The 72,089-nt window shown below is 42.1% G+C and overlaps 1 long non-coding RNA gene across 1 annotated transcript; it reads left to right on the forward strand.

The window, feature by feature from the left end:
• Nucleotides 1-13,878: 13,878 nt before the first annotated feature.
• Nucleotides 13,879-53,408, forward strand: LOC138987535 (uncharacterized). Its single transcript, XR_011463893.1, has 3 exons — nt 13,879-14,127; nt 47,116-47,168; nt 53,165-53,408. It is a non-coding gene; the product is annotated as an uncharacterized lncRNA (long non-coding RNA).
• The last annotated feature ends 18,681 nt before the right edge of the window (nt 53,409-72,089 follow it).

The following is a 72,089-nucleotide window of genomic DNA, read 5'->3' on the forward strand; positions in this document are numbered from 1 at the left end:
GCTGGGAGTTGACAGACCACAGCCCTGGTGGCAACCGGGCAGCAGCGGGACTGACTCAGAACCTGATTCGTTAGACTCATGAGCAGGAGTTCTCTCAACTCTTTCAGGGAATCTCTCAGAAATCACTCCACCCTCACAAGGAGTAAGGAAAACAGTGTCCACTGAGAATCAAATGGATTCTCATCATCTCCATGGATTGATTAATTTGCAGATTTCCAGATGACCATAGTCAGACTCATCTGTTGTTATGAATGCTCTGGAAACACAAGGAAGTTCTAAGTTACAACCTCCTTTGGTCTTACACACATTTTTTAAAATGTGAATCATACATTAACATACTTGGATACTTAATGCTACTTGTATATTAGCTAAAATAAAACTATAACAGAAACTAATTTGATTGCACATTACTTAGAGCTTTACTTAACAACACTGCATGTCAGGTGTACTTCACCTAGGGCATAACTTGTAATAGTGAGATGCATATTAAAAATACCTAGCATATATATTTTTAATATTGATGCCCAGGATGCACTTCCAGAGAGATAATTTGATTGACCTGTCCAATTTTTGTTGTTTAATTTTTTTAATTTTCCAGGTGATTCCAATACCAGTCAAGGCTGAGAACCATTGACTTAAGATGAAATAGCAGCCGAAATTCAAGATATTTAATACATTGCATTAATCTCTATCCTTGGTGAGATTACTAGGCACCTGAAGAAAAGTCTGGTGTATTTTGCTTGCTAGCTGCAAATGCAAACAAGACATTTCAGACCTTTTATTAGGTCTAAGTGTACTCTAGGAGCAAACTTTGTGTGAAATAATGCAAAGTTTTTAGCAATAGTATGTCCCTAGAAACACAAAGCCTAATTTTAGCACCATTACACTTCAAACTGGACCCACAAGTCTATTTAAAATTATGGTTGGGCTTACCAACTTAGCTCAAATCAATACCTACTTTACTTGCCTGCTAAAATACAACTTGCCACAATAGTCATATTGATGGTACCCTTCTTGTTGATTATCATCATTCATATTCAGCCATAATTTGGATATTGCCAACCAACATTTCCAGCCAAGGACACATCAGGATAATGTATATAAATTGTGCCTTATTGATCACAGAACATCTGCTGGCACTTAAGTACGTTGACATATAAACATGAACACAAGTTTGCAAGTCTGAAATTCTGATGTTCATAAAATTATAATTTATAATAAAATGAACACTGTTATGCATTTTTAAAATCACCTCCATAAAGATAGAGTGATATAAGTGGGAGTTTTAAATTACAAAATAATTAAAAAGAATATAAAGTCCTAAGGGTTTTTTGAAAATGATTTATGGAAAGAAAATATTTTTCTTTTATACTTGATACCACTCAATTGCATTTTGCCTTTTATATGATGAAAAGTAATTTTCCCAAGTCATAATTCCTTAAAAAAAATGTATAATGTAATGAAACAGTGTTTTCTTAAGATAGGTATGTATATGCATATCTTTTCTTATTTTAATATCTCTGGAGTTCACAGTAAGATTAGTGGAATTGAGAAATTGGAACATGTTTCCTAAAGATAGATCAGCATCCATAAAGCAGAGGGGGTTGTTAAATAAAACACATGATCAAAGTTTCAACACCTGTCATGAGGTGACTGCAGTTAATACTCTATTAAGAGTGAAAAGCTGCAGCTTTTCCCATTAAAAAAAAAAAGAAAGATAAACCAGGCAAATAGAGCACAGGTGTTGACCTGCCCTACCTCTGCTCAAAGCCTAGAAACAAGCCAAGTGACCTCATCAGAGGGCACCTTCCAAAGTCAGGGAAATGAAGAACGAGTTTCAGGAGAAACTCAGGAAAGACTTGTTCCTGGGTGAGTGTTGAGGAGATGCTGTCCTGTCACTCACTTTCTTGACTCTGTTCCCACGGCAAGAGGAAAGCTGACACTCGGGGAGGGCCAGGGATGGTCTAGGACTAGATGCTTGAAAGAACATAGACCACGTTTGCTGTATAACATGAATAATATGTCAAACATATTGATGGTGTGGGTTTTTATTCCACCCCCACAGTCATGTTCCCTGCAGACATTACCAAGCTCCAGGAAAGAGGGAGAGAAAATGCCATCTGGGAAAGACAAGAATACAGCCCAGAGGTTAGCTGGGAAGGATGGGTAAGTAAAAGAAAGGCTTCCAGTTCTGAAAGAATGGGGGAAGCAAAACAGCCAGAGTCATGGGTCCTGCCCCTCCTCCCACTCTGAACAGAAATTCTGGCCCTGGGTGGAGCAGGCTTTCCCTGGAGGGGTGGGATGGGGGCAGTTTGAAGCCTTCATAACCCTGCTTTTCAGAAGGACTTCAGGAAGTGACTCCTAGGACTGGGCATCTCTGTGCCAGCAGAGGGGAGCACCACAGAGTCAAATGGGAGCCCCGCAAGGCGGAGAAGGGTCCTGAGTCAGTATTCCTGCCCCTGCCTTGATTCCGTTGTGCTGTGTGGAATGGAGAGAACAGGACTGCCAATGAGCTGAGGTGCTGAGGGGTGAGTTGACCCCACCAGAGAGGTTAAAGTTGACATTCAGAGACGTCTGCCAGATCAGAGAGAGTCAAAGAGGAGAGCTCAGAAGAGCAGGGAGCTGACAGATGACTGACCCACAAAAGCAGCAAGGGGACCACGTGGCACCAACCTGTACACTACCCACTAGACAGGCTTCCTCACCTCAACTCTATGAACAGGGGGGCCAGATAATTCCTTATTGAGGGAGGCTGTCCTGTCATCGTAGGCTATGTAGCAGCATGCCTGGCCTCTACCCACTGGATGCCAGCAGCTCCCCCACTGTCGTCGTGATCATCCACTGTATCTGCAGACATAGTTAAATGTCTCCTGGGAGACAAAAATCAGTGCAGATTAAGAACTGCTGCACCAAACCAACAGAGAAGGCGACGGCACCCCACTCCAGCACTCTTGCCTGGAAAATCCCATGGACGGAGGAGCCTGGTGGGCTGCAGTCCATGGGATCTCGAAGAGTCGGACACGACTGAGCGACTTCCCTTTCACTTTTCCCTTTCATGCATTGGAGAAGGAAATGGCAACCCACTCCAGTGTTCTTGCCTGGAGAATCCCAGGGATGGAGGAGTCTGGCGGGCTGCTGTCTATGGGGTCACACAGAGTCGGACACGACTGAAGCGACTTAGCAGCAGCAGCAGCACCAAACCAAAGCACCAGCTTAGAGAGGAAGAGGAAGGGAAGAGACCCTAAAACTGAGCATCCATCCCAGAGGCAGTGGTTTCACGCTGAGACCCCACAGCATGAGGAAACTAAGGTACCACCATCAGCAAGTGTAAGGAGCCAGCCACCCCACCCCACCCACCCATCCCTGGGCTACCCTGCAGAGTAGAGGCCAATAAAAAATACAGAAAAAGAGAAAGTAGTAACTGTGGAAGTGTGCGTTATCGTTTCATTTTTACAGGTGAGGAAACTGAGTCTCTAAGGTTAACCTGAGCAGGTTACCTGCACAGGTTAGAGGCAACCCCAGTGAGGCTGCCTCCAAGGCCACATACATGCAGATGAGCCAGGCCACAACAGCCTCTCAGTACTTAATATACATTTCAGTGTCATCTCCAGAAGACATGAACTCCTATGGGGAAAGAATGATATATTCTATACCAAGCATTTAGTTTGCGCTCCATAAATATTTGTTGACTGAATGAATGAACCCTCTCCTCCACCCTTGAGCTAAGTAGGGCTATTTATTTTCCAAGGCCAGGCTGCACCTGGGAAAACAAAAATGGAGATAAAGGCTCAGCAGAAGTTGACAATTGCAGGACCAATGTTCTTTCTCAGGAGGTCCTTGAAAGAGGCAAGAATATGTATTGCTGGCTTCCAATCAATAGCACTTACGTGTATGCCAAGAGATAAGCTCCCCATGCTTTCAGAAAAGGGAGAGATGCAGGACTTCCCTAGAAGTCCAGTGGTTAAGATTTTGCCTTCCAATGCAGGGGTTGCAGGTTTGATCCCTGGTCAGGAAACTAAGAACCCAGGTATCTTGGGACCAAGAAATGAAACTACAAAACAAACAATATTGTAACAAATTCAATAAAGTCTTTAAAAATGGTCCACATTAAAAAAAAAAAAAAAAAACTTTAAAAGAGGAGAGATGAGAGGAAGTGGGAGGAACCAGGCAGGAGCTGAAGTGGGGATATGGGTTGAGTTTGGAAGGATCAAGAGAATAAAGAGGGAAGAAAAATCTAGGGCTGAGTTGGTGTAAGAAGTAAGAGCAACGAGGAAAAGGTGCAAATGAATAAAACAAGGAGAGTCTAAGCTAAGAGGGGTTAAAGAGATGATTCAGGCAAAATGAAGAGCTGACACTGGGAAATAAGGTTGTGAGGGAGGGCAAATTGATGGGGAACTTGAAGTTCAGGCAAAAATGTTGTAATAGTGGATTCCTTCATAACAATAGCCATGACCATGAACATGGACTGGGGTGGGGGCATGGTCACCACAAGAAGGCACTGCTCTGAGCACTTGATAGAGATTATTACCTCATAAAAGGGAGGCTGATTTCCTGCCTGAGAAAACCTGCGGGAATTCGGCAAGCATTCCCTGGGGTCACAAGCCCCATAATTTGTAAGTGATGGGGCAGGATGAGAAGCCCGGCTATATGTCCCAAGAACCCACACTCAGCCACCAGGCTACACCACTTTCCAACACGTGATGTGATGAAGGCAAAACTAGCCACTAAAGCACATCAAGGCCCCTCCTTTGTGTCCTTAATCTGGATAATAGTCATTCACTCAATTGGGATGGATTTTAGGCAGTGGCAGGAAGATTCAGGATATACTACAGCAGAAGCTAGGACTTAAAAGCTATTTGCTAGATGAGTACCTCTGGTGTGTGTAAGATGCCATTACTTCCCTGGCAATTAGATAGTGAGTGCTATTCCTGGGTTATCCATATCTCTTTTGCATGTTCATCTTAGATTTAACACTGTTAAGGGGATGGGGACCATGCTTGTACTGTTCCCTTTCACTCTGCAACCTCAGCTGGACTCCACTCTTGGTGAGCATCCTGATAATGGAACTGTGCAACCACTGACTATAAAATGTGGAGCCAGCAATGATTCCAGTTCTTAGAAATGCATTCAGCATTGTAGCTGGGGAAAACAAACGATCCATGTATGAGTAGTGATGGGAAGGGGTGTGTGTGTGTGTTATTTATTTATGTACTTATTTATTCAGATGGCAAATATTTATTGAGTACCTACTATGTTCCAAGCACTGTTTTAGATGATTGGGACACATCACGAATAAAACAAAGATCCCTGCTGTCCATAGAGCTGGCATCTTCAGTGCAAGACAATTAACAAATAAATTATATCATGTCTTGGAGGGTCATAAGTGTCTTGATAGAAACAGAAAGTAAAGGAACATAAGGGAGATCAGGGAGTGTGGGAGGAGTAGGGCAGTTTGTATTAAACAGGATCATCAGAGTAAGCAAGCCAGGTGGAGAGAAGAAAGAATGGGCCTGGGGCACTCCAGTAAGGAGGCAAGTGTGGCCGGAGTGGAAGGAGCTTGGGGCCCAGGGCATGATTGGAGACAAATCAGAGCATGGAAAGTTAGAGAAGGTGCATTATGAAGGACTCTGTAGGCCTTTGAGTGACATAGGGAGTCCCTGCCAGGTCAAAAGTAGAGGAGGCAGAGCATCTTTCATAGAAGAATAGCCCATAGCAGACCAGGGTAAGTGACTGCAACTATCCAGGAGAGAAAGGATGGTGGCTAAAGGCAGAGTGGTCGTTTCTCCCCTAGTGCAGTGCCTGCCCAATGTTGTTCCAAAAATAATAGATGGGGTCAGTCAGAGTCAACCAAAGCAAATTCTTCATGATGAGTCAGCACCAGGAAACCAGTGCTCGGGAAGACCCAACACATTGTCATGCATGGCACAAATAGCAACAAAATGAAGAATCAGTCACTCAGAACCACCCAGTTATGAAAAACAGCACCCCACCACCCAGACCACACTGCGCGTGAAGCTGTAACACCTGCATTATTGAAACCTCAGTCCCTATGCCCTACTGTGGAAGCAATCTGCTTTGTCTTCACTGTCCTGGAATCTTCCCACTGGGATATATGGGCTGTGTCCGAGCCTTCCCCAGATGATCCCTGCCCTCATACAGCATGCCTTGGTTCCCAGGAAATTGTATTAATCTGGAGAAATTCACTTTGTTCTAACAGATTGCTTTAACTACATACCTAAAGTATAATCTCACTAAACCACATGGGAAGTATTTTGCATTTGTATTGTATTTTTTGCCAAAGAAGTCACTGCAAGTGTTTCTTTGCATTTTCTTGTTTCTTAAAACAATTTCCTCTTGCTGTATTGTAGTTACAGAACATTTTATTAATTTCAAAGCTCAATTGTTTTGTGAAACCGGGGTGCCCTTGTGTTAAAATACTGATTGTTAAAAAGGGGCATTGCCTGGTAATGGGAACATATTAGTTTTGAAAGAAAAGTCCACTTGGTTATTGCTTACATAGATCACCTACAACCTACAAAGCTGAGCATGGAGAATACACATGAAACATTTTAAATTTGCCACCTGTTTTCTTGCTCAATGATTTCTCAGTCTTAGATTAGTCAGAATTGATTTGATTTGACCATTTCTCGGGAGTTAAAGGGCCTATAGTCCTCTTCTTCTTGGCTTTAGTGGAGAAGGACGGATAATCCTGGCTTTTCAGGATCTCTGCTCTATTTCTTGACCCAACTTCCTGCCCAGGTGAAGCTGGCTGTTGACCAGGAGTTTGGAAACTCAACCCTTCTAAGCTAACCTGGCTCTGCCCAGCCATCGTCAAGGACATCACCTTATCAATGCAGGTTCCAGAGAGCTTCCTATGACTCCCAAAAGGCCAGCCAATAAACTCCCATTTCCAGGGAGAGCGTTTAGGTGAGTTCTCACATGATGGAAAAGCAATTCATCATTTGATCAATATTTATTAAGCATCCACTATATGCCTGGAACCTGCCTCCAAGGATCCCCTATCCAGCAGCTCTGAAATGCTGCAGCAGATCAACCCTCCCTACTGGGCAGACCATCAAAGCCTCTCTGCAAATTGAGTTATGGGGCTGCCGTGGACATGTGGACCCATTCCCACAGTGCTGCCTACATGCCAGAAATGCCCAGCATGCAATGCTGCATGACCTCGGGCAAGCCACCTCACCTCCTGAGCACTGGTCTCCTCATCTGCAAGGTTGGGTTTGTAAGAGTGCCAACTTCACAAGCTTATTGGAAAAAGTCAGTGAATCCTCACACTTAGTTCACGGCCTGGCACATAGTAGGTGCTCAGGTGATACTTGTTACACTGGTTACCCATTCAATTATACCCCATGGTAGTGAGCAGCATCTGTGGCTGCTTGATGGCTGCTAATTAGCAAAATATAGGAATAGTGCCGTTTTAAGACATGAAAGCTTCAGGATCCTCCAGGAACAGATTTTCTCTGCCTACCCCCAACTGTACCAGTTTCAGGGGCACGTAAGCACGATGTCTGGACTGAGAGTCTGGGCCACATAGGAAACTGCTTGCATGTTGCTGTTGCTACTGCTGTTGCTTTGAATTGACCACGAGTGTCGTAAGGCAGGACCCACCGGTGTGCTCCAAGCCCCACACCCCTGCAGCTCCTACATTACCTTTCCACCCTGCACTGAAGATTTTCAAAGTCTGGTAACCCTCACTTCACTGAATATCTAGATATGCCCTTTTAGTGGCAGGCAACCTCTAAATGCCAGGTTGTAACACCATCAGGATTCTTTAAAATCCTACCATTTTGTTGTCAGAAGTGGTGTGGGGGAGAGATGGATTGGGAGTTTGGGATTAGCAGGTGCATACTACTACATACAGAATGAATGAACAACAAGGTCCTCCTGTATAGCACAGGGAACTATATTCAATAGTCTGTGACAAACCATTATGGAAAATGTATATATGTATATATATATGAAACATACATACATATACATATGTATATGTATATATATAACTGAAACATTATGCTGTACAGCAGAAATTAACATAACACTATAAATCAACAATCTTTCAATAAAATAAAGCATTTTTTAAAATCCCTCTACTTTGGCCACTAAGGAGGACCTGCTCGCCTACCTTCTTCTCACCTCTTTGCGATGGCTTTGTCTTGATTCTAAAGTGTAGATGACATTTGGACTGAGGGAAGAATAGTGGAAAGTCCAGGGGTTGAGACTCCACACTTCCACTGCAGGGGGCAGGGGCTCGATCCCTGGTTAAGGAACTAGGATCCCACATGCTGCATGGTGCAGCCAAATTAATGAATGAATTAATTTTAAAAAGAATGGTAGGAAGGCTCCCTTACCTACCGATAAGGCATTTGCTCTCTGGTTTGCAGCAGACCTCAGATCCTGGGAGGGATTTTTCTCCAGACTTGGAGAAGAGCTCATTCTTGTTCACTCTCCTATAAACTCTGGTTGATGTCTTGCCAATGTAGCAGGATGTGTCCCCACTCCAGATGGGCGGGAAGACAAGAACTGCAGTTTTGTGTTTGTCCAGGCTCAGATAGTTGAGAGAAAGCCCTGAAGCAAATGTGCAGCAGAGATCTCTCCAGTGCCTGCTGCAGATAGAGTGTCTTATTTCTGAGCAACAGGACAAGCCCAAGGCAAAATTCAGTTTGGAGCAGGAAATGTGTTTTTCCAAAAGCTATAGAGTTCTGCTAGGCAGCAGGCTCATCCAGAGAATGATGTGGTGGGTCTCCACTGGACAGTGGTGTTTCCTCAAGTTGTGCCATATGTCCCCTCTCCTGGGTGACCTGGGTGGCCCTGGGAAAGCAAAATTACTTTTAGTGTCAGCTTGTGTCCAACATAACCTGGAGGGCAAACCTGCTGCTAACAACAGCATGACAGAAAGGTCGCTTGATTCCTTCCTAAGTCCAACAGCAGGAACACTGGCAACATCAGAGCTATGCCAGCCCATACACAAAAGAAAGCACCTTCTTGTTCATAAGACTTTGACGAGTCAACCCTAATTGAGTGCTTTGCCTGTGAATTCAGATTGTAGTCAGTGGTGTTTTTTTTGTTCTGTTTTGTTTTTTCCTTCAAGTCACTAAGCTTGAATTGGATAAAAAGTGTGACTCATGAAATAGGTTTTACTTAAGGCATTTGGGATCCTGATTTCAAATGTATGCTTATGGATATGGGAACACTGTGAGGAAAAAAAAAAAAAAAAAAGTGCAATCATGGGTAAATATTCAGATTAGAAATCCAGAATGCATTCCAGCTGTAGGATTCTTGTTGTTGTTGGCTGGTTTTGTCCTGAGGTTGGGGGAAGTGGTACAGTCCATCCAAACCAGCCCCACGTAACTACAGTTCCCACAGGATCTGTTTTTTTAACATAACAACAAATGCTCATACATTTAGAAGTGAGTTAAACACTGTGTCTTTATTTCATTTCACCAGGCTGTAGTTTAACTCTGAGTTTTTTTCAACTCTGGTCTTCTAACCTTACCAGTGGTCAGAGTTGAAGAGAAACCCTTTGTTTTTGCTGGGAATCTCAGAACTTACATCCGGTTCAAGAACATTCAAGGTTTTTTTCTGACAAACACATCTTCCTCCCCTGCTTTCTTGGTCCCTTCCCTCTCCCCAAGGGCCCAGAGTTTGGTTGGTTGATATTGGTTAGTCCGACGGAGAAATGGGAATTCTGATTTTGGACCATGGGCAAGCAGGGACCATGTTTTATTCCATTGGAGTCCTCAGTGTCTGGATGGAAACTTCAGAGCTGCTAGCCTCTGCAAACATCCTGGATCTGACATTGCTCCCTGTGGCCCTGTCTTCCACAACTTCAACACAAAAGCAGTGAGGAGAAACTAGCATTAGAGAGACCCACAGCATTGGAAAATTTTCTGGTCATCTCTCCTCCCATTACTGATTTGGGATCCTGGCTCCCATCCTCATCTGAATTCAAGTGAATTAGACCATCTCTCATGTTCTTTCTGATGCTAAAATCTTATTCAACTTTGAGTCTTTTTTATAGAATCTAAGGCCTCAGAGAAGGCAATGGCACCCCACTCCAGTACTCTTGCCTGGGAAATCCCATGGATGGAGGAGCCTGGTAGGCTGCAGTCCATGGGGTCGCTAAGAGTCGGACACGACTGAGTGACTTCACTTTCACTTTTCACTTTCATGCATTGGAGAAGGAAATGGCAACCCACTCCAGTGTTCTTGCCTGGAGAATACCAGGGATGGGGGAGCCTGGTGGGCTGCCGTCTATGGGGTCGCACAGAGTCGGACACGACTGAAGCGACTTAGCAGCAGCAGCAGCAGCAGTAGCAGCAGCAAGGCCTCAGAGGCCATGGAGGATAATAATAACTGTGTTTCAGGGTTCAAAAATGGACCTAACAGAAGCTGAAGAGATTAAGAAGAGATGGCAACAATACACAGAAGAACTATACAAAAAAAGATCTTAAAGACCAGGATAACCACAATGGTGTTATCACTCATCTAGAGCCAGACATCTGGAGATGAAGTAAAGCAGACCTTAGGAAGCATCACTATGAACAAAGCTAATGGAGGTGATGGAATTCCAGCTGAGCTATTTCAAATCCTAAAAGATGATGCTGTGAAAGTGCTGCACTCAATATGCCAGCAAATTTGGAAAACTCAGCAGTGGCCCCAGGACTGGAAAAGGTCAGTTTTCATTCCAGTCCCAAAGAAGGGCAATGCCAAAGAATGTTCAAACTAGCTACCACACAATTACACTCATTCCGCATGCTAGCAAGGTCATGCTCAAAATCCTTCAAGCTAGGCTTCAACAGTGTGTGAACTGAGAACTTCCACATGTACAAGCTAGATTTAGAAAAGGCAGAGGAACCAGAGATCAAATTGCCAACATCCATTGGATTGTAGAAAAAGCAAGAGAATTCCAGAAAAACATCTACTTCTGCTTCATTGTCTATGCTAAAGCCTTTGGCTGTGTGGATCACAACAAACTGTGGAAAATTCTTAAAGAGAATACCAGACCATCTTACCTGCCTCCTGAGAAACCTGTATGCAGGTCAACAAACAACAGTCAAAACTGGACATGAAACAATGGACTGGTTCAAAATTGGGAAAGGCTGTATACTGTCACCCTGCTTATTTAACTTATATGCAGAGTACATCATGAGAAGTGTTGGGCTGGATGAAACACAAGCTGGAATCAAGATTGCTAGGAGAAATATCAACAATCTCAGATAGGCGGATGACACCACCCTTACAGCCCAAAGTGAAGAGGAACTAAAGAGCCTCTTGATGAAAGTGAAAGAGGAAAGTGAAAAAGCTGGCTTAAAACTCAGCATTCAAAAAACGAAGATCATGGCATCTGGTCCCATCACTTCATGGCAAATAGATGGAAAAACAACAGAAACAGTGAAAGACTTTATTTTCTTGGGCTCAAAAATCACTGTGGACAGTGACTGCAGGCAGAAATTAAAAGACACTTGCTCCTTGTAAGAAAAGCTATGGCAAACCTAGACAATGTATTAAAAAGCAGAGACATTACATTGCCAACAAATTTCCATATAGTCAAAGCTATTGTTTTCCTAATAGTCATGCATGGATGTGAGAGCTGGACCATGAGCACCAAAGAACTGATGCTTTTGAATTGTGATGTTGGAGAAGACTCTTGAGAGTCCCTTGGATTGCAAGGAGATCAAGACATCAATCCTAAAGGAAATCCACCCTGAATATTCATTGGAAGGACTGATGCTGAAGCTGAAGCTCCAATACTTTGGCCACGTGATGCTAAGAGCCAACTGATTAGAAAAGACCCTGCTGCTGGGAAAAATTGAAGGCAGGAGGAGAGGGGGAAAACAAAGGAAGAGATTGTTGGATGGTATCACCAACTCAACGGACATGAGTTTGAGCTAACTCCAGGAGATGGTGAAGGACAGAAAGCCTGGTGTGGTGCAGTCCTGGGGATCGCAAAGAGTTAGACATGACTGTGACTGAACGATGATGAGGGTTTAGAACTCAGGAACCCTGGAAAGGAGGTCTGGAGGTTGAAAGATGCAATTGCCAAGGAGGACAGACTTCTGTGATTTTTCTTCAAGTACAAAATTATAAAATGAGAAGATGCCTATCTATTAGTACATTGCCCACCAGACGATAGGCTCTCAATGATGGAAGGTTGAAATAATGAATAAGTGAATGAAACTCTCAAGCAAGCAACTTGCCCCAAGACCTCACAGTTGGCAATGAACAGATGAAGACTGTGACCCTATGCTCTCTGATTTCAAGTCTAGTGATCATTCCACTGGTCATCATACTTACTGTACCTCAAGTTGGTTTCCTAGTATTTCATTGTGGTCATTGCAAAGTACAAGTTTTTCTTAGACATTCATTACTAATTACCTGCTTCAAGGTAAGAAATTTAATCATAATGTTTGAGTCACTCAGGTAACTGGCAAAAATTTATGTTGTCCAAATTGTACACAAGCCACTTGCACCTTCCTACTATTAAAAATTAGGCCCAGCATCCATACTTTCACTTATTCCCATTAAGCATTTATTGAGAGTTTCCTTTGAGTTAGCACCATACTCTAAGGATAAGAAATCTTGCATCAGGGCTCAATAAAGAGTAAGGCAATGTCCATAGACAGCTGGGGAGATGAGACAAGCAGACACACATGAGAATTAAGGAGCATTTCAAATGTGCAACAGGCCAAAGAGAATTCCGCAAATCAGGACTGCACCATGGAACACCAAGAAGCGGGAGCTTGGTGGGGACTGAAATATGGGCTACAACTTCAGTGAAGAGGAGGGAAGGATGCTAATAAGGCAGGGAGACACCTGCATCTAAAAAATTCTCTTCTTGCCAAAAATGGTGCTGATACTTAGATTTTTCAAGTGTTAGCAATGATATCTTCCTACACAGTGGTTCTCAGTGTATGAGAATCACCTGTATCAGAATCACAAATATATTGTTCTTTGTCCCTGGTTCTTGGCACAGAGATCCTAAAAATCTTGGAATTTTCCGAGTGATAGAAGCATGTTTGATATTCATAACAACCCCCTTTTGAACCACACTTGAGCGTCTGCTAGCAAGGTGACTCTCGGTGGATCCTACGTTTCCGGGGAGGGGCTGGCCACAACAGAAAGACCAAATATGTATTTAGAGGGCCGGAACTTGCAGTGCCACCTGCTGGAGGAGAGAGGGGGTGGAGATCAAGTTCAATCACAGCAAAAAGTGAAGTGAAGTGAAGTGAAGTCGCTCAGTCGTGTCCGACTCTTTGCAACCCCATGGACTGTAGCCTACCAGGCTCCTCCCTCCATGTGATTCTACAGGCAAGAGTACTGGAGTGGGTTGCCATTTCCTTCTCCAGGGGATCTTCCCGACCCAGGGATCAAACCTGCGTCTCCGCATTTCAGGCAGACGCTTTAACCTCTGAGCCACCAGGGAAGCCCAATCCCAGCAAAGGATGTAATCAACTGTGCCCACTACGAAGCCTGGATTAAAAACTCTTGAAAACAATGAGGTTCAGGGAGGTTCCAAATTTGTGAACACATTCATGGGCTGAGAGGGTGGCACACCCAGAGGTGGCACAGACTCTCTGTGCCCCCAACTTCCTACTTACCCTATAGAGTTGTAACATTCATAATACATTTGTCTTATCCTGAGTTGTATCATTTATAATTAAGCGGTGCCGTCAACCCTCTATAACCACAGGTTTCAAATCAGGAGATTCGAGTAGCTGCTAAATGAAGGTCAGTGGTTGATTGAATCTGCAGATGCGAAACCAGCGCACATTTGGAAGATTTACTGTAATCACAAGCCTGGCGCCATTTTACATCTGGGGCCTGCTCATTGGTGGATTTTGGTACCTGTTGCTGCTGCTGCTGCTGCTGCTAAGTCGCTTCAGTCGTGTCCGACTCTGTGCGACCCCATAGACGGCAGCCCACCAGGCTTCCCTGTCCCTGGGATTCTCCAGGCAAAAACATTGGAGTGGGTTGCCATTTCCTTCTCCATTGTGTGAAAGTAAAAAGTGAAAGTGAAGTCGCTCAGTCCTGTCCGACTCTTCGCGACCCCATGGACTGAGGGGTCTCCCAAAATCAGTCCCCTGAGGATGCTGAGGAACGACTATAATTGTAAGTACAGAGCTTTCCTGAGTTATATGAGTCATTTCAGTGAGTTATTGAAAATGGGGGCCAGGGGAGGAAGTTGGTATGGGAACCATTGAATCTGAAGCCAAATCATAGGGAAGTATGGGTGGTCTGGGGACCTGGACTGGCAACTGACATCTGAAGTGAGAGCATCTTGTGAGACTGATTCCTTGAACTTGTGGAGCCTGATGCAAAGGACACATAGCTCGTGCAGAATAGGAGGATCCTATCAGAGAGCTGGTGTTGAAAAACATCATAGGAATATTTATTCAAATTCTACTTCCTAGGCCCAGAATACTGCCGGTGAAAATTAATCAACCTCAGACAGAAATGAGAAATTTTATTCCCGTCAAATTGAGGATTATAACCTAGGAAGAGCCTCTCAGAAAGCTCCAAGAACTGTTCCACTCATTTGAGGTCAAAGCACAGTTACATACATTTTTGAGGCAGAGGGCTGTACCTTAAATGTTAGTTCACACAACCCAGATCTGCAAGTACCAAGTGATGGGTCAGCATGACCCCTTATTAGAATACAAAGGAATGTTATCTTTGAGGAGTTGTCTTGGTGGTGGCAGAATAATGTTCTTTCTAGTTGAGCAGGTATTTCTGCCAGTGGGAGGCTTGCTCAGTGTTTAATACAGGTACACAATGCACAATAGAGGAGGGAGAGGAAGCCAAAGAGCAGAGAAAACTTTTTATGTTTAAATTTTCCTTGACTTGCCTTAGAATAAGAATTTTAATTCATCAGTGTGAACTGACTGTGGGTGGAACCGGGGAAGTTCTTCAGGTGGTCACAAGGCATGCCAGCTTTTGAGAACCCCTATCTCACATTCTGCTCTGGCAACCTCCATATCAAACCCAGAGTTCATTTTGCCAGAGGCACTACGCTCTGGACTGTGGCAGTTAACCAGCATGCCAAGTGTACTGCCTACCTGGAAGTGGAGAAGCTGAACAATGGACACTTCTAGAGTTTGGGCCCTGCCATTTCAAGAATCACTTTGGTCAGGCCAGCCCTCATGATCCCTTTCTACTTGACTCCTTGGGCAGGGGATGGGATTGTGAACCCAACACAAAGTGGGGTGGATTCCTCAGTGTAGTCCCTTTCCCAAATCCTCTCTGGGCTGTGAAGCCCCTCACCAGCCCTGAGTTTGCTGAACTTCCATATCTCTAAAGTGGGGGCTTGGGTCTGAGCCTTAAAGGGGCTCCCCTCTTAGAAGGAATGCACAGGGGTGAATGCACTATGTAGGAGCCCATGAACACAGACCCTCATCTCCATATGGCAGGAGAGGGTTTCCTTGGGCCAGGAGAGGAAAGACACCAAGACATTCCTGTCCCTGGTCAACATTATCTACCTGGATACCTGTTTTTAATAGAGTAAAAAAATAAAAGCAAAATACTCAATAAAAAATCGACTGAAATCCAAATCCCACCACACCAGGATGACCACAGTTGGTCATTTATTGGGCTGTATTTACTGGGGTGGCCAACCCAATATCTCCTTCTGGTCTTTCAGTACACATTTTAAAAACATGGCTGAGATCTGTATTCACATTCATGTTTGGCTTCCAGGGCAGTAAATAGAAAAGCACAAAGTTTCTTCTTTAGGTTTCCTCATGGAAGAATACGCTGTGTTCACTATCCAGCAGCTTTGTTCCTTCTGCCATGGGAAATTCACTCTTTTGAGGAAGGCTTTTTCAATTTTTGTCTCTTAATCTTTTTACTACCACAACAATACCTGTTCATTTTTTTCAAAAAACCCAAACAATATAAAAATGTGTAAAGCCTCCCCCTATCCTAGATTTGATGTGTATTGTTTCAAACTCTTTCCTTTTCATATGAAACATATGTGATCTATACCTATGTTGTTTTTAACCTGCAAAAATAGAATAATAATGTAGATTCTGTTTGATGACTTGCTTTTTTTTTTTAAGTTTTATTGGAGTATAGTTGCTTTACAGTGTTGTGTTTCTACATACAGTAAAGTGAATCAGTTATTAGTATACATACTTCCACTCTTTCTTAGGTTTTCTTCCCATTTGGGTCCCCATAGATCATTGGGTAGAGTTCCCTGTGCTAAACAGTAGGTCCTCATCAATTATCTGTTTTATACATACTGATGTATATATGTCAGTCCCAATCTCCCAGTTCATCCCATGCCCCACTGTCCTATTTGTAACCATAAGTTTGTTCTCTACCTCTGTAACTCTATTTCTGCTTTTCCAATAAGTTGATGACTTGCTTTTTTAACCTACCAATACATTGTGGATACCATAGATGTTTTTAGTGAGAAAAAGAGAAAGCGAAATAAAAACTGGGCTAGAAAGTGAAAACAGCTTCTTTAATCTAGATGCCAGGGAGAAAATATGTACTGGGTTTGCTATGCTAATTGAAACCACAACCCAAAACTGTTATATATTTTGTCCTAAGTATGGGATTGAGAAATGTAAGGATGTGGATTGCCATTTCTTAAAGCACCCAGAACAAATAATATATGTATGGAAAAGAGGCCTAAGAAAAGTTTCACGTAAGTCTTAATCACATACTGTGTTTCAGTATGGCATCAACCCAAAATTTAACTTTTTTTTAAAATAGACAATACTGTTAGAAAAACTCAACATTCAGAAAACTAAGATCATGCCATCTGATCCCATCACTTCATGGCAAATAGATGGGGAAACAATGGAAACAGTGAGAGACTGTATTTTCTTGGGCTCCAAAATCACTGTGGACAGTAACTGCAGGAATGAAATTAAAAGACGTTTGCTCCTTGGAAGAAAAGCTATGACAGCATATTAAATTTAGGCAGGATGTTTAAAAGCAGAGACATTACTTTGCCAACAAAGGTCCATCTAATCAAAGCTATGGTTTTTCCAGTAGTCATGTATGAATGTGAGAGTTGGACTATAAAGAAAGTTGAGTGCTGAAGAATTGATGCTTTTGAACTGTGGTGTTGGAGAAGACTCTTGAGAGTCCCTTGGACTGCAAGGAGATCCAACCAGTCCATCCTAAAGGAAATCAGTCCTGAATGTTCATTGGAAGGACTGATGCAGAAGCTGAAAATGCAATACTTTGCCACCTGATGCAAAGAACTGACTCATTGGGAAAAAAGCTGATGCTAGAAGAGATTGAAGACAGGAAGAAAAGGGGACAATAGAGGATGAGATAGTTGGATGACATCTCTGCTTGTCCATCTGACTTGATGGATATGAGTTTGAGCAAGCTCTGGAAGTTGGTGATGGACAGGGAAGCCTGGCGTGCTACAGTACGAGGGGTTGCAAAGAGTCAGACATGACTGAGCAACTGAAATGAACTGAACTGTTAGAAGATAGTGAATTTCCAGAAATACAGATATATATTTTCCTTTTAAAAATACAGAAACAATCAGTTAGTTCTACAAATATATATTGAGTGTCTGTGTGCCAGGCACGGTGATAGGAGATGAAATGTATGAGTGAATAATAGCCAGAGATTATCTCCTCCACTACTCAAGGTCAGGGGAGTGGTGGTGTTGGGACAGACGGCTAACTGTGGGCATCATCAACAGGTAAAGGACCTAGTGTGTTAAAAGATAATAGGTGTGATGGGAGGGAAAAAGACCAGCTTAAAAGACATTGGAAGTTGGTGCAGGGGGCAGATTGGAGTATTAAAAGAGGTCATCAGAAGAGGCTCCACTGAAAGATAATCTTAGGAGGAGATGATGTCTAAGCAAAGCCTTAAAGAAGTTGATGGAGTGGTCCAAGAAGATAACTGATAGGAGTGGAAGCTGCCTGATGTTTGTTACAGGTTGAATTGTGTCATCCTCTCTTCTGCAACTGCCCCCCACCCACCAAAAAAGAATATATATTGTGACCTATTTGGAAATAGAGTCTTTGCTAATGTAATCAAGTTAAGATGAGGTCATTAGGAAGTACAATGATGCAATGACTGGTGCATTCATAAGAAGAGGGAAATCTGGACACAGACACTCAAGGAGCATACCATGCAGAGATACACAGACATGGAGGGAAGATAGCCCCATGAAAATGGAGGTGGAGATCAAAGTGATGCTGCCACAGCCAAGAATGTCTGGGCCACCAAAATGGTCCTACTAACACCTTGATTTCTGACCTCTGGCCTCTGGTCAGGAAAACAAGTGGAGGGATTGTTCAGGACACACATCAGTCTAGAGAAGGATTGGGTTTTCTTCTAGTGAAATGGGATTTTTGGCAAAGGAGTAGCAAGATCTGAACTGTGTTTTCAGAGATCTGTGTTGCCACTGTACCCAGAATAGAATGGGTAGTCACTCGAGACACATGAAGAGGGTTTTGCAGTGATCTTGGTAAAAGGGTGTGTGGTCACAGTGAAAGGAACAAGAAATGGCCAGATTCCCCAAGTATTTCAAAAGTAGGATATCCTGATGGGTTGAACATGGGGTGTGAGAGAAAAAGGAAGTCAGGGATTATAGATATTTGCCACGCATGACATAATAAGGACAGTAGCTCATCTGAGCTGACATGGCACTTTTATCACTCAGGTAGCACCAAAAACCAAACCAACCAACAAAAAATGGACTACAGACACTGAAGAAGTAATTCCCGTTGTTTATGCTGCCCAAGTGAAGCTTTGGGCAACTTTAGACCTAACCCTAAGAAACCTGATTGGGCATAAGGATGCTACTTTTTAAATAATTTTGATGTACTGAGAACTCATGGAAAAACTATCTTTTGGGGGTACTTCTCATTTTCTCTGGAAAACAAAAGTGCAAACACATGGTTGTCCTTGTACCTTTTCATGCTTCCATGAGGAAAAAATTACGGAAGAGTTGACTTCTCTGAATAGAAGAGAGAATGATAAAATCTTTTCCATCATTTTATGGTGATGCTAATGAGGAAATAAATCCAGGCGTTCATGATTCAATAAACCATAGGGCGCCTGAATTCAGGAAATATCTGTGAACCCCCTTGCCGCTGCTGGGAAAGTTTTGGGGGGTACAGGGATAAGCGAGATGTGCCCCCATTTGTGGGAAGGTGGGTGGAGAATTAAATGCACAGAGACACACATGTGGGGTGTATGAAGTGTAAATACAAATTTTGGAGGCCCCAAAGGGAGAAATAATTCATTTTTAATTGAGATCTCTGGATATGTTACATATCCAGAGATTGTATCTAAACTAGGTCTGAGAAGCAGATATGAAAGATACCAGGCTGGCCCACGTGCAGACAAGTGAAAGAGCAGTTGTCTGACCATTTTTCAGTGCCTAGGAGGCCCACAGGAGAAGGCAATGGCACCCCACTTCAGTACGCTTGCCTGGAAAATCCCATGGACGGAGGAGCCTGGTAGGCTACAGCCCATGGAGTCACGAAGAGTCGGACACGACTGAGCGACTTCACTTCCACTTTTCACTTTCATGCATTGGAGAAGGAAATGGCAACCCACTCCAGTGTTCTTGCCTGGAGAATCCCAGGGACGGGGGAGCCTGGTGGGCTGCCGTCTATGGGGTCACACAGAGTCGGCCATGACTGAAGTGACTTAGCAGCAGCAGCAGCAGCAGCAGGAGGCCCACATGCACTTCCTACAACTGGGTTTGATGAGGTTGCCCTATATTTTTATAATGGATCCTCTTTTCACCTGAGATCATTTGAATGAGCTTCTGCTTGTGTGCTTGTGCTTAGTCATGTCCAACTCTTTGCAATCCATGGACTGTAGCCCACCAGGCTCCTCTGTCCATGGGGATTCTCCAGGCAAGAATACTGGAGAGGGTTGCTATGCCCTCCTCCAGGGGGTCTTCCCAACCCAGGGGTCGAATCCGGGTCTCCCACATTGCATGCGGATTCTTTACCAGCTGATCTACCAGGGAAGCCCCAAGATGCTGCTTGTTGCCACCAGATAACCCTTAAAATGGGCATTGCAAGGTAGTGAGGTGAGAAGAGGAGCGTTGAATGCTGCACTTCAGAGTAAAGATTTCCTTTCTGTAAAATTCTTCCCATGTCTCCTCACAATATATATCAGGATGTAACCACTCATTCAGCCCCTCCCCCAAGTCCTCTCCACATTTTTTCCTTGCCTTGTCTCTCACAGTAAGTGCTGTAGTTTCAGAAACTATGTCTGTAAGTTGTGCAACTCATCTGCTGGGCCTTGGGACCAATCAGACAAGCTTTCTCCCAACATGGAAGTAACACGATTGGCCCTAACAGGCACTGACAGCCCACAGGCTACTATATCACTTCACCCCTTTAATAATATACGGCCTCACCTTAATTGCCCCAAATCATAACCCTTCCCAGTTTTTTCTCACTCTCTTTAGATCAAAGCCTTCTAAATTTGCATGGCTTATCCTATCAGCCAGAGTATCCACTTTAGATTTCTACTTGTGAACTTGACATCCACAAGCTGTTAGAATAAAAACTACTTGTAAGCAAGAATTTACAAGCAACAAGAAGATTCATGTTGCATCTTTCTCTCAATCCATATATTATGCTTCTATTATAATTTAAAATTAAGCCTTTCCGTAATTATTTTTTGCTATATAACATGCTCATGGAAACAAATCAATCAACACAAAAGTAGTTTATAAGGAAATGAATAGACTTCCTTTCAGCTCTGCTCCCACAACAACCACAAAGGAAAATCCAAGTTAACGGCTGGTGTGTGTCTTTGCATTCATTCACTAGGTTCACACAAACATATATTCACACGTGGGATTTGCTCCTTTTAAAAAAAACAATAGCATCATATCATACAAAGTACTCTGCAAACTTTTTTTTTCTCATAACATTATAAACATCTTCCCAGGCAATATACATAGATCAAACTTGTCTTCTTAATAGTTGTCTAATATTGCATTGCATGGATGAATCATAATTTATTCAGCTGTCCTCTATCAATAGACACTGATATTTCATTTTTGTATTTTTGCTATCTTTCATACATCTATCCTTATTTACTGGGACATATTATGTCTGTAGAATAGATTCATAGTAATATGTATTTTACACAAAAATATGTTGCCATTAAAGATTTACGACCACTAAAAAGTAAATTACTCATTTTTATCTTCTAGAAATAACTTCATTACATCTCTGTCTCATACTGTATTATAGAAATGAATAGCTCAGAGAAGCTCACTTTTGAAAAATGTTTGCTTTTTCCGAATGTTCGCTGCTGCTCTGTGCTCTGCACTATGGCAGAATCAGCATCACAGTAATAAGTACCTTAAAAAAAAAAGAAACCAGAGTAGGCGTCCCTCCTGGAAATTCTCTCTCTGTGGCAGAATGAAGCTGAGATCCTTTATAACATCACTGGAGTTAAATAAGAGAAGCCAAGGAGGAGTCAGGGAGGAATTCCCCTATAATTTCTCCCACATCTTTCAACATAATAATCCTTTTCTCCCAAATGTGGGCCAAATGCAAAAGTGGGTGCTTTAAAAGTGTTCTTACTTCTGCCAAGGATAACCAGAGAAGGTTTCTTTTAAAGGCCACCTAATTCCTGACATTTGCTAAGATTAAGCTTCTAGCTTTAGCCACAAGGAATTGGCCAGCTTAGAAGAAAAAGGTGCAATGTCTTCAGATAAAGTCCAACCTGGTATCAAACTCAGTGGTGGCACACTGGTGTTTCACGGCTTGGACTCAGAAGTGTCCTGTTAGTCCCACTTACTTTCACTTTTCACTTTACAGGTCATTGGCCTGAAGTGGTCATGGCCCCAGCCTAACCCAGGGAGGCTAGGAAATGTGGAGAGCACGTGGATATTTATTGGGTACTAAGTATCAGTGTCACACTAGCAAAGGACACAGACAAGAGACACAACATGTTGAGAGCAGCGACCCAGGTTTGCACAGGGCGCTAAGGAAACACAGTAAAGGGCCTTCAGCTCAGCCTAGGAGAAGCAGATGAAGCCTGTGTGAGGAGGTTGAGAGCAGCGACCCAGGTTTGCACAGGGCGCTAAGGAAACACAGTAAAGGGCCTTCAGCTCAGCCTAGGAGAAGCAGATGAAGCCTGTGTGAGGAGGTAATACGTGCCCTTCTCTTCAGTGAGTTTTCACAATGACAGCGTTATTTACAGCATAGCTCTGTAGTACACAAAGAACTGAAATTCCAATTGTTTTCTATGTCTTTTTAGAGCTACATGCTGAAATATACACAAATGAAATAATAAACTGTCAGAGTTTGCTTCAGAAGTACTGGGGAATTGAGTAGGTTGGGGAGAGCGGAAACAAAATAGGCCATTTATTAAAAATTGGTGAAACTGGGTGATGAGTACATTAGGTTCTTTATACTATTCTTTCTACTTTTATTTATGTCTCAGATTTTCCGTAATAATTTGCTTAATTACATAGCCATTGGGTAGATTACAAGTATAGAGTGTCTTGTTACAAACCACACTGATGTCACCTAAATTTTTTTAATTTAAACAAGCTATTACTCAGTTCCACTCCACCCTCAATCTCAGACCTCAGCTTCTCACTCCTTCTTTGCTGACTTGCTCTTATTCACATCTGCCTTGCTGTCTGCAGCCACTCAGACAGAGATCTGAGCCATTTTTCAGCTGAGGGAATTTAATTCATAAAGAGGCACTGACCCAGCCCATCATGCTTCCTTTACAAGATAAACTTCTTCGGATAAACTTCTGACAACCTCTGCCTAGATTCACTGTCAGTTAATTATGTTGATACAACCTAGTCGAACAAAAGCAGCGCTAAAATTTCTGCCCTGGCCCTAAATTTCAAGAACAGGCAACTTCCTGTTTAAGAAAGTAAAAGAAGTGGCCCCAAACTCAGCGAACTCTATGTCTTCCTCCACTTAACAAAGACCTAATTCATCTTCGTGTCCCTGACACACAGCCCAGCACAAAGTCTGCCGCAGACTGGGAGCTCAGGAAGTTCTCGGTGAGGAAATGCGTCTGGTCCCCTCAATACTCCACTTTCTCCAAGATGCACCAGAGCAGCGGGGTGCTCACTGGCCTGCTTCTCTCTGTAACCACACTTGTCAGCTCACACTCAGCTCCTTTTCAGCTGATGCCAGACACAGAGTCCCCACATACACTCAGCCACCCACTTTCCTGTATTCCCACGTGGCCAAAAGCGTCACTCAGAGACACTCCCCAGTTGGTGCCACATTGTCTCTGGCTTTTTACTCCATGGATGGGCCTCTCTCCTTTCACAGGTTATTATTTTAACATCTTACTATTTTAGAAGCCTTCCATTTTAAAAATAGCCAATAGCCAGCCTCCTCGTCGTCCTGAAGCCCCATAGTCTGCTGCGAATGCATTTTCACATTCCAGCAGCTCATTGGCAAGCAGGAGACCAAGCAGTTTCCTACACCTTTGGCAGGGTTCTTGGCTCTGCATTTCTGGTGGCATTTCATATCTAGAAATCCATCTGAAATCAGTCCAATGCATTAAAGAAAGAGCTTTTAGTCCTTATTTGTAACTTTGCTTTTCCCTCCTGCTAGCCCATAAGAACTTGGGCCAACTTGTTTCAATTCATTGAATGTTACAAATAAACAAGAATAAATATTTTGCTTCTAAGTTTTACTGAGAAGGAGAAAGGATTCAGATTATTCTTCACATAGTTTTAAGAAAAAAAAATAGTTTTAACCTTAACAGAAATGTACTTTTGTGAGATTTCAGAAAGTTTGTGTTTTTCTTTTTAGCTTGTCTATATTTAAATTTTTTTCCATAAGGATCATGCATTATTTTGTAATTTTTTAAAATGTAATTGTCTTTTCTAAAGAAGGTTTCTCAACTTGAGCACTGTTGACTTTTTGGGCTTAACGATTGTCTGTGAGGGATGTGGGGGCATGTCTGCTGTACTGTAAGATATTTAGTGTTACTCTGGCCTCTACCCACTAGATATCAGTAGCAGCCACATAGTTGTGACAATAAAAATGTCTCCAGGCATTGCCAAATGCCACCTGTGGGAGAAGGAGGTAAAATCATTTCTTTAAAAATCTGCTGATTTTTAGTAAAGATTTAGGTTCTTTGTGGGGTTTTAGAGTAGTCCCAGGTGGTGCAGTGGTAAAGAATTCGCCTGCCAAAGCAGGAGAAGCAGAGCAATGCAGATTTTGATCCCTGGGTCAGGAAGATCCCCTGGAGTAGGAAATGGCAACCCACTCTAGTATTCTTGCCAAGAAAATCCCATGGACAGAGGAACCTGGCAGGCTACAGTCCATGAAGTCACAAAGAGTTGGACACGACTGCACACACACACACACACACACACAGGGTTTTGGAATCTATATAGGTAAATGAGTATTCACTAGGAAAAAAATGTCATCAAACTGCTAAGATTAAATATGCTAAAGATGACAAAACATTTCTAAACAATGAATGTCAAACTACACAGAGACTGCTAAAAGCCTGGCAAGGCAGTCAGGGGTTAATAAAATGATCCAATGGGGACAAGCAGAGAGGCTGAGACACACCACCAGCCCAGTTTTCCTATAGTGGTTGGGAAAAAGTCAGAAGCAGTGAAACTAGGATCCTATTGGCTACTCACCAATTGGCTGCCACTGCTTCCCAGAGAAGGATAAGCTGGAGGAAGAGAAGAGGAGGCAGTTTTACGTGAGGGGTGCAATTTAAGCACTGACATGATAAAATTGGTATCATCAGAATGGAGCGCTCCACCACAACCCAAGCTGAGCTCCTGGAAACCTCTGTCACTCAATGTCAACCCTTCTCAAACTCACCAGTCTGGTCTCCATTCTCCAAAGGCAGTGTGACTGTGAACTCAGAGTCTTTTGAGGCAAAAGCCCATCACAGTGTTCCCTGTTCAGGGCTGACTGTGAATATATGCTACAAGAATGATTTAGAAAGAAAGTTTCATCCTCTGACTCTCATCCTCTACAGGCACCTTGAGAGATTTGCCAGGAGAGGAACGGAATGTGGGAGGGGCAGAGCAGACACTGGATGCCCCTGAGGCAGAGAATGGGGTAGAATTTGGACATTTTAGAAAAAGCAGACATTACTGAAAGCAAGTCTATATGCCCAATGCACAGTGAGGCCAAACCAAAACGTGGAGGGGCCTGTGCCCTCAAAAATCCCATCTCTGAAGGATTTCAGCAAAGCCTTTTCAAAGGCAAAGTTGAGGAGGGGCGTGGTTGGTTGTTGCAAACTTCTTGGTATAGGAATCCTTTGCTCTTACAGCTGTTCCTATAGGTCAGGTCACAGTGTTCCTGTAAACCTCCAACAGGACAGGTGTTATTCTCTGTTCTGCAACCATTTATATGAATGGGAAAGTGTTGTACCCTTAAAAGTCAGGGAACCAGCTCTCCTATATATTTCAGGCTGTAGGCAACATTCTTGTGTGCATGCACGCTAAGTCACTCCAGTCAAGTCTGACTCTTTGTGACCCTATGAACTGTAGCCCACCAGATTCCTCTGTCCATGGGATTCTCCAGACAAGAATATTAAAGTGGGTTGCCATGCCCTCCTCCAGGGGCTCTTCCCAACCCAGGGATCGAACCGTGTCTCTTATGTCTCCTGCATTAGCAGGCAGGTTCTTTACCACTAGCACCACCTGGGAATCCCAGGCGACATTCTTAACTCAAAGCTAAAGCAATAGAATACAGAGGTTAAAGTAAAAGAAACAGATCTAACAGGGAGTCAGATTTGTTCTCCTGTGCAACACAGACACTGGCCTCACCCTTGCAGCAGCAACCTCAGCAACCTCCTGGAGCATCACCTCAGTAGTGTGTCTTGGTTACTTGGCCACCTTACAGTAGCACCTGGAATTGAGCACAAGAGCTCAGGGCTGCTGCAAAGGCCTCTGTACCCAACTATTCCAGAAACAGTAAAGCTTCCTGCCTTTCATCAAGCATGGCAGTGGTGACCAGTGTGGAGTACAGATCTCCACATTTAGAGAAATGGCAAGGCACTCCAGTATCCTTGCCTGGAAAATCCCATGGATGGAGGAGCCTGGTAGGCTACAGTCCATATGGTCACAAAGAGTCAGACACGAACTGAGCCACTTCACTTAGGAAAGGTATTAGGAAAAACTGTGAAAGACCGAAATGGGTAAATAGCAGTTACTAGGTAGAGTGTCTTGTTACCTTTGAGCTATTTTACAAATATGTACTTGTGGAAAATGGGTAGTATTATGAGTTGAATTATGTTGCCTAAGAAGACATATTGAAGTCCTAACCTTTGGTACCTCAGAATGTGACTTTTTTGGAAATAGGGTCACTGCAGATATTAATAGTTATGGTCATCCTGGAGTACAGTGGGTCCTCAATCCAATATGACTTGTGTCCTTATATAAAAAAGAAAAGACACAGAAATACAGACACATAAAGGGAAGCAGCATGTGGTGATGGAGGCAGAGATTGAAAGGCTACAGCTCCAAGCAGTGGAACGCCAAGAACTGTCAGAAAACCATCAGAAGCTGAGAAAGACCACAAGGATTCTCCTCTATAGGTATCAGAGAGAGCTTGGTCCAGCCAATATCTTCATTTTGGACTTCTAACCTCCAGACTGTGAGAACACAAATTGCTATTCTTTTAAGTCACTCAGTTTGTGGGACTTTCTTATGCAGCCCTAAGAAACTAACACAGGTTGTAGTGCAAATGATTCTTGTCCACTGAAATGCAAATAAATTTTGTCCAGTGGGACACATTTGTTATCTCCCAGTGAATATTGACCAATTTTGCATCTATTTGTAAGTCCATTTCAGCATTCCTGATGGCCTCTGTCTGTGTGTGGTTTTTTTTTAACTTTACAATATTGTATTGGTTTTGCCATATATCAACATGGATCCGCCACAGGTATACACGTGTCCCCCATCCTGAACCCTCCTCCCTCCTCCCTCCCCATATCATCCCTCTGGGTTGTCCTAGTGCTCCAGCCCCAAGCATCCAGTATCGTACATCAAACCTGGACTGGCGACTCGTTTCATATATGATATTATACATGTTTCAATGGCATTCTCCCAAATCATCCCACCCTCTCCCTCTTCCACAGAGTCCAAAGGACTCTTCTATACATCAGTGTCTCTTTTGCTGTCTCGTATACAGGGTTACTGTTACCATCTTTCTAAATTCCGTATATATGCGTTAGTATACTGTATTGGTGTTTTTCTTTCTGGCTTACTTCACTCTGTATAATAGGCTCCAGTTTCATCCACCTCATTAGGACTGATTCAAATGTATTCTTTTTAATGGCTGAGTAATACTCCATTGTGTATATGTACCACAGCTTTCTTATCCATTCATCTGTGTGTGGTTTTTTAAATTCTCTTTTGAACCAGTAGTAATATCTTGTTTTCTCATTAATTAATGAGTTAATAAATGAAATCTTCCACATTGTTCATCTTATATTTATCTGAATCATGATTTTACCTTTATTTACAAACAGTTTTTACAAGGGGAGAAGCTCCTCAAAATGTTCCAGAGATGAAAGTTATTTTTTTAACCACGGTCACAGGGAAACAGAGTCATTTAATTCCACTTAGAAAATCAGAGCAATGAGACAATGATTGCACTCAAGGCAGAGGAGTAGACTCAAACCCACATCATGGAGAAACTGGGTCCAGCGGGTGGAGAGCTATTAGAAAGTCTTACCTGAAAGCCGTTGGTTATTATTGGCCTTACTTTAACTCTGCCTTTTTCATCTAAATCTTCATTAAATCTCCTCTTTGCAGATGAAGAAGCTGAGGCACAGAGAGGTTAAATGACGTGTGCCTGAACATACTCTGTTCCCAGTACCATCCTGTGACCTCCACTTGCTTGTTGTTTTCTAGAAACTAGTTTAATAATGGATATTCCCAGGGAGCCCCATGGCTTTAAAACACTTGTTCGAATTTGCAATATCCATTAAAATTTAAATGCTCATACCTTTGACACAGCAATTCCTTTCCTTAAAATATGGAAATAATCATTCAAGTATGCAAAACTACCAAACACAAAGTTATTTGCTGCAACTTTGTTTCAAAAAGTTAAAAATTGGAAACAAGCTTGAGTAAAACATTGGAAACAAAGGGAAATGACTGCCACTATAAAATGGATTAAATAATTAATATATGGGGGCACCCATGCAATTAGGATCCTATGGAGGCATGAAAAGAAATATGGTAACTCTCTAAGCATTGACCTGGAAAGATGTCACAATGTACAAAGGGACTGAAATGAGAGAAAATGTAGCATGCGGAATTATTTTGCTTTTGCAATTGTATTGCATGTTATTAGTCAGAGGGGGGAAAAAATCTAGAGGAATATAACCAAACTAGCCTTAGTGGTTATTTCTGGATTTTGCTTTCCATTTCGTATTGCTTTTATACTTTTTTACAATGAATATGTGTTGATTTTTATATCAGAAGAAATAAAGACATGTATTTTTATGCCTGTACTGGGTCCCATTTGATCCTGTAACTACCCTGAGGGGTATAAAACAGAAGAAACTGAGGCTCAGAAAGGCAAAATGACTTGCCCAACATCACCCAGCTGTCAAAGGAATGCTCCAGTCATCCAGGCCAGTATACCTGACCCAGAGGTCAGTGCTGCAGTATGCACACTACATCCTCGAATTACACCTTTAGCAGTAGCACTAGCCACCGCCTCCAACCCCGGCCCCGTACAAAGCCATGATGCAGCTTTACCTGGAAAACTGTGTAAGATTTCTATAGTGACACCACAGGGAAGATGTAAAAGAGTGGGAGACCAATCAGAGAGGAGAAACCAAAACAGGAAGGGAATGGTATGATTTCTATAGAATAGGACAGAGAAGGCTAATGAATGTTAGCCAACTGTGTCTCAGACTAAAAACCATAGAAGAAACAGATACACAGATCAGCAATCTGTTCTCTAAATCCCAAAACTCTGAAGTGTGAAGACAGGATTTAATGTTGAAAATACCAGCTTTTGGTTCAATACCAGGTAAATACTATTTGCTGAAAACGTTACACTGAAACTGACATAAATGTGAGTAAAAATAATAGATATTTATATCAATTCATAAATGATAGCTCAACAACTGTAATTTGGGAGCCCAGGGCCAGGACTGATCTGCAACAAAACACCTCACAGAGTCAAGGAAGACAGAATCTGGGGCTGTGGGCCACTGGCATGACTCAGTGCCACATTCATGATTATCTTTTTGTTCCTTTTTTGTTCCTCTAAGGCCATGAGTATCTTTTCTAATATTTTAATTCACATGGTTTGGGTTTAGATTTCTTCCATCAAAATAGATCAAGCTATTTGAATTTGCTTTTGTTTCATTGCGTCAGACAACATCTTACTTTACCCATCATAATTGCCAATCACCCTCATATTTGGCATTCAGCAAATCTTGTGACCTTCAGTTGTTCTTCTCTTGGATATTTTTGTTTAATAATTGTATTTTCAAAAGTTACTCTCAAACTTAAGCATATCAGAGTTAACAATATCATCATTCTAAAGATTCAGATTCATGGAACAATTGACTGGTTCAAAACTGAATAAGGAGTACATCAAGACAGTATATTGTCACCCTGGTTATTTAATTCATATGCACAGTACATCATTTGAGATGCCAGGCTGGATGGATTTCAAGCTGGAATCAAGATTTCGGGGAGAAATATCAACAACCTTAGATATGCAGATCTAATGGCAGAAATTGAAGAGGAACTAAAGAGCCTCTTGATGAGGGTGAAAGAGGAGAGTGAAAAAGCTGGCTTGAAATGCAACATTAAAAAAAAAAAACTAATATCATGGTATCTGATGCCATCACTCCACGGCAAATAGAATGGGGAAAGGTGGAGGCAGTGACAGATTTTATTTTTTGGGGCTCTAAAATCACTGTGGACCATGATTGCAGCCATAAAATTAAATGACACCTGCTCCTTGGAAGGAAAGCTATGACAAAACTTGACAGTATATTAAAAAGCAGAGACATCACTGCTAACAAAAGTCCATATAGTCAAAGCTATGGTTTTTCCAGTAGTCATGTGTGGATGTGACAGTTGGATCATAAAGAAGGCTGAGAGTTAAAGAATTGATGTTTTTGAACTGTGGTGTTGGAGAAGACTCTTGAGAGTGCCTTGGACTGCAAGGAGATCCAACCAGTCCATCCTAAAGGAGATCAGTCCTGAATATTCATTGGAAGGACTGATGCTGAAGTTGAAGCTCCAGAACTTTGGCCACCTGATGCAGAGAGCCAGCTCATTGGAAAAGATCCTGATGCTGGGAAAGACTGAAGAGGAGAAGGGGGCAATAGAGGATGAGATGGTTAGATAGCATCGCCAACTTGATGGACATGAATTTGACCAAACTCCTGGAGATAGTAAAGAATAGAGGAGCCTGGCCATACTTCAATCCATTGGGTAGCAGTGTCAGACATGACTTAGTGACTGAACAACAGGAACAAAAAATTCAGGCCACACTTTATTTTATATTCAGATTTTCTTTATTTAAACATAATCTAGTCTTACTTAAATCCATATTTCCAAAACCATGCCTGAAATTGTCATTTACTAAAAAATTATTAATATAGCCTAGATTTACTAATGTAATTGACTAAATATTCAGATATAGTTTACAAGTATCATTATATTGTGTGTGGGTGTGTTAGTCGCTCAGTCATGTCCAACTTCTCGCAACCCCATGGACTGTAGTCTGCCAGGCTTGTCTGTCCATGTAATTCTCCACGAAAGAATACTGGACTATTCTAGCCTTTCCTTTCTTCAGAGTATCTTCCCTACGTAGGGATCAAACCTGGATCACCTGTATTGCAGGCAGATTCTTTATCATCTGAGCCACCAGCAAAGCCCTGTAAGTGACATAAGCCAGTCATAAAAAGACAAATTTTGTATGATTTCGCCTATATGACGTAGATAGAGTTTTCAAATTCATAGAGATGGAAAGTAGAATGTTGGTTGCCAGGGCCTGGAGAGAGAAGGAAGTGGACAGTTGTTTTTTAATCAGTATAGAGTTCCAGTTTTGCAAGATGGAAAGAGTTCTGCAGATTAGTTGCATAACAATATGTATATACTTAACATTACTATACACTTACACATTTTAAGTGTCAGTCAGTCAGTTTAGTTGCTCAGTCATGTCCGACTCTTTGTGACCCCATGGACTGCAACATGCCAGGCCTCCCTGTGAATCACCAACTTCTGGAGTTCACTCAAACTCATGTCCATTGAGTCGGTGATGCCATCCAACCATCTCATCCTCTGTCGTCCCCTTCTCCTCCCACCTTCAATCTTTCCCAGCATCAGGGTCTTTTCAAATGAGTCAGTTCTTCGCATCAGGTGGCCAAAATTTGGGGGTTTCAGCTTCAGCATCAGTCCTTCCAATGAATATTCAGGACTGATTTCCTTTAGGATGTACTGGTTGGATCTCCTTGCAGTCCAAGGGACACTCAAGAGTCTTCTCCAACACCACAGTTCAAAAGCATCAATTCTTCGGTGCTCAGCTTTCTTCACAGTCCAACTCTCACATCCATACATGACCACAGGAAAAACCATAGCCTTAACTAGATGGACGTTTGTTGGCAAAGTTATGTCTCTGCTTTTTAATATGCTGTCTAGGTTGGTCATAACTTTCCTTCCAAGGAGTAAGTGTCTTTTAATTTCATGGCTACAGTCACCATTTGCAGTGATTTTGGAGCCCCAAAAAATCAAGTCTGTCACTGTTTCCACTGTTTCCCCATCTATTTGCCATTAAGTGATGGGACCGGATGCCATGATCTTAGTTTTCTGAATGTTGAGATTTAAGCCAACTTTTTCACTCTCCTCTTTTACTTTCATCAAGAAGCTCTTTAGTTGTTCTTCACTTTCTGCCATAAGGGTGGTGTCATCTGCATATCTGAGGTTATTGATGTTTCTCCTGGCAGTCTTGATTCCAGCTTGTGCTTCTTCCAGCCTAGCGTTTCTCATGATGTACTCTGCATAGAAGTTAAATAAGCAGGGTGACAATATACAGCCTTAGTGTACTCCTTTCCCTATTTGGAACCAGTCTGTTATTCCATGCCTAGTTCTAATTGTAGCTTCCTGACCTGCATACAGATTTCTCAGGAGGCAGGTCAGGTAGTCTGGTATTCCCATCTCTTTCAGAATTTTCCACAGTTTATTGTGATCCCCACAGTCAAAGGCTTTGGCATAGTCAGTAAAGCAGAAATAGGTGTTTTTCTGGAATTCTCTTGCTTTTTCCATGATCCAGTGGATGTTGGCAATTTGATCTCTGGTTCCTCTGTCTTTCCTAAAACCAGCTTGAACATCTGGAAGTTCACGGTTCACATATTGCTGAAGCCTGGCTTGGAGAATTTTGAGCATTACTTTACTAGCGTGTGAGATGAGTGCAATTGTGCAGTAGTTTGAGCATTCTTTGACATTGCCTTTCTTTGGGATTGGAATGAAAACTGACCTTTTCCAGTCCTGTGGCCACTGCTGAGTTTTCCAAATTTGCTGGCATATTGAGTGCAGCACTTTCACAGCATCATCTTTCAGGATTTGAAATAGCTCAACCGGAATTCCATCACCTCCACTAGCTTTGTTTGTAGTGATGCTTCCTAAGACCCACTTGACTTCACATTCCAGGATGTCCGGCTCTAGGTGAGTGATCACACCATTGTGATTATCTATTTTAAGTGTATTTTACCACAATTAAAAATCTTAAAATTTTTTTCAGTGCACTGAAATTGTACAAATGTGTTATTGCCACTATCGACTATAGAATCTACATTTTTTAAAACAGTCACAGTAACCACATGGCTTTCCAAAGAACATGTTCCCTGGTGTGTCACAAAGTGTGAAAATGAATATGGCATAGAAAGGCTCCTGTGAAGACAGTTGTTGTTGTTGTTCAGTTGCAAAGTGAAAGTGAAGTCTCTCAGTCATGTCCAACTTTTTGTGACCCCATGGACAGTAGCCTGCATCAGGCTCCTCCGTCCATGTTCAGTTGCAAAGTCATGTTCAAATCTTTGTGACCCCATGGACTGCAACATGCCAGGCTTCTCTGTCATCCACTGTCGCCCAGAGTTTGCTCAAATTCGTGTCCATTGAGTTGGTGATGCTAACCATCTCACCCTCTGCTGCCCCTTAGGTATCTCTAATTAGAATTGCTACTTTTAAAAGTATTTCCATATTCTGAGAATATCAACAAACTGATTACAAACTTTATATGAAGAAGGAAGAACTCCAAAATAGCCACCATGATATTGACAGTGAAGAACACGATATCAAAGGACTGACAGCACCCGACCTCAAGACTTACTATGCACTCTGGTTGCTTAGTCGCTCAGTCATGTCTGACTTTTTGCGACCCCCGAGGACTGTAGCCCGCCAGGCTCCTCTGTCCAATAAAAATTAATTATTTTTTAAAATTACATATTGCATGATTCCAGCTATATCATATACTGTAAAGGCAAAACTCTAGAGACAGAATAAAGAGATTAGTAATTGTCAGGTGTTCCAAAGGGACGGGAAGGGATGAACAGCTGAAGTACAGAAGATTTTGGGGGTGTGAGTCTATTCTGTATGATACTGTAACGGTGGGTACAAAACATCATGCTTTTGTGAGAATCCATAGAGCTGTACCACACAGAGTGAACCTTTAGGTGAACTATCCACTTTAGTTAATAGTAATATATCAATATTGATTCATTAGTTGTATGCACCACACTAATGCATGATGTTAATAAGAGGGGAAACTAGTGGGGGGTACTATATGGGGTCTTTCTGTACTATCTGCTCCTATCTTTTCCTTGTAACTTACACTGTTCTGAAAAATAAAGTCTAGGGAATTCCCTGGAGGTCCAGTGGTTAGGATTTGGTGCTTTCACTCTCAGGACTTGGGTTCAGTCCCTCATTGGAGAACTAAGATCCCGCAAGGCACATGGCATGGCAAAAATAAATAAATAAACTCTTTTAACAAAAACTATTTCTATCTTGAAAGTATTCCAGCATAAGCCTACAGCTGCTATCCTGCTGCCAGCACTCTAAGTCCTTCCTAAGAGTGGGGAAGGACAAAGGCTACTCCTTCTAATCAGGAACAGGGAAACAGGATTATCTCTTTCCAAGAAGTAATGGACAGCTGCCTTCCCTTTGGGGAACTATCCTCTCCCCCATGCCATGTGGCCTTGGTGGGATGACCAATCATGGTGCCTCTTTTCACCCAAAGGGTGAGTGTTTGACCCCAGAGAGGCCAAGCACTCACCCTCCCAGACATAAAGGAGCACAGAGATGGAAGTAAAGGGAGTGAGTTACTCTAGTGAAGGTGCTGCAGAGAAAATGCCCATTCAGTCCTGCTCCCTAGTTCTTCCCTTGTTCTGATTATTGAGCTATATGTACAAGGTTCACCAATATCTTTGGGCTTTGCAGGTGGCACTAGTGGTGAAGAGTTCAGTTGAGTTCAGTTCAGTCACTCAGTCGTGTCCGACTCTTTGCGACCCCGTGAATCGCAGAGGCCTCCCTGTCCATCACCAACTCCCGGAGTTCACCCAGACTCACATCCATTGAGTCAGTGATGCCAGCCAGCCATCTCATCCTGTGTTGTCCCCTTCTCCTCCTGCCTCCAATCCCTCCCAGCATCAGAGTCTTTTCCAATGAGTCAACTCTTAGCATGAGGTGGCCAAAGTACTGGAGTTTCAGCTTTAGCATCATTCCTTCCAAAGAAATCCCAGGGCTGATCTCCTTCAGAATGGACTGGTTGGATCTCCTTGCAGTCCGAGGCACTCTCAAGAGTCTTCTCCAACACCACAGTTCAAAAGCATCAATTCTTCGGCACTCAGCTTTCTTCACAGTCCAACTCTCACATCCATACATGACCACAGGAAAAACCATACCCTTGACTAGACAAACCTTTGTTGGCAAAGTAATGTCTCTGCTTTTGAATATGCTATCTAGGTTGGTCATAACTTTCCTTCCAAGGTGTAAGTGTCTTTTAATTTCATGGCTGCAGTCACCATCTGCAGTGATTTTGGAGCCCAGAAAAATAAAGTGGTGAAGAACCTGCCTGCAAATGCAGGAGACATAAGAGATGTTGGTTTGATCACTGGGTCAGGAAGATCTCCTGGAGGAGGGCATGGCAACCCACTCAGTACCCTTCCCTGGAGAATCCCATGGACAGAGGAGCCTGGCAGGCTACAGTTCATAGGGTCACACAGAGTCGGATGTGACTGAAATGACTTAGCAAGCACACTTGCACTCAGTGTCTTTCCCAAAAAAAGGTCTGTTTTCTTGTGACAGCCAGAGATAATTGAATAGCTTAAACCAGAATTCTAGCCACTACATCTGTGCCTCATTTGTCCAATTTCTAACCAGGTGAAATGGTTAGAATTAGCTAGAAGAAAGAAAGGGGAATAAGGAAGCAGCACATTACTAATATTTAAGAAATGCTTACAATGTGCCAGACTCTAGGCTGAGCATGAAGGTGCAGAGATGAATACAATATAGGTTGTATTTCTGTTAGAATGTATAGAATATGGGGTTGGGACAGATCCAGATTCACCTCCCCATCCTGCCCTTACATCTATGGACCCTTGCTCAAGTCAGCTATCCCCAGTGTGGTTTAGTTTCATCACCTGAAAGGAATTTTTAAAAATACTTTCATTTCATTCTTATTGCCAAAATTAAAAATAATATCCACAGCTCCTACCATGGTATTTGGCACAAAGCAGATAATAAACAGGTGATAGTAAGAGATGTATAACAATTTTTTTATTCTTTAAAAAAATCTCTTTATAAACAATATTAAGCATACACAAAACAGTCTAAAGGTAAGTGGATGATAAATAGATATACATACATACACAAACATAAACAGCATACATATAAACTCTGATGGCCCTGTGCCTGTTTTTGTATATGACTCATAGGCTAATGGCTTTACATTTTTTAATGGTTGAAAAAAAATCTAAAGAATGATATTTCATAACATGTAAAAATTATAATTCAAGTTTATGTCCTTAAAGTTTTATTAGAACACAGTCATGCTCATTCTTTATCCATTGTCTATGGCTACAGTGGTAATTGTGATAGGGATTGATTATACAGCCCTCAAAGTCTAAAATAACTGCTCTCTGGCCATGGAAAATTGGAAGTTTGTACCTCTGGCTTAAGAAATGGAAAGATACTGTTAAATTTGAAGGTTTGGGGTATCCATCCCTCCTGATTGCCTCTCCTTTCCTCCTTCCTTCCCCACAAAGAGGTCACCTTTATCCTGAATCATGTCTTAATGTTTTATTTTTATTTTCAGCTTTAATGTGTTTGCTAAACAAAATACACTCGGTTTTGCCTGTTTTTGACCTTTTCATGAAAGAATTCATGCTTGCTTTCCTTCTCTCTTGCTGTGACTTTCCTTTTCGCACTCAATACTATGCTTCGGAGATGCATCCATGTTGACCTGTGTAGCTGCAGCCCAGTCATTCTGTTCCACTGCCAATCAGTCTTCTATTGTATAAGTATACCACAGTTGAGGTATTTATCCATTCTCTTATTGGTGGTCATTTGAATTGTTTCCAGATCTTTGCTGTGAACATTCTTCTGCATGGCTTCTGGTGCACAAGTGCAAGAGTTTCTCAGGATTTATCTGGGAGTAGAATTCCTGGGTATGCACACTCAGGTAATGGAAATGTGTTTTCTGAAGTGGTTGTATCAATCTGTGCTCCCATCCTTATACCAGCATTCCCATTGTGCTACCATGCTAAACACTATGAGACTTTTAGATTTTTGCTAACTTGGTGGATGTAAATAGTATCTCACTGTGGCTGTAATTTCCATCTCACTGATTATTAAGAAAGTTAAACATCTGTTTATACTTCTTTTGGAGAATTCCTATTGGTGTCCTACACCTATTTTTCTACTGAAATGTATCTTTTTCTGTTCTTCCTCTAAAGCAAACAATGTATATTCTGGATGCTAACCTTTTGTCAGTAGTATGTGTATAAATATCTTCTCCTGAGTTGTATTTCTAATTTTCTTATAGAATTTTTGATGAATACCAGTTCTTAATCTCACTGGAGTAAAATAAATTCATCTTTTCCGTTTAGGGATGCTTTTTTAGCTTAAGCTCCTGATGCGTCTTTCTTAACGGGTAAGCCATCTCTTTTCCTGCAGCCTGCGTACCATCAAGGCTAAGGCATGAGGCTTAGCCTGTCCCTGGTGTCCCTGTTGCTAGTGTCCCAGGGAAGAAAAAGTCAAGTCTCACTTAGTAAAGAAGGAAAGCAGAAGGAAATTGTATGAGGGAGCATTCCCACCAGGCAGAATGAGGAGCCTGAACTTCTTCCAGAAGTGATTATCATAGAGAGGGATTTGGAAAGAAGCAGGTAAAGAGACAACTACTTGAATCGCATAGAAACTTGGCACTGCCTCTTCCTTGGACCTCACACGGGCCATAATATTATTGTACAGAGTAAGAGGGAAACTGAAAGTAGGCAGGGCTTGTGCCACTCCTTCTATAGAGCTGTGGGAGAAAGTCACTTCATAGGGTATCCCTTTGCCAAGATGAGGCAGAGAACATCCTAAGCCTCCCCTTGCTCCCTTGCAGCGTAAAAGCAATTCACGTGATACAGTGGGCTCTCCAATGACTGACACAGATGTTAGCTGACCACTGAGAGGCAACCGGACTACCACAGTGCTGGCACGCCCGATGTCACAGCGAACCACAGAGGAGACCACAGAATAAACACTCCAGGCCGGTACTGGATGGAGAACAAGGAAGAGAACCAGAGTACCTGCAGAGCCAGCTAGGGTTGATGTGAAGCTTGGTCAACAAACACGTCTACCAACCTGTGATCAAACTGAGATTGGCCATGACTCTTGTTAGCTGCAGATTTCAACATCCTGCAGATGCCAGCAAGGTGTCTGGTGACAAGGTGGACAATGCACAATTCTCAGGAGGCCAGTGCAAGTGCAGGCAGCATATAGGAGCATCATGTGAAAGAGCCATTTCCCCTAAAGGGCCCTAAGAACACATAAGCCTTCCCTATACTTCACAGTTTGGGAGAGGGAAGGAAGGAAAGCTTTGAAAGGAGAGAAACAGCTCTGATAAGGGAATCAGTTCTTGAATTTTACTGACTAAAGACCAAGCCAACATAAAGAGTTATGTTTCATTAGCAGGTTTAAGGAACTCCTCCTCCCCTGTATACACAGCCGTCAACAGGATGGGGCCTTGAGACTGAAATGAGAGCAGTTAGAGAAAACAATAGAAAGTTGCTTTTTCTTTTCTACCCGTTTGAGAGCTACAGTGTTCAATTCTACTCTGCTTCAGTGATTATTATTGTGGTCCCTATTGTATATGGGGAAGCCAGATATGGAAAAAAAAGATTACAGTGCAATCTAAATATAGTAAGCTATGTACCATATACACAGAGTCCAAAGTGGAGGGGGAAATTAGCTACATATATTACTTTTCTATTGTCCTGCAATGATATTACCACAAACTAAGCAGGTTAAAACACACATTTATTATCTTACAGGTTCTGTAGGTCAGGAGTGAGGGCATGGCTTAATTGGGTCTTCTATAAGGCTTCACGGCTTCCCTGGTGGCTCAGTGGTAAAGAATCTGCCTGCCAATGCGGGTAACACATGTTCAATCACTGGGTCAGGAAGATTGCCTGGGGAAGGAAATGGCTTCACTGGATGTATTGGTCAGGGATGGATCCTCATTCAAATGTTCAACTTGGGAAGGATCTGTGTCTAAGCTGATGTGGTCTCTGACAGCATCTCAAAACCTGAGATGTCTATAGGAAGTCTCTCAGGGAAGCTGACACCCATGCTGGGATGCTTAGTGGTTCAACACCTTGTTGGGTATTGGACTGAGGGCTTCAAATCCTTTTTGATTGTCATGCAGAGGCCACCCTCAGTTCCACCACACATAACTCCCCAACATAGCTGCTTGCTTCCTTAAAGACCTCCCAGGAGGACAGATATCACAGTCTTACAGAATGTCAGGCAAATGACTCCCCATCACCTTTGCTGTATCTTATTTGCTTAATCAAGTCATAGGATCTTCCTACACTCAAGAAGGAATTTCAGAAGGGTATAAACACCAGAAGACAGGATCGTGGGCGCTATCTTAGAGTCTGTCTGCCATACTACAAGGTGAATGGGTAGGAGAGACCATGCCAGATGTAACCTCTCAGAGGACACACAATCTGATGTGGCTTTTGAAGAAGGCGAAGGGCCCAGAATTCGCTTGACAGCCCTACAACCTAGCAGTATCTAGCACCAGAGGAGGAAACAGTAAATGCTTGTGAATGAATATTGACATCAGGAGAAAAGTTTGATCACCCTGGTAAGAAAGAATATAGTGTTCTGCATAGGAGAAAGGCAAGAAAAATACTTGTCAATGCTCATCTCTGTAGCAATAAGTAACATAAAGACTTTCCAAAGGTATTAAAACAGGAGAGCCACTGCATTAATGTCTCAGCAAGCCTCACCAGGAAAGTGCAATGAACATCAAGGGCACTAAAAGGACGGGAGATGATCTAATGCAGGAAGCTCCCCCAAATACTATATTTATAGAAATGAAAAATAGGTTTCAAGAAAGAAGAAACCAACTAATGTTGATGACTAGAGAAATAAATAATATTAGAACTTCCCACTGCAGTAGCATCTTTCATCTGGGATCCTAAAAAGCTTTAACAATAAATTTGGGTGCTGCATAAAAGTAGATCCATTTTTAAAACAAAAATATGGATTTTATGCCCTTAATCAGAATTAGCACATAATGCTCTCATAGATAACAAAGTTCAGTCTGGATGGCAATTTATTTTAAAGAACGTTTTGTAATTGTTTCCAAGTTTCTAAATTCGTAATTAGCTGACTCTAAAGAAATACAGGGTGTAACCACATTTTTTGCTACACATCCACAAAGAGGCAGTCAGTTTTAGCTCGGGCAGAGGGTGGAAGAATTGATGGTTAGAAATAATCCTGAGGGAAAACTGCCATGGGTGACAGCAAGCAGCCTGCTGGTGGAGAGGAGGCAGAGAAAGAATTTCAGCAAAGCCACAAAGAAGTAGCAGTTACGGGTTTACCAAGGGGTGAACCCAAGTTGGTCTGTAACTCTACACCTAAGAAGCACGTTTTAGAAGAATTCAGGTGTGATAGTGACTCATGGCATCACAGCTGATGGATAACGAAAGTGAGTGGGTATTCTCATAAATGTAGAAATAATCATAGAATTATGCAGTAGTCAGGTTGTTTGGTGGTGTCTGAAATCTACTGGCAGTCAGAAGAGCTGGCTGTCTCTGTTTTCCAGCAAATAGCTTAGAAAGGTTCTGCAGGGATTCCAAATACATGAAATGGGTACAAAACCATATGGCCTTGGGAACAGCTGAGTTAGTGTTCTTTTGAAGTGTGGTCACAGCTGGATTTATTTGAAAATGCCAGTCATTGAAGGGCATCTGTCAGTAGGTAGACAGTAGCCTCAAGCTCATTCTAAAGTCATGCTTTCCATTGGAAGATGACACTAATGGCATTTGTAAAGTATCTGGTATGTGTCTAGCCCTCCTGGCTTTGAAGTATTACTATTTGAGTGCTTCTGCAACTTAAAAGCTCTATGTTTATCATGTCATTTCTATATCCAGGACATGTAATTCCATTTTTAGTTGTGTTGAAGCAAGCCCTATTCCTGGTTGGTGATCTCAGTGTGCTTCAGTATTTTGCCAACTTGCCATTTTATATAAAATGAAGTTCCCATGGCAATGTTGAATCCACTCAAAACCTAAAGTGTCTGTGGGAGGTCTCTCAGGGAAGCTGACACCTGTGCTCAGTGCTTAGTGGTTCAGCAGGAAGTTTCATTCCCCCAAATCCCAGTATCATTCATTCCCTTCCATTTTCTACTTTTCTTTCAAGAGGTGTCCATCAGTTTTACTATTTAGGCAACAGAAGGTGGGGGCAGCTTTCAGTCCCCAGTTTTCTACATGAGAGCGCAGGACCATCATGTATACAAGTGGTACAAAAGAGAGCACCTTCACAATCATTCTGTTCAGAGCAAGGCTGTGCTATATCTATCAAAAAGCCCATCATCTTACGAGCTTGAGGGACAACTGTCTTTGTATATAAAGAGGAAATGAAAGGATCAGGAAGATAAACACCATTTATTTATTCATTCCTACTGGAAGAAATGTCTTCTTAGAGTGACTAAAATAATCTGAAGAAATACTATTGAAGGTTAGCAAGGAGAAGATTATGACTGGGGGAAGACACTGAGTGAAGTGTCAATCATGTCCCAGGTTTGATTGATCAGTGTGGAGTTCTGGATGGGCATCTGATACAGAAGGACAGAGAACCAAAGCTTCAGAACCTGTTACCAGTCCAGACTTAGCCCTCGGGCCGTGACGGTCTCCAAAGTGTTCAAGTCCTATTTGTTATGTAACCCACCTGCCATTGACACCTTCATCGGGTTTCTCATCTATGAGTAGTCACCTTCCTCTGAACTCCCTCAGTATTTTGTATGTACCTCCCTTGAGACACTCATCTCTATGTTCATTTTAACAATTTATACACAAGTCATATCTTCTTTCCAATCATAAATAACTTGAAGTCCCAAGCACTATGCCTTACACACAGTAGGTGCTCATTAAATACCTTGGAATGAATAAACTTTTAAATACTGATTAAAATACACTGAACTTTCACCCCAACCACCTCCAGATCTGACTTAAGAGGTGATGCTTTTGTGCTCGGGAGAGCTGCCACACTGCTAAAATACCTTTCGGATATATTGTGATGTGTTTTCCAGAGACCAGATACACTCAGACTTCAGCCCAATTTCAGTTTTTTTAAATGGGATGAAGACGACACTTTCTGGAAAAAGATGAGTCTGGGTCACAGCCATTAATACCCTGCTTCATAATGTCTTGATCCTCTTCCGGGTGTGTCTTTTCTATATGTACAGTTTCATAAACTCTCTAAGGGCAGGACTGTATCTATTTCATTGGTGTAATTGTTGCTCACACACACTACCTGCCTGGTAAGGATCTCTGCCCACACTGGGCAAATACTATCGATTGACAAAGCATATGATTTTAACATACATATGAAGCACTTCATTCCAAGAAATCTCTTTAAACAATAGCTGCTAAGTTAGGTCATCAGACTCAACACACACATACACACACACGTCTTTACCTGCTACCTCAATCCATACGAGTCTTGGCGTTCATTTCCCCCTGCCTAGAGTCAACAGTTTCAATCATTTTTTGCCAGAAAGAAAAAAAATGATACACACACACACACCTAAATTGGTTTGCCTTTTGGAAGCTGATACAGTGAGGGGATTTCTTTGTTAAAAATAACCTAATCGGCAGCTTTCTCCATTGAGGTAAGCTGTCCATTGCCATGAGTTCTTCTTTACTCCTTCCTCTACAAGAACCCATTTATTCTGGTTCATTTATAGAAGGTTACTGTGGTTTTTCCAAGAAACTACTGCCTCGCAAGAGAGGTGAATTTTCTTGTGTACAAAATTTAGGACAGTTTTTACAGAAACAGACATGAGTAAGAGTCTGTTAGCCATATTAATATCTTTATGATTCCTGGGCTTTCCCAACAACAGTTAAGTGTTGCCAGACTAGCTTTACTTTGTGTTGGCAGAGCATACACCATAATATATAGTTCTTCTTGTCTTGGCAATGAAGCGGGTGCTCTCCTGCCAGAATCGACTCTAAAGGAAATGGGCAAGAGACAATAAGCCCATTCAAGTGCATTAGCAGTGTTGTCCAGTGGGGATTTTTCAATTTTTAAATTGACACAAACTTAAAAACCACCCTATTTTAAGTAGGGGAAGATTTATTTTCCCAAAGAAGATTTTATATTTACCGATATATTTCTGACATCTGTTCTCAACAAGATGTATTGTCAGGTTATTGGAGAGAAGGTGGTTAGAGAAGACAGAGAGAGGCACCTCCCTTTCAAAAGGATATAAATGCACATCATAATTGATGGGCTTTGTTCAGTCAGCAGTTTAACCTGTGGGGCTTAAGCACTTACATAAACTCACATTACTGCTGCACTGTTGTCCCCTTGGTTGCACACATTTTGTTTATAACAACAACGTGTCTTTGTGAGTGAATTTTAAAAGTGGAATTTCTAGCAGCAAACCTAACACCCTTCAAACACCAAAACCAAAAAATCCTGGAAAAACCACCTATAAAAAACAAAATTCTGTTTGCTAACACAAAGTTCAATATTTGCCTGGGTTGGAAAAATCCTAGTTGGTGGGGTCGGGGGGAGGGGCAGGGAGAGAAAGGAGGAGGTTAGTATTTCTGGTTTCAGGAAGCTGTAGAATTTCAGGTAATCTCACAAGGTACTTGAAGAGGATACTGAATTCTAAAGAGAGTAGAAGAGCCCCCTGCTGGCTGAAATAAGAAGAGCCAAAATGGGCACGTTTTTGAGAATAGGCCGTCATTTTGCGATAGCCAGTATTCCTATTTCATTCATGTAGCAAAATATGTGTTGAGGCTTGCTATGTGCCAGACACTGTTCTAGGCTGTTGGCACAGACATTAAACAAGACAGACAAAGTCTTTGCCTTCTTGGAGCTCTGACAATGTAAAAGGAGAAAGAAAACATATATGTATATATGTCTTATTTATAATATATAATATAATGTCAAGTAGGGATCGATACTATCAGAAGTGCTATGAATTACAACAGAGCAAGAGGAGGAAGTTGAGAGTGATGGGAGGAGGATGCTCTTTTAGACAGAAGACTGAACATTTGAACTGAATGAAGCTAAGGAGGAAGTGGGAGGAAGATCTATGGGAGGAGCATTCTAGGCCAGGCACAGAGGGAGGTGGGCTGCACGGGAACTGTTAGCAGTCCAGCCAGAAGGCCACGTGGCTAGAGTGAGGGAGGCAGCAAAGGTTTGGAGACGAGCTCAATGATACAGAACCTTGCATAGTAGGAAATTTGGATATCACAGGACTTCACTGCAGTGTTGAACAGAGAATTAAGTAATTCTACTTCTCACTTTAAATAGGTCATTCTGTGTGCAACAAGGAGAATTAACTTGAGAGGCCCATTGTGATGCTACTAACATAGTATTTCAAGCAATTCAACTGGAGAACTTTACCAGATTCCTGCTATTTACAGTGATGTTCAAAGTATCAGATATGACCTCTGCTCTCAGATTTCTCTCAGAGAAATAAGACATACATTAAATTAAATTTCTAAGGGCTAGGAGTGATTGCTCCATGGTGAGTGATTGCTAAGCAGTGTAGGCAAGAAAGATGATGACGAAGATGATGAAGCTGATACTCTCAGTGGCCAAGCAAGAGCTTGAGGTGATTTCGCCTAATGGTTAAGAGCACAAGCCCTGGAGGGAGTTCTTAATTCTGACATTCCCACTTTCTAGCTGTGTGACCTCACGCATGTTACTAACCTCTCTGTTCTTCAGTTTTCTCATCTGTAGAATGGGTCTAATAATAGTAGCTTATTAGGATTGTTATGAGAAATAAATATCTTAATATGTACAAAGTGCTTAGATCAATGCTAGACACTTTATAAATACTGCATAGATGGAAGAAATGTCTCTAAAATCACTTTTTTATTATCTTTATTGATGCAGTAGTCCAGCTGTGATATGATGACTTGAACAAATAGCAGCTGTGGCACTGGAATAAACCGGGTAGCTAGTATGATCACAATAGGACGGTAAATGAGCCGGATGAAGGGGTTCAAAACGAGTGAAGATATCAAGCATAATGGTTATGAAAACTGTAACATGGGAAGAAAATAAGAAGTCAGGAAGGGGAATTGGTTTGAGAGACAGGCACACTTGATTTGAGGCATGCTATGTTTGAAGTGGGGGCAATTAGGGGCTGCCAGATTGGTGCTTAGGAGAGAGAGAGAGAAGATGGGTTTGGAAGCCCCTCCTATGAGGACTGTCCTTGAAGCCGTGACTGACATAACCTAGAGAGGAGGAACTGAAAGAAGAGCTCTAAGAAGGAATCTCAGGAGACATGAGCATAGTTATGGATTAGGAAAGAGGCCAGTGAAAGAGATGGAGGAATTATAAGGTTAGCAAAAGAAGCAAATTATTGAGAAAGATGGAGCAGCTACTGCCAAATGCTACTACGAGATAAAGAATGACGAAAATGCCTTTGGATGCGGTAACAGTGAGGTGACTGATGGCGTCAGGAAAGTTTCCAAATCGCAGGTCATCCTGAAGGCATCGGTTAAGTATCAGTCAAGAATGCTGTGCCATGCAGTTTCAGGTCCTTCAGGACCCAAGGTTTTACTCCCCAGGGAAAGTTGTTGGCTGACAGCTCCCAGCTGCTTCCCTGAGGAAAGCCATCTTGGCTCAGCCATGCCCCTTCCTGGGACAGCTGGCATCAGTGACGGGTTGACCTGGGGCTATGAAGACCCAGTTCTTTCCCAGAAATACCGACAACTCAGAAGAGTCATCCCAGCTTCAGAGCTCACTATGAAATCAACTGACACCCAGCCTTGTGACTGCCTTGTGGCCCAACCTCCACCCCATCCTTCCCCACACAGGTGCTGTTGCTGGGAGCGCCCCCTAGTAAACCTCCCACAAGCTAATCTCCATCTCACAGTCTGCTTCCCTGGGAACCCAGTAAAAATGAAAAAGAGAAGAGTTGGACACAAGGAGATTGATATATAAATAAAATTTGACAGATGAATGAAGATGAATAGAAATTTATATTTCTTATACATAGAAATTCTGAACTTTAGAGCTAAATCTAAGGAAAGTTAGTAGGAATGGGCTTTTCTCCAGAACCCCAGACCCATCCAACTTCCAAAAGCGAGAAGGTGAGAACAAAGTGCTGGGTGTCATAACCCGACTGATGGTTTTGTCAGCTGTCCAACCTCACAATCTCTTTTAATCTCTACACCCTTGTCACTTGCTGCCATCTGGAGAGAGGATTAATTTCATTTGTCCCCCTGGGAGATCAATGCATCTCATTGGATTCCAGCGCACAGATGGATGCCACTCTCCAACCCAACAGCACTAATCTGGCTTCGGTAGCTGCAGAGAGATTTCCCTGCCCTCATCCACCAGGAGGAATGCAGTGGTCTTCAAAAGTCACCCTCATTCTCTTCATAGCTGGGGAACACAGATGGGGTACAAGAGCCCTTCCTGCTGCTCCCAAGAAGGAAGAACTTCTGAGGATCCGGAGACACTGTCAATGAGATGCCTGGCAGAGTTCCATCTCATATCGGGCTGTCTCACTAGACTTCCCAGGGCTGAGTGATCTCTCTGTAAGCCCAGTAGGCCTTCCCATAAAACAATTGGAATTACTTTCTATATCTATGGGAATTGTTTCCCATATAACAATTGGGAGGTATGGGGGGCAGTGAATTACTCTTCTTACCAAAGAGAATGTGCTTTCACATAACTCGTTACAGTATCTGACCTATCTGACACTGGGCAAGGTTGGGATCAAGCCTGTTTGCTCCCCCACTGTACCCCCAAGAACCCAGTGAGAGGCCGAAACACATAGTGTGTTTTGATTGAATGAATGAAAAACTGGTACAAGGAGGGTTACAAATGAAGTAAACAAAAAAACCAGCAAGTATGATTATTAAGATGGCTAAAGACAGCTTGAGGGCCTGTAAAGCCCGACTAAACTGGACCACCCAACCCCATCCCCTCAATGTGTGCTAGTCCCTATAGCTCTCTCAGCGATCCAGTTGCCCTTGGTAGGTAAATACTTAATAAAAGTCCTTTGGATTGAGTTCAATTACAATGAAGCCTTATTAGTGGGGTCCCAAATGCCTAGGCTCTTATAAAAAAGCATTTATACATCAGAAGAAGGAAAATTACTCGGCGCAGAGGATATGAAAATTACAGGAAAAGGGACATTTTCTTATAATGAGAAGAAGGAATCCGAAGGGTAAGATTTTAAGAAACACAAGCAGTGTTCAACGTTAATGGAACTAGTCTGTATAACGCTTTAAGACATGACCTGAGGGACCTCCATGAAATTTTGCTAACCCAGTTAATTTCATGAAGTGAAATGTTAACAGTTCTCACCATTCTGAGAACTTTACATGTATTATCATTTAATCTTCTTGATAGCCCCATGGATTAGGTTTACTAGTATTACTATTTCCATTTTTCAGGTGACGAAACTACGTTGGAGAAGTTAAGTAATTTGCCCAAGGTGACGCAGCTGGTAAGTCGTATCTCAGATATTTGGACCTAGGCAGTTCAACTCTGGGGTCCACGCTCTTAACATCTGCACAGCACTGCACCCTGGAAGGACAGATGTTCCACTTTCTTCCCCTTTTACCCACAGGTATTCCAGTGTTATCTGTTTTTTATAGTCTTTAGAACGCTCTTGGAAAAAACTATAAGACACATTTTTAAGTGATACTGGTGTCTAGGACTGCACCTCAGCGTTGAGGTTCTAAGGAACAGTGTTGTTAACATGGTGGGTATTTAAAACCAAAAATCCCATTGACAAACAGGGCAGCAGTTTTTGTCAGTTTAGTTCACAGCTAAACTGCAAGAGCCTAGAAGAGTGCCTGGCACATGGCAGGCACTCAGAAATAATGTGTTGAACTTGTGGTTGAACTGAGATATGTAGCATCTTCTATACAGATGCCACAGAAATGTTTTGACATGGTTAAGATCCAGCTAGGGGGATATAGTTTCTTGGAAGAATTCAAATTGCTAAGTCCAACTTCCTATTTGTCTTATATTTTATATTAGAATCAGTCTGTAAGATGATCAAGGCAGTTTTATGATGTTAAGGAATGTCTCCAAAATCATACAATTAGCTAGAGGAGGAATAAGTAGCACTGGAACCGAGGTCTTCTCAGTTGACCTGATGCGGGTGTAATTGATGTCTGCTTAGCCCCATGAGCCCAAGTTCTAGTTGTTATGTTAATCACTTGATGACTTTTCGTTTGTACATTGAGGCAGGACTTTCTCTCGGTTAAGTCGCATGGACTGAATGACCAGACTTAGGAACTGATATGTCTCTTAATGCCTCTGAGTCTTAGTTTCCTCATATGGAGAAAGTGGGTAGTATGGTACTTGCCTCTGTCAGTCAGGTCCCGGTCAGGAGAGAAAATCACTCCAGACACTTATAAGAGAGGGCACTTTATATGGAGAATTGATTACCTGGGTGATGGAAAGGCTGTCAAGCCAAATAGGAGGGGGAGGCAAACCAGAAATTAGCTGCATTGGGAAGCCACTACCACCCCTTGTAGATGTCGGAGCAGGTAGAGGTACCAGCTCAGAAGCCAGGGTTGGTGGGGGCTGGACCCATGGAGAAGACCCAACTGCTCCTGGAGCCACTACTGCGTCAGAGCAAGAAAGGAGAAATTCCCCTTGCTTCTCCCCACTTCCTGCCCATCAGCCTTTACCACTGCCTCTTACTGGCTAAACCCACCTAGAAGCCCAGGAGTCTAAGAAACATGGCACAGAGCAGAGCAGGAAAAGGGCAGAGACTGGATCTGGGAGCAGCAAACAGAGTAGCAATCAGCTCAGGACCTCACAGAGCTGCTGTGAGATTTAAACGAGAGGTACGTAAAGTGTATAGCACTGTGCCTGGCATGGAGTAGTGCCTAATGGAAGTTATCAATGTCATTATATACAATAATATATATTATAGGCTTGAACTAGGCATAAAAAAAAAAAAAAAAGACGTGGATTCTGCCACCAGCAGCAAGCAGTCTAGCAAGTAGCCCATTTTATAAGCCATGACAAATTCTCTGGGCCTCCAGAGTAAAATTTTGTATAGAGCATTATCCCACCATGAACGTTCAAGTGTCAACATCAGAGCCTGAATATTATCACCTCATGCACCAAGAATTATGGAGAAAAACAGGCTGATTCGGGCCTATAAATGTTTCCTTTCTTAGAATGCAAAGGCTCATTAAAATGCAAAATATTCTTATTGAGACACAAAATGATCTGTCAATAAAACAGGCATTGGCTCAGTAATCTTCTCTGATTAAAGAGTAAGTCAGTGAATGGACTGTTTACACAGCTGGCTGCTTGTCTGATTTAAAAGTATTTGATACTTTCCTAAAAAGGCAACGATGTTACTGTTAGAAGTTTATTTGAAAGAGTTTTCTCAAATAGCACATGCTCCCCATACCGCTGACATGGAACCTTGAATGAAGGGGTTCATGTCCTTGGTGATGAGCAGAGCCCATGGATGGTGCAATTTAGAGGCCAAGGAATCTTGTCTGTCCATCTCTTCCTCTTTATTCCAGGCCTTGGAATCACAGAGTATCAGTGTTGGAACTCAGAAAACACATTAGCATGTTTCACAAAGGTGTAGAAAGCACTCTAAGAGCCTCAGTGCCAAGTACTGCCAATATTCATTGCTAGTAGAAAGATAAAGCAGAGGTTGAGATAGTGACGACCATTGCAAGGGGGCCCAATGCCACCAAGAAAGCTTCTGATACTCCCTGCCTTCTCGTCCTGACTCCGTCTACTGGCAGACACGTAGAAAATACGCTACGGGAAGATTTATACTCTGTGTTTGAAGTAATAATGCCACCTTAAATATAAGGCATCCTGGGGCATTTTCATTAGCGGGGAAGGCACCAGAACGCATGATCTGGGTCTTCCATACAATGATTAAATGAAATAACTGAGAGCTTTAAATTCATTTCTTAGTTCAGTTCAGTTCAGTCGCTTAGTCGTGTCCGACTCTTTGTGACCCCATGAATTGCAGCACGCCAGGCCTCCCTGTCCATCACCAACTCCCAGAGTTCACTCAGACTCACGTCCATCGAGTCGGTGATGCCATCGAGCCATCTCATCCTCTGTCATCCCTGTCTCCTCCTGCCCCCAATCCTTCCCAGCATCAGTCTTTTCCAATGAGCCAACTCTTCGCATGAGGTGGCCAAAGTACTGGAGTTTCAGCTTTACCATCAATCCTTCCAAAGAACACCCAGGACTGATCTCCTTTAGAATGGACTGGTTTCATTTCTAAAAGAGCACAAATGAAAATACTGTTTTATACAGAGAAACAAAAGGAAAGCTGTAGTGATGTTCCCAAAATTACAGGTAAAATTGAGCTAGATTAATCACCTCTTTCCTGTACAGAGTGAATCGGCTTGACAACTCAATGACCCAGAAGTCACCACAGGTTTAAGACAATGGAATGGCTTTACCATTCTCAGTGCTAATCAAAAACCTTTCAAAAAGGAGAGTTCCTGAACACAACAGATTTCATTCTGATATTGTTTCCTGGTTCTGTCTTTTTGGTCCCCAGTATAAATGATATCACCATTCCCATTAGTTAGGCATGAGGTACTGCCAATCCATACTTACAAATCCCCACCACCACCACCAAGCCCCTCAGCCAGCACTCTGTTACATTGAGCTGTCAGGGAGTTTCATCTTCAAATTGTAATGGCATTATTTGCTTTATTTAGGCTTGGGTGATACAGGATGGATGCCCTTCTAGAAAAGTGTGTGCATTTAAGGTGGCAGAGCAAGAATGATTTATATGGGGAATAAGTCCTTAGTCTGTCAAAGACCTGGCAGAATCTTTCTGGGAAAACTAATTGCAGCCAGTTCCTTCCAGTGCTTGGAGATGAACTATCGGCAGTTCTGCCAGCCATCATAAGATACAATCTGCCAGCCATAAGAGGAGAGGAAGCCAGATTCCTCACCCTCAGCATTTGTACATGCCTGATAATCCTAAGTTTCTCATGAACCAATTATTCAAATTTGAAAGTCCCCTTGACAAACATTCACCATTTTCCTTTGATCACTATGAAATCACATGACCTTTCTGAACCATGTAAGTTGCATACAAAAATCATTTGTACCCCACAGCCATGCTGATAGAGCTGCTGTGAGTGTCAGGGCTGTGATGCCCTTGATTCTCATAAAGAGTGGAGATGCAGGCTGCTAATTCAATGGGAAAGGTGAGGAAAGGTCTGCCCCTAACATGAGAGATGTTGTGCCTGAGTTCAGAGAGTTGACCTGTTCAGTGAATGTTCTCCCTATTCTCCTTCTTATGGTTCCTTCTCCCCTGTCCCTCTCCCTGTTACCACCTCCGTTAATCGGAGAACTGTAGTGGACTCACTGCTCACCCAAAAGCGGGCAGCACTGATGTTACAGAAAGTGGTGCGATGTGGAGCACATCTGTCTATGAAACCCAGAGTCATCAGAACATCCTGGGTTCTCCCTGCAAGAGGCCCCAGTTCAATCCTGTTGGATCATCGAGGCCAGTAGTTTTCAATAGGGATAATTTTTCCTGCAAGGGAGATTTGACAATGGAGAAATTTTTGATCATCACAACTGGGGGTAGGGGACAGGGACCAGGGATGCCCTTAAACATCCTGCTATGCATAGGACAGGCTCCCACAAGACACACTTGCCTGACACAAAGTGTCAGTAGTGTCAAGGTTGAAAAATTCTGATCTAGATCTTAATTGAGGTGTGTAGATGAGAGTTCAGGCAAGTGTCCCTCTCTTCCAATTGGCACAAGCCCCGCACAGGAGCTACACACTATTCAGGAGCTCTGTTTAGGCCCTGCATTTGCCTGATTCAGCAGATCACACTTTAATAATGTAATTCAATTCTTCCTCATTTTTTTAATGTTATTTGGGCCCTTTAATATAATTTGGCAAGCTATTATAGTTGTTACAGCTGCTAGTTTTGCCCTCAATACTGATTTCACTTATGACCTCAGCTGGAATAAGATTTAAAGTTTGAGATGATGTAAGTGAATAAGGATTATTAGATTTATTCGTATGGCAATTTAAATAAGAAACTGCCTGGCTTAGAATAAGTGGTAAATGAAAAATGCTAGTGATTTATAGACCTGTCCATTTTAAAGATTTATATGATGTGTGGGATGATTAAGTAAGAGACAGGCTTGATTATATGAAATATGTAATTTTTGTAAATGCAATATTGGAAGCAAGCTGCTAAACAGTGCTGCATAGCAACTCTCGGCTAAGCAATTTTTATGACACATTTATTGTAAACTGGGATGCAGAGTCATGTGCAATTTATACACGGAGTCCTTGGTCTAACTCTTTTTAGCTAGATAGAATTGTGTTCATAGGGAATGCATCTAACTTCAACCCTGAAACACCAGTCACATCAGTTCAGTTCAGTTCAGTCGCTCAGTCGTGTCTGACTCTTTGTGACCCCATAGGTACCCCCAAATGGCAAGGCAGGCTAGCGAATTCAGACCTGACTCAGTGACTGCCTGGCCTGGGTGATTCTCTCTTTTGTAAGGAACTCGGCTACTCTGTTCCAGTAGAAGCGGTCAAACTTATGAAATGGAGTTTGTCACATTTTAGTGACACACTTCAGTGGAAATACTCATGACTCCAAAGTACTAGAATCAGAAAGAGAAATGCAAGAGACTGTGGTATAGTTTCCTTTCTCCACTGTGACTCCTACTCTTAAACACAGTAGCACCCAGAACTCAGAGGTGATTCACCCACATCTCAGGTCACTTCCCCTTCCGGGAGCCCCGGGAGTCCATGGAGAGAGTTGAGGCCCAGTGCTTTGCACACAGCTTCAAAGTCAGCCACGGGGTTGATGTGGAGCAATGAACAATGGATCGAGTCTTATCTCTCAGAAGTGGGGAATATGTAAGAAATATTACTAATATTTATTTTCACCACTGCTTGGTACAAACAAAAAGCAAAATAAAGTCATCCACCTAGCCTAGGAGAACACAGGGTTCTGAATAGCAGTCATATTTCTCCCACAGATTGACCCTGGACCTTGGGTAAACTGTCTGCCTCTGTACACTCAGGGCTACAGCTTCTGTATCCACCGCTCAGGATGGGTATGAGGTGCTAAAGGGTTAATTGAAAGGAAACCACCACCACCACCACTACCCCACCCCACCCCACCCCACCCAACCCCAGAAGCAAAGGGCACCCTACAAATGCAAATAGAGAAGGCACTCAGAAGACAAAATGGAGGCCTAAGGGAAACAGGAAACACCTTCATTCAGTAAACATCCATGGGAGCCCTTTGAGTAACCAAGAAGAGCAACCCGGTGAGACCTGGGGGGAGTTCAGACCTGAGTTTGCCGGTTATCTAAACTCTGCAATGTTTACACAGCAGATTAAGTCCTGAGGAGAAGTATAAATCATCTGGGGAGGTGGGAGGTGTGTGGTAGCAAAGTAGAAAACTTCACAGAAGTAACATTGAAACTGGCTCTTGCAGAATCTAAAGGAATTAGACAAACAGAGAAGGGAGACTCTGGTCCACACAGATGAGTGACCACGCTGGCTCCGAGACCACTGTCAGGAGGTGGAGAAAACACCAACAGGCATTTGATTTGCTCTCAGGAACCAGGAGCACATGGGTAGTCAAGATTTGAAAAGGAGAGTGAAACAGTGTTCTGCAGAAACTTCTAAAGCTGTCAGGGATCAGAAACTCTTCAATTCCAACCTCATACTGAAATTTAACATCCTTCATTAAATATGTGGAATTTTAAATAAATGTTACCTATATTCACACCATTCTTTCTCTGATAGAATGTTTGTATCATTTGCTTATCCTTTCAACTTTTAATGCGGCCACGGATTTTTAAGAGCTAATCAGAATTCCCTAATATGGTGATTTTAATAAGTATTTTTCTTTCATTTAAACACTAAATGTTTTGTTCCAGAATTCTGATAAACTGCTTATTATTTCTGAAAAACTTATGTTGCCTGTCTTGATAAAATGTGATGGCATAAAGAAAGACAGGATCTTATTTACGCCAAATGAATTGATAATTAAAAAAAAATTTTTTTTAATGTATCTAATCTTTTAGCTCTGGATTTCTCCAAGATAGGAAAATAACAACAAAAGGAACCCAGGCTATCAAATTATGGCTATCTTCACTCAGATAAGAGAAGTATTCTTAGTTGCTATCTGGAGAGACTGTCACAGAGGAAAAAGTATAGGTCAAGAGAAAGAAGAGCAAATTAAATAGTAAGATGCATTTGTTTGTCGGAACTTTATCACCACCCCTTTTTCAAAGCCTATTTATTCAACAAAGGTAGGTTTTAGATTTATTTCCTAATTACCACATTAACAGATTCCTGCACATTTTCCTGATCAGTTTTATGAGTTGATGAATAAGGCAATCATGGTTTGGGAAAGCTTTCTTATACCACTTGATATTGATGTCATCTATAAAAAGACGGCCAACTGAGCACCTGATATCTAGTAAAGTCAGATTCAAAAATTGCAGTCTTGGGAAGATAATGGAATGACCATGACCTTAAGTACTAGAGCCAAATAGCAACTGTCAAATCCTGATAGCAGTATTTGACCTCAGAGGCAGGTGACAGAAACTAACCTGAAACAGCCATTTTCTCAAATTCTGTTAAGGGTAATAAACCATGTTGGGGGGAAAATCACGCACCTGAGTAGGGAAGCCTCTTATAATCAATGACTTAGAAACAGGTACCATGATGTGGATGGAAAATATCAGGTGCTAAGGCATTCTGGGAGTTTGCTGCTTCAGATCAAGTGCTTACTAAATTTTGGCAGAGTTTTTGCCTTTGGTGGTTAAGAATGTTTTGCATTCTTTTGTTTTAGTTTTTCTCAAGGAAAATGTCAGCATGCATTAAAGTAGAGAAAACAGGATTAAATATCCCTCCCTCCCCATCATGGAGCTTCAATAATTACTAACTCAGAGCTATTTTATTTCATCTATAGTCAGACATCATATCATTTCATCTACAAATTTTAAATAAATATTATACTTATGTGCATATCTCTAAAATATTTAAGTACACATTTCTAAAAATAAACTTTAAAAAACCCACAAATCCAAAACCATTATCACCACTAAAACATTAACAGTAGTTCTTTAATTTCATCAAATATCCACTCAGTGTTCACTTTTCCCAGTTGTCTCCTAAATGCTTTTTACAGTTTGTTTGAATTGCCCAAATAAGGTCCATATGTTGCAGTTGGTTGTCATGACTCGTATCCTCTTTAGTCTATAAGTCCTTGTCTCCCCACTTTAATTTTCCTGGCCATTCACTTCTTGAAGACACAGAGTCATCTGTCCTAGAGTTTCCCACATTCTGGTTTTGCCCTCTGTACCCTATTATTTTCTGAGCAGTGGTGGTAGATTGAGCCTGATTAGATTCAGGTTTGATTTTTTGACAAGACCACTTTATTAGAGGTGTCATGTACTTCCATCAGAATCGTCATGGTATCTGGTTGTCTTTTTCTGTGATATTAGTGGCCACTGATGATCGATGGTCTCTGTTAATATAGGGTGTTTAGAGCAGGGGTCCCCAACCTCTGAGATCTAATGCCTGATGATCTGAGGTGGAGCTGATGTAATACTAATAGAAATAAAGTGCACAATAAATGTAATACATTTGAATCATCTGGAAACCATCCCCACCCCCCAACCCCAGCCTGTGGAAAATTTGTCTTCCATGAAACTGGTCCCTGGTGCCAAAAAGGTTGGGGACCACTGGTCTAGAGAAAAGTACTGAACCAAAACACTCAGCAAGTTTTGTTTAAAAAATAATAATAATAATTGTACTCTGTGCCAGGCATTGTGTTTTGCAGCAGTGCTGGGGGAGAATTTGAACCTCATCAGTCTTCCTCCAAAGCCCATTCTCTTAGCTACCACAGAAACAAATCACATGAGCTACAAAAGGAGAAGCCCTTGCACCTTAGGTAGTATAAATAATTGAAAGAAGTGGAGGTGAAACTGCAGCCAAAAAATGGTTGAATCTTTAAAAATGCAGTATACATTTATTCCTTTAAAAACAGATCAAAGTACCAAGTGACTTTATTAACTGGCAAGCACAATCATTGAAAGGGTATATCATCTGATAGTGGATGAGAGTTCAGCTACAGTCACAGTGTCATCTTGGTACCACCACAAAAGAGGCAGAGAGGTTTTGGGCAGCCTGCCTTGAGTAGGGCTGAAATAGCAGTTTGAATGTCACCAAGATGACTAGATACTATGATACGCTTTTTAAGGTCAGCTCCACCCTTTACACAAATCAACTTAGAGTTATGTTACCCACTCTCAGTGTGCAAGGATTGCCAAAATTAGAGTCATTTCATTAATCTCCCATGCCAGGGAGAGGTGGCTATATATCACTCCAGGTTACACTGACAGGAAGACAATAACATTACATTTCCATGGTGCATCAAATAGCATTTCTCTCAATTCATTTGCTATCACAGTCTCTATAAAAACGCCTTATAACTAAGATCTGTCTCTGTCTTAGTCTTCAACAAGACTGGCTTCAGGATAAACATTTTATTTTTTTAATATAGAGGAAGAAAAGTATGGAAGCTAAACTTCAAATAATATCTGTAAACAAATAAAAAGATTAATATATATTTCAAGTGCTTGTCTCATTCCCACCAGGGAGAAAGAAGGGGGTGGGGGGAAGGAAGGAAGAGGAGGTGAGGGAGGGAGGAAGGCTTAAACTTACAATAACTAGGATTCTGGCTTTTTTTTTTTTTTGCAGTATTTAGGAAATGTAAATAAGTAAAAGCAAAGCTAGGTAACACGATACAAAGCCTTGCTTTATCATTTCAATGCATTTTTGAAAAGAAAATGACCAAGCAAATTCAAAATTCCTTCCTATGTTTTCATTTCTTACAGCTTACATTAAGTCAGCAGTACTCTTGTTAACGATTCTAATCCTAGACCCTGGGTAATTTACAAACTATAATGGAGTGCCCCCCAACTTCCCCAATATATTAACAAGAAACTATCATGGTAGAGATTTCTGTAAACTGTTCCCTGAAACAGTATTCCTAAAAACAGTTATTCTTAAAAGCAATTTTAAATCAATCATATTTGATAGAAGGATCGTTTTTTAATAGAGTAAGGCATGATTACAAATAGGAACGGTATCTCAAAGAATGCATCGTAAAAAAAAAAAAAAAATCAGAACGAGAGATCAGTGTCACGGGCTTGTGCTATCCCCATTTTACTGTTGTTTCTACAGCCCAGAAGTCCACATATTTGGTTCTCTCATCTCACGTAACTCATTATGCTACCAGGTGTTTCTGTAACAACCTATTAAATGTTACTCCTTGCCAACAGTTCTGCTGCTCTGTTAGCCGACTTTTGTGTCTGAACCCCAAGAATCATTTTATCTCACAAGATGGTGAACATACATTTCGGTAACATTAAATATCTCTTAATTGTACGCTGAAGAAACCATTCAGGGAGTAAAGGGCTCGCAAACAACACAACACACAAGAAAACAAAGCCCAGCTGCTTCAGGACCTGGAGCCGACACCAGCCCGGGCAGACAAAGGAAGCGAGAAGCTCCCCAGGCGCAGGGCGGGCCTAGCGCATGCGCTGTGCTAGCGGGATCAGGTGGCGCCCGGCAACGAAGCTGAAACAGCACCGCCCGGACGCAGTCAGCCCGACCGGGATTGAGTGCTGTCCTGCTACTCACTAACTGTAATTTGGAGCAAGTGCCATAATTTCTCTTAGTCTCAGAATCCACCGGTAGAGTTATTGTGAGACTAAAGAGAAACACGTGCATAGCTTCTTGGTATGTGGTAGATGCTCAATAAATGGTATTCGTTATTACCACACACCTTCATAGCTCTAATCATCATTCCAAATATGTAAGGGACGTCACCGTGCAACATCGTGTCCCTAGACTGATCATGTAGAAACGTAAATTGAAAGACAAGTTTAAACAATACCCATCCCTCTTTTAGAATTTAGGACGTCTGAAAATGAAGTTGTCTGAGTGGGTTGCCTCCTCTTGTGCTTTATCTTGCCTGTATTCACTGCTCCTCTCTTCTGTTCAAACAGGAACAGAAATTCAAACCTGTGGGTGTGCTAAAAGAGCATAGGTCTTTAAAAAGCAGCATGAAGTGAATGGAATCACCAAACTGTTTAGCAGCCAAAAAAAAAGTCTATATATAGAGCCCGGAACTCAGAGCTTCCCAGTATTTCATTCTAGCTTTAACATTCTGAATTAATCAAACCATCTTCAATCCACACTTCAGAGGCAGACACAGAAGCCAAAGATAATGCTTCCCACATATCATCCACTTTGCAATGTTGTTCAAATATTGATGAGTGTCCAACTCACTGTGTCAATATAACGATATTTATTATAGGCCACCTCTGAAAGCTAAATTTGACCCCAGGGTGAGGGGTGGGGAGAGGAAGGGTCAAAGACAGATATTTTCTGTACACATTTCCTTTCTGAAGCTATATGGGACAATCAAATAATAACACAGATTATTCATTTTACTTTTTTTCCTCCCCAGAAAATGAAATGTCTGGGCTTATAGAAGTCTATCTACGAATTGACCTAACCCGAAGACAGAAAAAAGAAACCAAAACCTAAGAAAATTAAAATACAACAGTACATTCCATTGCTTCTCCAAATCCAAAATTACACACACACATTTAGCTAGCCCCCCAAAAAAGAAAGGAAAAACAAAAACAAAAACAAAAAAACTTAGCCTATTGCAAAGAAAGGTATTTTGCTGGGAAAATTCTACCTCAGTGAGGATAATGGTCAGGCATTTTCTCTATCTTGCTATTCCTTAAATATGAGCCTGCCAAATTCTATCCTTACCCAGTTGCAGTTACTCCAAGAATATCACACTCACACACACACACACACACACACACCTCCTTGGACAGGTCTAGTCTTAGATGGATCCTTAATAGAAGGAGTCATGTATCCTACAACCTTCACAGGAAGACTGACAACAAGGACCTGTATTTATGCTTGGTGAGGTTGGCATAGGATAAAAGAGGAAACAGCTAGGTGCAGATGATCTGGTAGGCTCAGAAACATATTTGTAAGTAACACAAGATTAAGTGTTAGTAGTTTACATTTGGAGAGGAGGTGGGTAGCGGGCTGAAAGTGATCACAAGTCATAGGAAAGTTCAGGAAACATAAAACAGACAGGGAAGCACATGCCCCTTTCAAAATACCGGCATTCTCCTCCTCTGCTCTGTCCAGGGGTTCAACCAGCTTCCACCGCATACAGTACTTAAGAACCACCGGATGTAGCTAAAAGAACCACAGGGATGTTGCAGCATCTTCCCGTGGGCTCTTCGGTTGCTGAGGTAAGTGCCTGGAGTGGTTGTTACCTCAGAGAAATCTACCTAAGTGGGCCTAGGAGGTAAGTCACCACTTCCTGCACGCAGCCCTCAGCTCATTGATCCTTTAGCTGTTAGTTCTGAACCAAGTTGGCCTCTTCAGCCTTTCTGTAAAGAGCCCCTGAAGGTTCTCACAGCACATCCCCAGTAGCCCATCACTTGCCACATCCAAGCTTAGTCCAGGGGCCTTAGGAAGCCCTGGGTCCTCTGGTCAGGACCAGCCTCACTAGACATCTGTCCAAGTATGATTTTAAGACAGTGTGAGTAGTTTCTTCCCCAACCTTCAGTGCACCTCACTCATCTTCCCAGGCTAAAGGCTTCAGAAAGTCTTACCGTTGAATTCCTCTGTCCAAAAGCTTCCTTTAAAAATGCAAATACATTAAGGCAAATTTTTATAAAGCACTTTAGCTAAGTTGGTTATCTGAAGGAATGGGAAGATGGGGGAGAAGGAGGAAGAAAAACTACTTAGGGAAGGGTGATCTAAGTGGGGCACCCAAGAGAGGCTCCAGGCAACCCAGGAGCACAGGGAGCTTTGGGAGCTCAAAGAGTGAATTCCGGTGAAAAGTGACAAATAGGAAATGCAAGTGTCAGAATCGGGGCAGACAAGGATGGTCACATTTCTCCTTATCTCTTTCTTTTGTTGTTGTTTAGTCGCTAAGTCGTGTAAACTTAGTGACTAAAGACTGTAGCCTGCCAAGCTCCTCTGTCCATGGGATTTCCCAGGCAAGAATACTGGAATAGCAGAATACTGCAGTGGGTTGCCATTTCCTTCTCCAGGAGATCTTCCCGACCCAGGGATAGAACCCACATCAAGTGCATTGGCAGGTGGATTCTTTACCGCTGAGTCACCAGGGAAGCCTGTCTTCCTTTCAGGCCTTAGCTAAAGTCCAGAAGGTTCTGGGATAGGCTGAGCAAACCTCTAATAGAGAGTCTCCTTTTCCCCACAAACTGGCCTGTTTGTGGGAAAACTTTCACTATTCATAAATTAAGTTTTATTGGAATATGGTCTCATTTTTTTACATAGTGTCTATGGTGCTTTTCTGTTCTCAAAACCTAAAATATTTACTGTCTAGCCCTTTAAAGGGTTTTGGATCCCTGATCTATTTCTTGTTGATCTATGTCGTGCTTCAGGGCATGAGCTCTGTGGCCAAGTGGTCCAGGTGGATGCACTGGCACTGATTAACTTCTCAGGTAAGTCATTTACTTTCCATAGCTGAAAAAATGGGGACCAGTTCTTGTCGAGTGAGGGTAAGAACTAAACCTAGTGCTTAGCTCAGGGTCTGGTGTATAGTAAAAAATTCAACAAATGTTAGCTATTTTTGTTTTAATGTGATTCGACAGTGGCACATTATAGTATTCTTCCCTGACCTCCCTGACCTCCATTTCAGGTTAGAATACATCTTGTTCTGGAAAAAGACTATGGAAAGTCATCCAATTCGATATAGCACTACTACCAAAAGAGTTCAGGAAAAGCGATTGAATAGCAGGAGTTGACAATCGTTTTGCACCAACAACTAGCCCCCGGAAATTCAACCTTCTACTTATTTCCCATGACTTAAGTAAAAGCAAGTAAATCATCCTGTAACCACTTGAACAGATAAAGTTAAGGCAAAGAAGTAATATGACTCATGAAAATTCTAACAAAGTTACACCAACTCAGGCAACATGAGCTGAAGTGAATCATTGCTTAAAGAGCTCTCTCCTTTTGGCAAAAGCAACCAGCTGGAAGTTAGGGACCTCGGGATAGAAGCTCATTGCTTCAATTCAAGAATTTCCAGTTTTTTAAGATGCTCGTTAGTGTCATCTAAGGCGTATATGAAGGATTAAATGAAAGAACAAACATTGGAAGGAACATAGTTGAGAGTTCTTGCAGGTAACAAGGAAGCAGGAGGATTGTTGAGGGGGTGAAACCAAGAGTCAGCCCCTGGTGCGGGTGGCTGGGTTACAGTGCCCTCGCCAGACACTGACCTTGTTCAGTTCAGTTCAGTCGCTCAGTCGTGTCCGACTCTTTGCGACACCATGAATTGCAGCACACCAGGCCTCCCTGTCCATCACCAACTCCCGGAGTTCACTCAGACTCAATGTCCATCGAGTCAGTGATGCCATCCAGCCATCTCATCCTCTGTTGTCCCCTTCTCCTCCTGCCCCCAATCCCTCCCAGCATCAGAGTCTTTTCCAGTGAGTCAACTCTTCGCATGAGGTGGCCAAAGTACTGGAGTTTCAGCTTTAGCATCATTCCTTCCAAAGAAATCCCAGGGCTGATCTCACTGACCTTGTTAAGAACCGCCAAACACAGCAATGGAAATGAAATGGACTTAAGTTTCTAGGATTCTAAGCTTTGGGTTAAAACAGGAGAGCATGGGACTGAATTCCAAGGACTTGGGTCAGTTAACCATTTTGTGAATTCTTCCAAGAAATGTGTTTAGCCTTCTGCTAAGTATTTTGTATATATTATCATATTTAACCCATGCAGTCCACGCAGGTTAGCTTCTCAGGTGGCGCTTGTGGTAAAGAACCCGCCTACCACTGAAGGTAGACCTAAGAGATGCACGTTCAATCCCTGGGTCAGGAAGATTCCCCTAAAGGAGGGCATGGCAACCCGCTCCAATATTCTTGCCTGGAGAATCCCATGGACAGAGGAGCCTGGCGGGCCGCAGTCCATAGAGTCTCACAGAGTCAGACATGACTGAAACAACTTTAGCATGTATCCATTCAGGTAGGCTTTCTTAGCTACATTTTACAGATGAAGAAACTGAAGATCAGGAAAATCAAACAATTTTCTAAAAATCACACCCCTAGGAAGCAACAAAACTGGAAATTTTTTAATTTAAACTTTTCAACTTAACAATACATGCATGGGTAACTATAAGCTTTACAGTGAAAAATAATCAAATCTCCTGCCCTTTAGGAAAGTGCTACTGCTTAATTTCTTTTGGATTCATCCAAAGAAATTTCAAGCATTAACAAACATGTGAGCACAGAATCTCTCACTCATACATGGTAGCAGAGTAAACTCACTGACCTATACCTTGCTTCTCCCATGTTTTTTAGAGAACTTTCTATGTCCAGCTGAAACTTGAACCAGGCTACCCAGAACCCAAATCTGTTCTGATGACCATTTCGCCACATTGCCTCTGGGCACCAGTTAGGAGGGTAAGCTAAGGCCTGTGTGCCAGCCTCAGTGTCTGGACTTGTAGAAGGAAATGCTCATTGAGCATTTGTTTTTCTAGGGCATGGTGGTAATTTAAAAAAAAAAAAAAAGAGCAAGACCTATTCCTTTCATCCATTCATTTGAAGTTAAGAAGTATATATCTGCTATCAATCACATAAGCAGGGAGTTACCCAGCACAGACAGAAAGTGTCATTGAGGTTCAAACAGAGAATCTTGGAAGGTAAGAACCATTCAGAAAGACAGGGAGGAAGCACTGTAGGAGAAGGAATGGCATGTGGAAAGGGGAGGCCAGTGTCTGGAAGGCCCCCGGGGAAGGTATAGTCAGGTCAAGCAGAACCAGCTTTTCAGCCATGGTGTGACCACGCACTATTGGTTGTGGGATATACTGCAAGTACTTTGTTATTAATAGTGGAAAGATTCCCAGCTTTGTCTCCACTTTGAAAATACTAAACTGGCTTCCAACTGCAGTGAATTTTCAAAGGGTTGATGTCCTGCCCCCAGGACAGTTGAGGAGAGTAGGAAACATCTGAGAAGATTTTCAACTATTTTCCCAAGACGGAGAACCCCTGCCTTGCCATGGATATTCTGAAAGTGCATTGCAGGAGCGTCATACTTTAAAACGAATTCTGCATCTAGCTCAGAGAAGCCTAACCCAGTGTCACCCTGCTTCATAAGCAGCGTGGCATGCTTCCTTAAATGCAAGCAAGAAACTGCATCGCCTAAAATCTGTAGATGATTTGGGGAGATTGTGGACCCCAAAATCATTTACAAATAATGAAGGTTAGAGCTGCAGCTTCCATCAGATTTTCAACACAGATTCTAGATCTGCCTGGATTTTGCTCCTAATGACCATCTACTTGATGAAATAGAATAGAAAATGTCACAGGGCTCTCTGCTCAATGCTATGTGGCAGCCTGGATCAGAGGGGAGTTTGGGGGAGAATGCATACATGTATATGTATGGCTGAGTCTCTTTGCTGTCCACCTGAAACTATCACAACATTGTTAATCAGCTATACTCCAATACAAAATAAACAGTTTTTAAAAAAGATAGACACTGGAAAAAAAAAGAAAATATCAAAGGGCAAAGATATGATGGATGTATTTATCTGTTCACTGGGCATATTTATACAGGTGTATGTTTGTATGGGGGCTTCCCAGGTAGCACTAGTGTTAAAGAATGTGCCTGTCAATGCATGAGACATGAGACACGGGTTCAATTGCTGGGTCGAGAAGATCCCTTGGAGGAGTAAACGGCTACCCACTCCAGTATTCTTGCCTGGAGAATACCATAAACAGAAGAGCCTGGTGGGCTCCACTGGGTTGCAGAGTCAGATTCGACTAAAGCGACTTAGCATGCATGCATGTTTGTATGAACCCTGAGTTTCCATATAAAATGGGTTTCTCATATTGAGTCATGGTCCAAAATCTAGAATCTGCTCTAGAAACTGCTACTTGCCAGAATGCAGCAACCTATTTCTGAGAAATCCAAGCACCCAAATCATGCCCAGGTTGCAGATCTCGCCTTCAAAGGAGTTTAACCTCCTTAAGGGAGCCATGCATCATGAAGGCCAAGCATAGAAGAAAAAGCCCCATTGGCGACTAAGACCACTGAGAGAGTTCATGAGGACACCATACTTGAGGATTGGGTGACAGGGAGTTGGCATGTAACAAGGCAGCATTGGTAATCCAGGCCATCCGACAACCAGAACTGAATGGAGCCCTCATCCACATCTAGCTTCTGTTTAGCTATAGTTGGTTTAAACTGGATATGCGTGGACCAGACTCCATGGACTGTCAACTTTAATGTGCAGGGGAGTCACCTGGGTGCTTGTCAAATGCACGGGTTCCTGAGCCCTATCTCCAGAAACTCTGACTCAGACAGGGAAGGGAGAGAGGGAGGTGGTGGAGTTTATGGCTCACCCATACCTGGAAGCCACTGGAAAACAAAAGCATTCCTTTTCCAAGATGGCAATTAGAGCAATTGCCCTTTGTTGGTAAGTATGCATTAAACAACGGTAAGGAAGTAGGAGGGTGCTGGCACTGAGAGTTTTTTAAAAATATACCATAGGGCCTCGTGTTAAAGAGCATGTAAATGAACTGTGTGTGTGTGTGTGTGTGTGTGTGTGTGTGTGTGTGTGTGTGTGAGGGCCACTATCTGCCTGAAAACATCTGATTTAAACCATAGTTGGTTCTTTTGACAGATCATGATTAGAAAGACTTTAGAATTCATTTTACATAGAGGAACTAAAGGTCAGGGTCAGATGTAGTAAATTATTTGTTCATGGCCACATGGGTGGAGGAGCCTAGACTTGAACTCAAATCCTCTATGATGAATATATTTGATCTATACTGTTCATTCCAGGTGTGAATAGCTGGCTGGCCACATATGTAAAAATAAACAAAGACTGGCACTGACAACAGTACAGTGTGTCCCTGGAGCGTGGTAGGCGCTCCATAAATATTTGTCAAGAGCATTACTGTCTTCTTTAAAAGATACGCAATGTTGGATCAGATAGACATTGAAGGGCCCAAGTCTAGCACCTGATGGCTTCTTGGTAATACACAGCTGGCAATCAAATAAGCAGTATTGATCCCTTATTCATGTTTCCAGAAAAATAATAACTAACACTTATCGAACACTTTCTAGGTGCTGAGCTCTGGCTTTGCATACATTAATTTAATCATTGCAACAGTCCTGTGAGGCGGGAACTGTCATTACCACCATTTTACAGAGGAGGAAAACTGAGGCACAGAGAGGTGAATTAACACAGGCCCTTCACTGAACTTGTAATAAAACTTTGAGAATAAGTAACTTCTAATTTATGGCTATTGGGTAGGATTTTTTAGTGCAATAGGAATTTAGGATTATTAGGGTAATAGGCAATGGCACCCCACTCCAGTACTCTTGCCTGGAAAATCCCATGGACAGAGGAGCCTGGTGGGCTGCAGTCCATGGGGTCACTAAGAGTCGGACATGACTGAGCGACTTCACTTTCACTTTTCACTTTCATGCATTGGAGAAGGAAATGGCAACCCACTCCAGTGTTTTTGCCTGGAGAATCCCAGGGATGGGGGAGCCTGGTGGGCTGCCGTCTATGGAGTCGGACACGACTGAAGCGACTTAAAAGTAGCAGCAGCAGGGTAATAGGAGTTAGTCCTTAGGCAAAATCATTATAAGCTGCAGAGCTGGAGGAAAACTCACAGTGGAGGTGAGATTTGAGCTGCATCTTAAAATTCAGGCAAGGTTAAAAGATGGGAGAAGGGAGCATAAAGAGCAAAGGAAATAGCATAAGAGAAGGGACCAGGATACAGAGGGAATGGTCAAGGTGTGTTACTGCCTGGGGTGGAGTCTGTACATCAGGATTAGTGAGAATCCTTGGATAATAGCAGGTGGAGCCAGGTTTAAAGGATTTACACCAGGAGAGGGAGTTTGGCTGATTACTTAAGAAGTCTGTCTGTTTTCCTGAGTAGGAACTAGCCCGGCAAGGGCTATAAAGGACATTAGCTTGGTGACAGTTTATAAGAAGAAGGGAAGAGAGTAGCAGCTTGAATGCTGGGAGGTCAAGATGGCAGAGGCTGCATTAAGCCAGGCCTGGAGGCAATAGAAATGGGGAAAAGAGGAAGCATCTGTGAGACCATGTTATTAAAAAGTGAGTAACCATGCTGAGTCTTCCCGTCGGCCAGACTCTGTGCTAAGAACCTGTGAGTTCATCTTGTGGCACCATCACAGCAGCCCTGGCAGGGGGTGTTATTGTCCCCATCAAAGGAAGAGAAAACCAAGGTCATGACTCCAGAGCTTGTGCTCATAGTGACACGAACAGGCTCTGGCAACAAACAGATGCCTCAACTTCTTAGCACGGATGATGGCTTTAACGGCTTCAAAGCCTGGTGAGGGCAGGGAGGCTCTTGGAGGTAATGCATTCTGTTTGGGGTTAGTTGGGTCTGAGCTTACACTGCTTTTGTGCAGGGAGTTTAAAACACCAGGTGAAGAACAGAGCTCATCTCTGAGCTTGGAGGCCAGTTGAGAGACGGTGACTGTGCCTAGGAGGGCCCCTGAGAGCCTTTCTAGACCATGCTTAACCTTTGCATCTAAAAAGCTCATCTAATCTATATGACAGTCCTAGAAGTGAGTGTTGCTTAGTCCCCCCGGAAGTCCACCCTGAGACTTGAGAAGCCTCCCGCCCGGCAGAGATGCTGGCTTAGACCCAGGTCAAACACTTCCTGTTCCAGAAGCTGCTGGCTCAACTAGAAATGAGCAACCCCTTCTCACAGAGCTGCTCCCTTCTGGGGCTTTTCACTGCAGGCTGCTGATTAAAAGGAGGCAAAAAACAAGAGTAGACAAAAGCACACCTTTTCTGATCCTGATATAGTCAAGAGAAAGTCTTACGAAAGCAACATAGCTTGGTACACTGTATGTGTAAATTTTATTGAACATTCTCATTCCATGATGACACAACAGCTCTTTAAAAACAGAGACAGCATAAACAGTGACAGATCTGTTGCCAGCTTGCAAGTATTACCCGTACCCAGTCTTTGGATCATCTGGAAAAGTAAGTCTGCCAATCTACCAGCAGATGGCTCTGTTTTTCCTGAAAGACTAGCTGTCCCTTCTCAGCCACTGCATCTCAGAAGCAATGAAATAAAAACCAGTTCTCAGTTTGTCCCCATAGATCCCAACACACTTTTGTCTAAAAGCAGAGAACTTCCCTTCCTTTTTAATTTTTAAATAAGAAATACAGTGAGTTAGAGTCTATGTGTCCTAAAAATGAGCATTCAAGTCTCATACACCCATTTCTAGTAAATCTTATGAAACCAAGCCTATACTAGGATATGCTATCCTCAACTTTAGTCCTTACCATAAATCCTACTCATTGGCAAATTTTGCTACAACTGGCAGAAGTAGCTTAAGGAATGTAGAGTCACCCCAAGGATAAAAGTTGAAATTCTAGGCGCTCAAAGCAAAAGTTTCTGAATGGACCACCTTTTGTTAATACTTTAAAAAGCCCAGCTTGAGTAGAGATGGAACACACTCTTGTGAAAGTCTCTGTAAGTAGAAGAGCTGCCAGAAAAGAACTGAACCTTATGATGGAAGTAATTTTTCATTTAAAATATTCCCAAAGTGCAGTTCAGAGGTTCTATTACTTCCTTCCTGCTTGCTATGCCTTTCCCCACTCCTTAAGAAATCTGAACTTTAAAATTAAGTAAAAATAATAATATTTGCTGAGGTTTTTCTCTCTATAGGGGCCCCAAGTTTAATATATCCATGAGAAACGGCTTCCCCTGTATCAAAGCAGGCCAGTCCTGCTGGAACTCTTCAGTAAACAGAACCCTCATGAGACAGGAAAACTTCATCCAGAACCTCCGAATGTCAAGTGCCAAATACTCAAAACATGCCCCAGGCAAACTGTTTCCTTCAAGATTCAGGTTTCTATGGTGACACCTTCTTACAGCCTGACCACTAAGCCAAACTCATCAATTCCTATTTCATCACTTAAAAACACACATCTACATAAAAAGGAGCACATTAGGGTCAGTACCCGAATGGAAATAAAGCCTCAAGGACTTCCAATAATTATTCAGAAGATCTCAAAATTCCACTTAAAATTCTAATTTAATTCAACGAGTCAACTTATATTGAAAAACACATTTTTGAAATGAAAGGCACATCAGCCCACACACAGCTGTCTTCTTGCAGCAGGATCTTGGCCCAGCCTCTCAGTACTTACCTCTCCAGGATGTAGAAGGGAGTCATCCTTGGATGCAGCATTGATCCAATTAGCCTATGCTAAGCAGTCTAAATTTCACTTTTTCACAATGTACCATTCTCCTTTGTATAAACGAGATGCAGAACACCCTCTTTCTGGCTCAAACTGTACTAATGAGTGACCAGAATTTACAGCCATGTTGGATGACAGGGCCAACTGTGCGTTAGGTATTTCCTTTCACTTGAAATAACAATGAGAATGTGTCAATCAGCTGGTAATATGCCACCAATGGCATCTCACTGTCACCTCCCCTTTTTTTATTTTTAGCTGTTATGTGACAGGTGAATACCATCCGTCTGTTTCGAATGCTGCTCCCCTTATTGAATCTTTTAGGGGAATTGAGAGCTGGTAAAAGGTGCTAGCAATAGAGAGGGCCACACTCACACCACAGAGCTGGTCACAATGTCAGGACAGGCCTCAGAAGACTTGGCCCCACAGACCCTCCTGGACTCTTGGAGGAAGTGGGCTGGAAAGCCTTCTAGCTCTATAGCTGTTGTACAAAAGGAACGATTTTCTCCATAGAAATCTTCACTCATGGCCAAAGTGGGAGCGGGGCTGAAAACTTGGCAGGGAGGAACCCGGGGAAAGGCTGTGAAGTTGTGGTCCTGAGGGCCAGGCAGGTCCCCTTAGAGCCTGACTCTGTAACTTGGAACTGTGTGGCCTTCAACAAGGCACTTAAACCCTTCAAGCTGTTTCTTCAATTGTAAAATGGGAATAACAAAATCTATCTTGCAAATATAATAGGAACACTGTTCTGCAGATAGTAAATGGATACATTTTTTAGTAAACATTTTAATGAAGTATAATGTACATAGAAAAGTTGCACAGATTATAAATGCAGTGAATTTTTTCAAATCACCACCTTTTTATAAAGAAATTTATTTATTTATTTTTAATTTTATTTTATTTTTAAACTTTACATAATTGTATTAGTTTTGCCAAATATCAAAATGAATCCACCACAGGTATACATGTGTTCCCCATCCTGAACCCTCCTCCCACTTCCCTCCCCATACCATCCCTCTGGGTCGTCTCAGTGCACTAGCCCCAAGCATCCAGTATCATGCATCGAATGCAATTTTTTTAAAACTCATTCACCACTTCGTCTGAATTCTTTTTTTGTTAATATTTATTTATTTAGCTGCACCAAGTCAGTTGCAGCATGCAGGATCTTCTGATCTTTGTTGTGACACACATGTTCTGTTTTCGTTGAGGCGTGTGGGATCTAGTTCCCTGAATAGGAAATGAACCTGGGCCCCCCTACATTGGGAACTCGGAGTCTTAGCCACTGGACCACCAAGGAAGTCCCTTAACACAATTTTAAAGGTTGCTTTCCATTTATAGTTATTACAGAATAGTAGCTCGGTTCCCCTTGTAGTGCAATACATCCTTGAGCCTGTCTTAACACTCAGTGTTTTGTACTCTCCGCTCCCACATGCCCCCACACACACTGGTAAACACTGGTTTGTTCTCTATATCCGTGAGTCTGCCTCTTTTTTTGTTTTTTTCACTAGTTTTGTGTTTTTTTAGATTCTGCATATAAGCGATATCATACTGTATTTGTCTTTCCCTGACTTATTTCACTACGCACAATGCCCTCCGAGTCCGTCTGTGTTGCTTCAGGTGGCAGAATTTCATTCTTCTTTACGGCTAAGCAGTATCCCATGGCATATACATATACCGCATCTTCATTCACCTGTTGATAGACACTTAGGTTGTTTCCATATTTTGGCTATTATAAATAATGCTGCTGTGAACTTTGGGGTACATGCCTCTTTTAGAATTAGTGTTTTTGTTTTGTTCAGATATATACCCTCAAGTTTGATTGCTGGGTCATATGGTAGTTCTACATTTAGTTTCTTGAGAAACCTGCATACTGTTTTTCCCAGTGACTATGCCAATTAACAGTCCTACCAGTCATGTATAAGGGGAATAACCACTATCTTGACAAATAACGCCATAGATTAACTTTGTCTGATATAAATGGAATCATACAGTATTAGCCCACTTTGTGAACCCAGCTAGTCAGAAAAGCAAACCAAGAAACCAAAGCATTTAATTTGCTGAGCTGTGTACTGTGCTTTTTGGTTACCCGAAGACAGAGCCGGACTCAGCAAACAAGGCATCATGCCTCACTAGAGGCTCCTCTGTAAGCAATGGAATCTTGCACCACCTCACTTTTCTTCTCCATCAAATGGAGCCAACAAGGGTGTTATAAGACATAATTGCTATTTATAGAAAACTTCGGTGTGTTAGATGAAAGGTACCAGAGGTGGGTAAAGCTTGTTCAAGACAAGCTAACACTTTGATTAGTGGAGCCCAAGGAAAAAAAATATACCCCTTGTCATCTGAGAATTATCCTGCCTGCCAGGAGAAGCAAAGTTTCACTTTACAGAGGACTTTGGGGTGGGGGTGGGTGTTTTTGTTCTCATTTGAATAGCATTTATAATCCTTGAATTTCACTCCAGGTCTGGGGTTAGAGGAAGTCCTCAAACACAAAGGGAAATTCAACTCATTAGAAGCATAAGGCATTCAAATCATTCCTTCTGCGTAGCCACGCGCAAAGTAAGTGCTTGGTAAATATTTACTATATGGCCCAATAAATTACTTTATTTACTCAAATCTGTCCTGACATCCACGAAACAGGTCCCAAGGACCAGGTTGGCATAACAGTTTCAAATCACAAAAAGATGAAGAATCCTATGAAATTATGACTATTTTGAGTTATAGAAAATGTTCATGCTCCATTAGGAATAATTTAGAGAGCCATACTCATATTCCTTCAGGCTGAAGACAGCATGTAAGCAACAGCAAGCTGTTGCATGGTTCAGATGTCATTTGCATCTAGAGAGACACTAAGTACTGTGACAGATGTTTAAATAAATGCACCCAAACTCACACAGCTTCATGAGTGCAAACCTGAGAAGTCTGCCCTCTAAGGTTCCTGTTCAGAACTTTGTACAGAGCTTGAGGCCTAGTCTTTTTAATATGTTACTGTGGCAAATCTTCATATTTGGAAGGTAAATTTGATTCTTTTAGAGAGGTCAAAAACATTAGGAACAGATAGGTGATTGAGTATTCTAGGTTAAAGCCAAAGGTGGGTTGTGATGGTGATGTAGTAAGACTTAGAATTTTCTAACATAGCTGATAAACTGGCCCTGAAGCAAATCCCAAGAAGCAGGTCCAGAAATGGTCTTTGAGAGGTTGATTTGGTCAGTCTCCTCACTCCCAGACTGGGGACAAAGCCAGAACAAAGAACACATCATAAGCATCATTACTCTGGGAATATATGCCCAGGAGTGAGTGCTGGATCATACGGCAACTCTTTTTTTAGATTTTTGAGGAACCTCCATACTGTTTTCCATAGTAGCTGTACCAATTTATAATCCCACTAACATTATAAGATGGTTCCCTTTTCTCCACTCCTTCTCCAGCATTTGTTATTTGTAGACTTTTTAATGATGGCCATCTGACTGGTATGAGGTAGTACCTTACTGTAATTTCGATTTGCATTTTTCTAATAATTAGTGTTTTGAACACCTTTTTGTGTGCCTATTGCCCACCTGTATGTCTTCTTTGGAGACATGTCTATTTAGGTCTTTTGCTCATTTTTCAATTGGGTTGTTTGCTTTTTTGTGTTGAGGTGTATGAGCTATTTGCGTATTTTGGAAATTAAGCTCTTGTTGGCTGCATCATTTGCAAATATTTTCTCCCATTCTGAGGGTTGTCTTTTCATTTTGTTTATGATTTCCTTTGCTGTGCAAAAGCTTGTAAGTTTGTAGGTTCCATTTGTTAATTTTTGTTTTTATTTCTATTGTCTTGGGAGACTGACCTAAGAACACATTAGCTTGTGTCAGAGAATGTTTTACTATGATCTCTTCTAGGAGTTTTATTACAAACAGGATTTTTAATTAATGAAATAAAATAGATCAAAACCAGCAGAAAATATTAGAGGACATTGCACACGACAAGGAAGTATGTGTAAAGCACGTTGCAATTACATATGTATGTCCTTGTGACCGTGTGCCTGCATACTAAGTCTCTGCAGTCGTGTCCACCTCTGTGCGACCCAATGGACTGC

The sequence above is a fragment of the Bos mutus genome, chromosome 4 (genome assembly GCF_027580195.1).
Source record: "Bos mutus isolate GX-2022 chromosome 4, NWIPB_WYAK_1.1, whole genome shotgun sequence".
NCBI lineage: Eukaryota > Metazoa > Chordata > Mammalia > Artiodactyla > Bovidae > Bos > Bos mutus.